Source organism: Anoplopoma fimbria, chromosome 15 (genome assembly GCF_027596085.1).
Source record: "Anoplopoma fimbria isolate UVic2021 breed Golden Eagle Sablefish chromosome 15, Afim_UVic_2022, whole genome shotgun sequence".
In the NCBI taxonomy this organism is placed as follows: domain Eukaryota; kingdom Metazoa; phylum Chordata; class Actinopteri; order Perciformes; family Anoplopomatidae; genus Anoplopoma; species Anoplopoma fimbria.
This window is the reverse complement of record NC_072463.1, coordinates 12,456,494-12,528,582: the sequence shown is the minus strand read 5'-3', so window position 1 is coordinate 12,528,582 and position 72,089 is coordinate 12,456,494. Positions and strand designations below refer to the sequence as shown.

The 72,089-nt window shown below is 41.2% G+C and overlaps 2 protein-coding genes across 2 annotated transcripts; both read left to right on the top strand.

The window, feature by feature from the left end:
* Nucleotides 1–24,568: 24,568 nt before the first annotated feature.
* Nucleotides 24,569–27,405, top strand: LOC129103751 (mucin-2-like). Its single transcript, XM_054614341.1, has 3 exons — nt 24,569–25,517; nt 26,262–27,204; nt 27,402–27,405. Exons 1-3 carry the CDS (start codon nt 24,569–24,571, stop codon nt 27,403–27,405), a joined length of 1,896 nt encoding a protein of 631 aa, XP_054470316.1.
* On the top strand, nt 27,348–41,775 carry crybg1a (crystallin beta-gamma domain containing 1a). Its single transcript, XM_054614513.1, has 19 exons — nt 27,348–31,351; nt 32,354–32,392; nt 32,496–32,614; nt 32,910–33,087; nt 33,466–33,605; nt 34,041–34,167; nt 34,258–34,293; nt 34,476–34,636; nt 34,723–34,849; nt 35,580–35,725; nt 36,831–36,957; nt 37,187–37,216; nt 37,322–37,434; nt 37,917–38,049; nt 38,145–38,284; nt 38,881–39,004; nt 39,182–39,340; nt 40,462–40,624; nt 40,951–41,775. The coding sequence occupies exons 1-19, from the start codon at nt 27,911–27,913 to the stop codon at nt 41,037–41,039; spliced, it is 5,592 nt and encodes a 1,863-aa protein (XP_054470488.1). The 5' UTR covers nt 27,348–27,910; the 3' UTR covers nt 41,040–41,775.
* Nucleotides 41,776–72,089: the final 30,314 nt, after the last annotated feature.

Below are 72,089 nucleotides of genomic sequence, written 5' to 3'. Positions count from 1 at the left end.
GCACCTGACTTGCGTTTTGACAGTTCAGCAGTCATGATTAAATGTGACACAAACATTTAAATGCAAGAATTTCTCCAGAGCTTAAACAATTACGGTTGATCGTCATAACTTTAATCAGCAACAGAAACTAGAGACCATCTTGTGAATGGATCAACTCAACCGTAACGGCCAAAGCCCTATGGCCCCTTCTCAACTCGCTACTTCGGCAGCCTTGCTTGGATCCTCAAACGCGGCCTTGATTAATTTTGACCTTATCTTAACCGCACCTGTAAAGTTTTGTGGCTGCATCCTGCTTGGTTGTGACGCTGTCAAGGTGACAAAATACGCCACAGCTACACGGACGGACATGTAAACACCAGGAAAAGGGCTCCGTCACAGCTGCTATTTATTTTTCAAGCAAAAATACCAAACATTCTCTATTTCTAGTTGTGTAATGTGAAAATCGTATTGTGATGAGATGCATTGATTTGTCAGGCATTTAATTGAACGGATTAGCCAAAAAACACACGTTACTTTTTCATTGCTTCAGTGTACAATCATATCAATATCATAACATAAACATTCCATGAGAATAGAGAATTTTATTTATTTCATCCACTTTGTGCTGTAAAACTAATAACAGTAAAATAGTTCTGATAGTTTTCAGTTCTTATCGTTCCCTTAAGAGTTAAGGAGGTAAAAAAAAAAAAAAGACCTTATAATGACATCATACAACCTGTGGAGTTCTTTTTGGAACTTTTATTTTGAATTACTAAAATCCACAAATAAATAAACAGTGAAGAATAAGTATAGTTTCCTTTCACTATAAAAATAAGGGACACATTTATTACACTACTATCATGTGTGAAGTCTGGACCAATCACAACAGGCCGTTAACGTGACGTCACAGTACGGACTCAATATCTATGGATAGTTCAACATTCTTAAAGTTACTCTATCCACAAACTTTTCAGGCAGGGAAAACAGATTTCTGTTAATGTTTTCATATTTCATTTCTGGGTCAGTTCCTCTCAAACCTTCATTTCACCAATCAGTTCTAAAAAATAGAACAGGCATCTCTAAAAGTAACGTTTACTCCCTTTTTACCCCCGAGATCCCATCTGTGACTCAAAACCACGATCCGATCCAGACCCTGAGTCTTGTGATCTGTTGAACCCCTATTTTAACTCATAAACATTTTACCCATGCATTTGAAGAAACTGAGAGCCGTGTGCGTTTGAAGAACATTTGGTTAAGACAGACTTACATAACATTACATTACAGTCATCTAGCAGACGCTTTTATCCAAAGCGACTTACAATCAGTAGCTCAAAGCTTATATTACATATCATTACATATCATTCACCCATTCACACACTGATGACAGGGCTACCATGCAAAGTGCCACCTGCCCATCAGACTCTAACTAACATTCATCATCCAGTCCACACCGATGGCAAGCCTTCGGGAGCAACTTGGGGTTAAGTGTCTTGCCCAAGGACACATCGACTGCCAAAGCCGGGTATCGAACTGCCGATCCTCTGAATGGAGAACGACCCTGCTCTCCACTGCGTGACTTCCCCCCCACCTGTCCTCTTCTTTTCATGGCCTGCTGAGTCAGTTTGTACAGGATTGAGCAAACACACACTCACCTGGAATCTTCAGGCGTGTCCCCTGTTTTCTGCTCTGTACCGAAACAGATACAACACGCTATAGCTCGGCTTGTTATGCAAGAGAGTGAGATCACTTTAGTTGGAGGCCTGTTCCATCCGTCTTTGTCAAATCACAGCGCTTTAGAATTTTGAGGCCATGCGACTTGCTGGAATCTGACCTGCATAGCACCTGAAATAGTCAAAGTACTGAGGGAGCAGGGAAAGTACAGCCTGTTCTTCCACTGATAATGCTGATGGATTAGAAAAAGTAAAGAGTTTGTGTTTGTGGACTGATTGTTTGAGTGCCAAGGTGCGGTGATACAAACTCTGTCCTTGCCTCAGGTTACTGTAACAATATTATTAAAAGTCGGCATGTTCTGTAGAAAAGTTATCCACTCAGTATTTGAACAGTAGGCTAAAGCTCATGCAGTTTTCCAAAATAATCTAATCTCCCAGACTAGATAAGGCCGTCACACCCGATTCTGCAGATTCCTGCCGATATTATTGCAAGACAACCCCCAAGGTGAGGGTGTGGTGTTTGAAACATTTTTGTGCATGAGTGGTCCCATAGCAAAGCAGGAACTAACAAGGAAATCATCTTCAATGCATCACTCATGACTTGCTTTTTCGTTGTTTCAACCATGAATTATGAATACGGATGATCATGACTCAGGGTTGACTTGTGCAGTACAAGATAAGATAAGATAAGATAAGATAAGATAATCCTTTATTAGTCCCGCATTGGGAAATTTGCAGGCTTACAGCAGCATAGAGTTAAAGTGCACACAAGAGACATAGTAAAGAAAGACAAGATAAAAATAAAAAATGAAAATAAAAAATAAATAAAAAAACAAGTATTATAAATAAGCAATAAAAACAGTAGAAAAACACAATAACTGAAATATAATATTTACAGACAGAAAAAAAAACTATATTAACTATTATTGCACAGTGTTTTTATTGTCATGTGTCATGTGGTCTGCTGGGAGCAGAGCTGGTTGTGCAGCCTGACAGCAGCAGGAAGGAAGGACCTGCAGTACCTCTCCTTCACACACCGGGGTGAAGCAGCCGGTGGCTGAGGAGCTGCACAGAGCTGCCAGGGTGTCCTGCATGGGGTGGGAGGTGTTGTTCATCAGGGATGACAGCTTGGCCATCACCCTCCTGTCTCCCACCACCTCCACCGTATCCAATGGACACCCCAGCACACTGCTGGCCTTCCTGACAAGCTTGTTCAGTCTCTTCTTGTCTGCTGCTGAGATGCTGCTGCTCCAGCAGACCACTCCATAAAAGATGGCTGATGCCACCACAGAGTTGAAAAAAGTCCTCAGGAGTGCTCCCTGCACTCCAAAGGACCTCAGTCTCCTCAGCAGATAGAGTCTGCTCTGACCCTTTTTATACAGTGCATTTGAATGATTAGTCCAGTCCAGTTTATTGTTCAAGTGAACACCCAGGTACTTATAAGATTGCAATCTCAATGTCCTGTCCCTGGATGTTCACTGGTTCCGGAGGACAGTGTTTTCCCAGGCGGAAGTCCACCACCAGCTCTTTGGTTTTACCAGAGTTGATCTGGAGGCAGTTCCGCCCCATCCATCCTATGAAGTCCTGGTTCAGTTCTCTGTATTCCCTCTCATCGCCGGCGGGGATGACAGGTCAGAGGTCGCGTTAACCCAGTATTTTCCCGTCATTGACTGAATCTTTCTAACAATGACGGAAACATTTGAAGGACGTCCTATATTTTGATGGATAAATTAAATTATTCGTCCGTGACATGAACAGTGCTCGTCTTTTCCCTCCATGCCCTTATTAATGCATAATCTATAAGCTTTATCCATAGATTTATAATTAAAAACACACATACGGTATGTGTGTGTGTGTGTGTGTGTGTGTGTGTGTGTGTGTGTGTGTGTGTGTGTGTGTGTGTGTGTGTGTGTGTGTGTGTGTGTGTGCCGCTGTCTCAGTCCTCAGTCCAAACAGACAGCTAGCAGACCAGAGGAGATCTTCACTGAATTTAACAAAAGTGTAAAGGACTAAAATCACAGACTCCAGCTTAAATTATGCATTTAGCCTATGTCTTATTATACTTAGAATAATTTAAATGACGTAATATCAGATTATGATTGAACTCTTACAACCCTGTCTTTGAAAATGACAGACAACAGGAAAGTCTAACGCAACCACTGCAATAGGTGTTTTTGTATAATAGCCCAATTTTAACAAGATTATCTTGATATTTTTCTTTGACCCTTTTCAACAAATCTCTGTTACGTTTATTCTTATTATAAGTCTCTTTCAGGCCCTGACACGGGACCAGGCTGATATTGTCAAAATATCCAGATAAAGCTGCCTTTTATTACCAATATGCATGAAACAAACTTGCACAGATCCTACATTACACCACTGTAATTTATATGTATTTGATATTTCTATTGAAGAATCTTGATACCGATACATGATACCACAGAAAAAACCTAAAACATCAGGAACACTTATGGGATTATTGATAACACAACATGGAGCTTCATTTTTTTTCTTTTTTTTCATTAATAAAAACAATTCATATAACACATTTATAATAACAGGGGTGAATTATTGTACCGTAGTGTGTTCATACATTCTATTATCTAACCATGACTGCAGAAACTCTTTATTTAGATCAGCTAAATGAAGAGTCACACCGATGCTTAGAACAGGTCAAATCCCTGCAGAAAGAAGGACAAGCAGTACTGTTAACTAGTTAACTATTCCGTTGAGTTCCTGTCTGACAGTGAAGCAGTGTATTTGCAGGGGCTTTTATTTTGAACGGGAAAAGGTGAAGTTGTAATGTGCCGCTGCTGCAGTTTACGAGGTGGGGAGCAATAGATAGTTTGAGGTCTTGGTTCTGATGCCGGATACACCTGTGTTATTAATGTATTACCTTGTGATTACAAAAACAACTCATAACCCAGAGCTACAGCTCTTTGGTGCCATATTTGGCTCCGTGAGTCAGCTTTGTATGACGTGCAATTGTATTTGCAGAGAGAAAAACATGGCAGCCATGCCTGCAGCTCTGGAAGCAGAGCGTAACTCATAACTACGGCTCTTATTAAAATAATAATAATAATTAAGCCTTTATTAGTCCCACAATGGGGAAATTATTTCTCTGCATTTAACCCATCCCGGAGGAGCAGTGGGCTGCAATGAAGCGCCCGGGGAGCAACTTGGGGTTGGGTGTCTTGCTCAAGGACACCTTGGCATGTTGCCGGTAGAGGGGTTTGAACCACCAACCTTGTGGTTACAGGACAAGCGCTCTACCTCATGTGCCACGGTTGTTGTTAAAGTATCGGGACTATTAAAATGGGGCATTGTACTGTTTTTAACAACATGGTATTGCGAAACTTTTCTGGTATCTGTATACCGTACAATACTGTTATTGTCATGATTATAGGGATGAAACATGTTGATAGGCCAGATCAGTTTTAGTGCCAGTATTAAATGGATCAGGTATCGCCCTGAAGTGATCCAGATTAGGATCTCGTATATGTTTCCTAGTCAATGTCATAATGGACATAGTTCAGTATTTGAGCTCGTTTACACCATTCAGTCCCTTTAGGCACCTTACATAAATGAGCCCAATGATTTTGATTGTGGAAACAAAACACTTGGTACTGAGGTCACAACCTCAGCCCTTATCGTTGGCTTCGTGTTCGTTCCAAGCATGAGAATATATATATATATATATATATATATATTGTTTTTTTCTCATTTAGCTTGGTAAAATGATTATTATGTTATGATGTTAAAGGAGCGCCGGGACAAATGAAAGTGAAAGTGTTTATTTTATGTAATGAGATCATAATCTGAACTAAACTATTTATCAGCTCTGTGGTGATGAGCGGAATAAGACGGATTTCTTTAACTAAAATTCAGTACATACTTCAAAGCCAAACTTTCTTATCACAGTAATATTTAAAAAAGAACTGACAGATGATTCAGTGTGGGGCTGTTGAGACCAAACCTACAGACAACTGAAGACATCAGATATTGGAGGCTCATACTGTTTAAAGAAGTGAAATGTGTAGTGAGGAGCCGTAGACTGGCCGACCTTAGCTGTGGCTCAGTGATATATACACACACCTGTTCACACCTGTTCATCCACATGCAAACAAAGACAGGGACGTGTCTCCATGGGAAGGACAGTCAGAGAGTGAGAGAGAGAGAGAGAGAGAAAGAACGGCGATTGTGTAAAAGTAAACTAGCATTTAAGCAAATATGTGTTGAGTGTTTTACAGATCATTTCCACAGCATCCGCCTCAAGGAGCACGCTGAGAGCTCAGCTGCTGGTTTGAAATGAGAGTTTCTCTAAAGGGAGTCGGGTTTCTAGAAAACACCGCTTTCTGTCCAGGGTGACTGACAAAATCAACTCAAAATGAAAGTTCCTCGTAGTAGCTTTAAGTAATAAATCAGTTACTAAGTAGCAGGTCAGTACTGGAGATGTCCTTGAAACCCTCACTTGTCTTTGGGCTTTCTGGTGCAACAATCTGGTTCAAGTTCTCCAAGATGGAAGAGAAGCAAATTGTAGCTGGATAGGAAGTGTTGTTAAGAGATGACACTGAACAATCGGTTCACCACAAGCATCATGAACTTCTACCATTAACAGATGGCAGCAAAGGAGACGGTGTGTGACACAAAGAATGGAAGCCACTGTTTGGAACTATTGAACTATTTTGGAATGATTAGGAAGTAGATAATATGATGATGTGTATCACAGTATTTTTAAGATTCTTGCGGTTTCACTTTTTCCATTTTATTTTAATTCATTTAATTTAATTTATTTTTTTAAGCCTCCTATGGACAGGTGTTGTAAATTAGGGCATGTAACAATTCTAACGCTACTATGATGTCCATATCAAATCAACTAAACTGTGTAACAGCATATTGTTTAAACAATGTCTGGTGCATCCCCGCTTTCTTTTTCTTCATCCTCTGTCTCTCCTATGCCCTAGCTAACGGAGCCTGTAGTTCTACTAGCTAGCAGCTATAACGTTACCCAGCATGCTACCTAACCGTATGCCATTGGCTTCTATGCATTGGTGTGGCGATACCTGGAACTGAACTGAAATGTAACTGGTTCACTGGATAAATCGATACGCCTCCCAGCTCTGATTTAACGATGGGGGAAAAAGTTGGGCGTCAAGAAATGATTGTGATTCACAAAGCCAGTATAGAGACACACACACTGGATCTCACAGGAATAACACAAGTGTTCTCTGCCGTTCTTCACGTCCCAACAGATCTAGAGTACTTTGGTCGTGATCCAGGTCAGCCCTCTACCTGCTCTTTGCTCTTTCTTGTCCCTCCACAGGAATGCAGGTAGCCAGCAAAGCTTTGACTAGAAGCAGATCAGATGATAAGTAATGATGCACCGCTGATTAGGTACTGATTAATGTTTGCAGTTCATAGCAACTACTTTAACAACACAAACAAACACAAAACACAAAACAAACTTTTAGGTAGCGCCTCCCTCCGGGGGAACATTTTTCAATTAAATTCAGTTTATTTTGTAGAGCCTAAAATCACAAATTACAAATTTGCCTCAGAGGGCTTTACAATCTGTACACATGCGACATCCTCTGTCCCGGAACCCTCACATTCACAGGAAAAACTCCCCTAAAAAAAACCTTTAACAGGGAGAAAAAAGGAAGAAACCTATGGGAGAGACAGAGGAGGGATCCTTCTCCCAGATGATCACATGTGTTAAGGGTAATCATATCTGGTATTGACTATTGCCCAGGCTGTGTTCTATCTAGATTAGATCTGAGCTAGACAGATGACTGAGAGAAGAAAGGCATGCAGGCGGGGTAGAGGAGGAATTACCGTATTTTCCGCACTATAGGGCGCACTGGATTATAAGGCGCACTGTCAATGAATGGTCTATTTTCGATCTTTTTTCATATATAAGGCGCACCGGACTATAAGGCGCATTAAGCGAAACAAAACAGTCAGTCAGTCAAACTTCCTCCACTTCCGTACCATTGATTCATTAATGTTGAATTCTCTCGCAGCTGCTCTATTCCCATGTTCTACTGCGTGACTGACAGCCTTGAGTTTGAAGTCCGCGTCGTAAGCGTGTCTCTTGACAGGTGCCATGTTGGGGTCCTTATACACACACACTGTAATATTATGGTGAAGCACAGTATGTATTACTCCGCGACGCTCCTGACTACGGTAGCCGTAATGCTGCAAGCGGTGCGGCTTTGTAGTTTACCAAAGTCGTACTAAAACATTTTGACAGAGCGCCGTGTACCACACAAAATCGCTTCGAGGTCAGTAAGCACAACCAGAATTAATCCATATATAAGGCGCTCCGGATTATAAGGCGCACTGTCGTTTTTTGAGAAAATTAAAGGCTTTTAAATGCGCCTTATAGTGCGGAAAATACGGTACTATACTATGACCTTTTTATGACTTTTTTTCAACATACTATACTATGACTTTATTCAACATACTATACTATGACTTTTTTATAACTTTATTAAAAAGGGCCGCTGTGGCACACCAGGTAGAGCGCTCATCCCGTAACCACGAGGTTGGTGGTTCGAACCCCTCTAGAGTCAACATGCGGAGTGTCTCATTGAGCGAGACACCTTGCTCCCCGGGCATCCCACTGCTCCTCTGTGATGGGTTAAATGCAGATAATTGTAATTTCTCATTGTTGGACTACGAAGGCTTCATTAATATTAATATTAACATACGATATGACATTATATGACTTTTTTAAGGCTTTTTTCGACATACTATACTATGACTTTTTTATGACTTTTAATGACACAACTATGAATTTTTATGACTTTTTTATGACTTTTAATGACATACTATACTATGACTATTTTTATGACTTTTTATGACATGCTATACTATGACTTTTTTCGACATACTATAGTATGACTATTTTTATGACTTTTTATGACATACTGTTTTTTAATATGACGATATGACATTATATGACTTTTTTAAGGCTTTTTTCGACATACTTATGACTTTTTTTTTTTCAACATACTATACTATTATGACTTTTTTTGACATACTTTTTTCAACATACTATACTATGACTTTTTATGACTTACTATGACATACTATACTATGACTTTTTTTTTGACTATTTTTACGACATACTATAGTATGACTTTTGTTATGACTTTTTACGACATACTATATTATGACTTTTCATGACACACAATACTATGACTTTTGTCGACATACAATACTATGACTTTTTTATGACTTTTTTCGACATACTATACTATGACTTTATTCAACATACTATACTATGACTTTTTTATAACTTTATTAAAAAGGGCCGCTGTGGCACACCAGGTAGAGCGCTCATCCGGTAACCACGAGGTTGGTGGTTCGAACCCCTCTACAATCAACATGCGGAGGTGTCATTGAGCGAGACACCTTGCTCCCCGGGCATCCCACTGCTCCTCTGTGATGGGTTAAATGCAGATAATTGTAATTTCTCATTGTTGGACTATGAAGGCTTCATTATTATTAATATTAACATACGATATGACATTATATGACTTTTTTAAGGCTTTTTTCGACATACTATACTATGACTATTTTTATGACTTTTTATGACATGCTATACTATGACTTTTTTCGACATACTATAGTATGACTTTTGTTATGACTTTTTATACTATGACTTTTTTCGACATACTATACTATGACTATTTTTATGACTTTTTATGACATACTATACTATGACTATTTTTATGACTTTTCATGACATACAATACTATGACTTTTTTCGACATACTATAGTATGACTTTTGTTATGACTTTTTACGACATACTATATTATGACTTTTCATGACACACAATACTATGACTTTTGTCGACATACAATACTATGACTTTTTTATGAATTTTTTCGACGTACTATACTATGACTTTTTTTTGACTTTTCATGACACACAATACTATGACTTTTGTCGACATACTATACTATGACTTTTTTAAGGCTTTTTTCAACATACTATACTATGACTTTTTTATAACTTTATTAAAAAGGGCCGCTGTGGCACACCAGGTAGAGCGCTCATCACGTAACCACGAGGTTGGTGGTTCGAACCCCTCTAGAGTCAAAATGCGGAGGTGTCCTTGAGCGAGACACCTTGCTCCTCTGTGATGGGTTAAATGCAGATAATTGTAATTTCTCATTGTTGGACTAATGAAGGCTTCATTAATATTAACATACTATACTATGACTTTTTACGGCTTTTTTCGACATACTATACGATGACCTTTTTGACTTTTTTTCAACATACCGTATCTCCCACTTACAGGATGTCGCTCCAGGAAGAAGGTTGTGAAATGTCTTTTTTTTTCACTACTAAAGTTTGAAACGGGTCTGTATGTTGAGAAGTGTTTTTTCTCGTTACAGAACCGGCCGATAGAAAGCCAAATAAAATTGACTGGTTCAATCAGCAGAGGCTGTCTCCTTTTTGTTTAGGCTTAATGAGCCAAATGTTTCTGAGGAATGTCTCTTATCCTCACACTGATTGCTAGGTGCAGTTCAATAAGATCCTCTGGGCTAACGTCCTCTTCCTCCTAACTGACAGATCTGTCAGCTGTGGGAGGAGGAGGAGGAGGCGTGAAGCCTTCCAACCGTAAATGTCGTAAATTAGCAACGTAACAATAGGGTTTGTGCGGAGACTTGAAGCTTTAAGGAAGAATGTCACGCTCACACACATTAGCAATGCATTATGTGTGTCTGACTTTATTGTGTATAGATTTTCATACATCAAGGAACTACACTGGCTTAGGTGTAGGGAGGATCATTTTTTTGTGCCTCCAATGACTTACAGATCCACAGCCATTTACTGCCAGCTGCTGTGTATGTCTAAAACAGTCAACCAGTCTCCACGTCACCTGTCAGGGAGAGTTAGCAGCCATGATGTAGCGTGCATTGTGGTGGACACATGTCACTACTTTACCTGTAAAGCCTGATTTATACTTCTACAGAAAAGCTTGTGCAGCGCTTCCTCTTGACTGCAGAGACGCACCGCAGACAGTCAGCGGCATATCAAAGATGCTTCCGTTTGTAGCGCCCATTTTACATTTTAAATCTATATCACGGTGTTTGACGCTCGGTACATGACCGCAGATACAGTGTCATAACTCAAATTAAAAAGTCAAATCTGAACCCACAGACATGAAACACATTTTTTCGATTGGGCGTTACTTACAGGCTGTCATCATCATCTCTGATGTCCGTCACATGTAAACATAAATCTGCTTCCTCCTCAGAACTCCCAGCCTTCACTTAGAATCATCCCTTTTTTAAGGTGTCTTCAGTATCAAAGTGATCTAGTGATAGCTGTCTGTACATCCGTGGGTACATTACAAACAGGAACTGCCGATTGCTAACTCAGCATTTTTATTATTGTGCTACTTTGAAATGTAAACAACAAAAAGGCTAAAAAGGAGGGCCAGAGTATCAGTCTTTGAAAACCTCTGTCATAACCCAAACTGTTCTGTATCCTGGCTATGTGAGGCTTCATAAAGTAAATAATCACACACAGACGCACATCCAGCATCTGATAATCTACCCAAAATTATTAATTGTTATATTAATATTAACTCAAGTTGCTCTCCGTGTAAATGTAAACACAATTGTTTACGTTCTGCTATTTGATAAACCAGGTGAGCCGAATGGAACAAATGAATGTCACCGGATAAGCTGGATGAGCCGTCATTTAAAAACCAGTCCAATGACAGAGCTGGATGTAAATAACAATAAGTTGATTTTAGAATGCCGTCGCTCTCCAGCAACAGCTAACGCCACTCCTACAGCTGAGACTGAGCCGGCCTCACCCAGGCTTCTCACATAAGTGATGCTACTGTGGGGACAAAGTCTTTTTTTGCTTCGTTGTTGATATTGTTGTAATAGCTGTACAAACCCGGGTGACTTATGACCTAAAATCTAAAATTGACTGAGAATGTTTACACTTTAAAATATTGGATGGAATATACGTTTGCTCACCTTTTTTTTTCTTTTTCTACAAAAGCCCAGAATGTGTCAGATCCTGACTCTCACTGCTTATGTGTGTGTGTGTGTGTGTGTGTGTGTGTGCGTGTTGTGAACCTTGAGCTGTTGATTTGTTGTTTAAATACATGGTCTGTACTCTGTTGGATCTGTAGGCCCCTGTGTTTGTTTAGTCATTAAACCATGCTCCTTATCAAATGTTATTCTGTTATTCTGCAGTAGGGAGTGTTCCCATTACAGCCTTCTAAGTTTAACTGTAGTTATAAGGAAAGTGGAATGCAGAAGTTGAGGCATCTCAAATGCACACGTGTGCATATTTATTTTTGCTTATTGCATTAATGTTAATTCCTCTCTCTACCAGTCAGTGTTTGCACGCTGGATCCATGTTGACATGCGATGGTGGCACCACACGGCCGTTAAACCCAGGGTGAGGGAGCAGCCAATAGGCAGGTATAGGCTGACTAAAGTCAACCTGACCCGGCTCTGGTCCTGAAACTCAGACTAGTAGCTGGTGGGTTTTAAACCCAGAAGCAGATGTACAACACACTGTACACACAAGCACACTTTCATGCAGACCCACACAGTTCTCTCACAAACACAACACCAGGACTGTAAAAGGAGTGGGTTTTATTGCACGGTCCTGTTGGGATTAAGCAAGAACTGTGTGCTGATGGTTTTTCCATGGTAAAACAGTCGTTCTTGTGAAAGGAACTTTATTTATTTTATTGGAGTTCATCTTCATCGTTGCAGCACACTAAGCACAACTTTACGAGGACATGCAAAAGTCTTATCTGCCTCACTGTTTTGAACCTTTGTGTAACAAAGCTCGACTCCTCTGCTCCCTTTGCATTTTTGTTTATGCATGAAACTGGTGTGTTCAGCCCCTAAGGCATGCATAAATCTGGTGTTGTCACCTTGCAGTCTGTAGCAACAATTTATGCATTATGAACATATAGAGAAAAAGTAAAAGCGTCTTTGAAAAATCATACATGGAAGCTGATTACAGCCAGGAAAAAAACTATTAGATTTTAGCCATGAGAAAAGTGAAAATACATATTTTAAGTCTTATTCATGAAAATGTTGAGTCACTAATGCAAAACTATGAGAATTACAAAGTCAAATGATTAGATATTGTCTAAATATCTTGTACAATATGAACTTAGAAAGTCCAAAATGAACTTGGTATCTCACTAACCATGACATTTCTAATTATGTTGTTAAGTAAAAGCCAGAATGAAATATAACTGGAGGGGAAGAGAGTGAGTGAGAAAGAAGCGTTTCCTCTTCCAAAGTCAACATGTCAGCAATATGAGCTGCCTTTTGTTACATTGACCACACTTTGTGCCCGTGGTAACATCACAGCTCTCTTCCTGAAGGTGACTGTGACAATGATGTACTGTATGGGTTCTATTACTTCCAATGCTCTCGGCTTCCTGCACGGCGGAGCGCACATGCAGTTGGCTGAAAACCAGCACTGTTTCTGCACTCTGCCAGCTGAGGAAAAGGCTTGAAAGTACTTACAAACGTGCTGGCTTTGGCTTCCAGTGCACACCATCATACAAGTCATCGGTCCAAGTGGAAGTGAAGTGGCTGCCAGATGCTGGGCGGGTCTGCAACAACCAGTAAAAAAACGTTGTTTCAGACACTCCCCAATGCACACTCTCACAAACAGTGGCTGTTTTCTATTCACTGAGAAGCCAAGTTAGAGCCTATTTATATCTTATCATTAGCACTTCAGTGTATTGATTTGCTTTATGAATTCATGCACAACGTCAGGCTTTTCTTCAACATTGCTTGAAATAAGTCATTGCAGAGCATAAGCCTTTACTTTTTGCTACATTGTACTCCAGCTCCAAGTTTCCTATTGGGCAACTTCACTGTGGAACAAGCCCTTACATCAGGCATCAGTCGAGCTTGCCCAATCTGTGTATAACAGTGTATTGTGTATTGTGTACAACTATATATCTTCCATCAACAGCCTCTAGTGACTCATTATACCCCTCATATGCCCAAGAAACGGTGAGTCAGTAGTTGAGTCCTTTCCAACCCTTGTTTGAGTTTATTACGTGGCTCCACACAGGTCTGCAGGTTTGTTAAGCTCACTCAAGTCTCATTGTTTGTTTTTTTGGTGGTTTGTTCCTGAGCATAAAGGATGAGTGTGCATGGATGAACTTTTCTTGGCATAGTTATCAGTGTGTTGTTAATCTCTGGGTTTGCCTAAAATCTGCAGAGGATGAAGTTGGTGGAGGTTTGGTGGAGGTCAGTGCATGCACATGCCTGAGTAAAGACCTCTCAGGTAATGGTTAATACAGTTGGTACAGTGTGTATCACGTAGATGGTAGCCTGTCATCAGGGGGGGGGATTTTAACTTTTTCACACACAGAATCACGCAACAAGTTTCTCTGGTTAAATAATGTTGGACTGAAGCCCGATGGAGAAGCGAGGGATGTTACCTCTCTATTTACAGAGACGGAGGCGAGGCGTGGGAGGATCCTCTTTAGGGATCTCTCCCCTGGATGCTGGCCCTCACCGGGCCCATTGCCTACGTGGCTATGGACCTGAACTGGCTCCGGGTCGGCTTAGAAAGGCCCTGGGGTGTAGGGGACTCGTGTTTCGGCTGGCCAGGACCTCGTTGCGTACCGGGGGCGTAGACTTAGTGCTTGTTGTGACCTCTACGTCAGCTCTACTCGAACAATTTCAAGTCGAATGAGAGGTCACCAATGGATGATTCGACTCATCTATTTTCAGGGGGCAGTGCTAGAATTAGATAGGGAGGCACTGATCCGACTTTTTCACTCCTGAATGCCGATACCGGGACCTGGAGTACCGATCGTATACCAGTGTTTAATTAAGAAGCTGCTGGCCTCACTGTGTCGACGTGACCGGGATGACTTAGCCATTGCTTTCCTAACTAAAATATACCAAATAAATACATAGATATAAATGTGCAGAATTGTTATTTATTAAAATAATGGTATCAGATAACAGATCGGCTCATTGTCCCAGATATTAGATCCATCTATATGAGTCAGGATAGGACAGATATCCAGGATATCAGTCCTTCTATAGAACTGGAAAAGGTGACAGGTGTAACAGCCAGCTCAGCTTTCCTGAACTTCATTTCTTTTTGTCACAACTTCCACTTCTCCATCAGTGCACCATAATATGAGATCAAATCGTATCGATAAGATCAACTTGTACCCCCAGAGCTTTGGGTAATGACGTCAGTTGCCATGGTGTAAGACCTAACATCCAGCATTCCTCGCTAAAAGTAGTATAATTTGTGTGCTGCGAACAGTAGAGCTTCCGTCTGTGTTGCCACAAAGAGAAGGTTCAGACAGGTTGGAGCTTTTCTGTGGGTTAGTGCTTGACAGAGTTCACCCAGCTTATTCTGTGCCGGGGTCAGGGGTTATTCCCAAAGGCTCTTATGGGGTTAGAATGCATAGGGCGAATATATCCTCTCACAGTCAGCTTTCATTGTTTTAAACGTGACACCTGGCCTGCTGCAACATGTGCTTGCATGCAATTATTTTCAAATGCAGCCCACAGGTTGTGTTGGGGGTCAGAGGTCACAGACTTCACTGTCACTTTTTCCCCTCACAGAAAGCTGTGACGCCCAGCGCCTCATCGCTTAATATGTTTGGGTTTTATGTATGTTTTGTTCACTTTTTAAAGTTCTGGTACTTAAAAGGCAGCGCAGCAGGTTTATGTTGAAACCCTTTGAACCAGTGAGTAACTTCAGTTCACAGCAGCTCTTTCACTTGTTGGCCTCTGTGGAAGTGAGTTTAAAGCTGTGGAAGCAAAGTACATTTAAGTGCTCTTCTAAGTCTTACCACAAAAATACACACATACCATTTTTCCCTAACTGTATTCTTATTAGACTGCTATGAAAGGTATATTTTTATTTTTTTTAGGCTGGATTTATACATGTTTGAGGGTTATTACAAAGCTTTAACTGACATGTACCAACTTTATGATCCCAAACACACCAAGCCAGTCCTTCTTTGTGATCTGGCAAACCACCAAGTGAATGCATGACACATTCTGGCACCATAAGGCCCACTGTACTGAAGTCCCATGCCAGAATATAAATCAGTTGACATGCCAGAGGGGTCGTCGATTTTGGTACTGTAACACTTGCAGCAGCAGTCAGAGTGGTGGATGCCTGTTACTCTACTCTCCTACTGTACATGTATCGGCACGATCTCAGTCTGGAGTCATCTTAATTCCCACTTGGCCACATTTGATTGAAAGCGACAAGTTTGTGCGTGTTGTTCCTGAGAATGTGGATTCATTTCATGAAAAGTAGGAAATCTAAATAGACAGGATGAAGCATGTGTGTCAAAACACAATATGTGATCAACACACTTGTAATACATTCCTTACTTTAGGCAAGGGTGCTGTACTGACTTTTCAAACTCTGCCTTCATTTTGATCTCAACTGCACACCTGTAGAGTTTCGTGCAAGTTGCCCGGTTGTGACGGTATTGCGGTGACAAAATCTGTTTACAGACAGACAGACAGACACATAAACACCTGGCATAGTACTGCAACTCCTCTGTGGTCGTTCCTGCTGCAGTAGGTGTCTCCAGAATCTAATTTTACAATGATGACACGGACCGACTCAAAACAATACCAGTCACACGCTGTCACGGCTGGTAAATGAAAGCACGTATAACTGAAGAAAACAATCCCCTCATGAATAGGCAAAAGAGTGGCCATGAACAAGACCATCACACACTGTACATGCCTCTATTTGATCAGCTAAATGAGGGTTTTAACAACTCCAGCAAAGTACGCAATCTGATGATCGGCACGTTTTAGCGGGCGGGAGGTTCACGTCGGCTGAGGCGTGGTATCTCAGCCTGCACAAAGAATGTAAACACGCTACCCACAAGTCCTGTGGATCGACCGCTCTGACTCTGTCTGTTCAGAGTTGGAGAGCAAGGAACAGTTCAGTGTCCACATACTGTACATGACATCAGTAAACATGACTTCACAAAGAAACCAGACAGGCTGCTAGTAGAAAGGTGGGTGCTCATCTCCATGTAGGTCAGTACAGCAGTCTGTCATCGACTGCACAGACTCACTTCACAGTCTTGGCACATTTTTAACACAAATGTACAAATGCTGCAAAACAGTCATTCAAGCCAACTGAGTTTTCTTTCTGTGAGCTTTAGATGAAACCCAGTCTTGCTCTGCCCCCTTGTGGGGAAACACAACATAGCAAAGGCTCATGTCCTGGTGACTGTGGCCGGAGACCAGGTGCTGCTGAAGTGGACTGCTGCCACAGGAGGCAACAATGATCTGTCATATCGCTGTCACGCTTTGACAAATCAGTATCTTGGAGTAGATTGAAGTTTTGCGTTAATACTGCCATTTGTTTGTCGACCTTTGGGACATTTAATGACATAACACATGTCATGGAGGCTGCCACATTTCTGCAGCTGAACCCATGATTGTGTCACATGACAGCAGTGTCATGCAGACACAGTGCAGCATCGGTTAAAGGAGAAATGTTGCACATCTTTTGTTTAGAAAAGGTGGAGTGCCACCTGTCACTCTGTCATTGCATCGACCTCGCTGCTCTGAGGACTCCCCCCGCTTCCAGACTGGGTGTGACGCTCCTCCTGATGCACCTCCTCATGCCTCACACAAGTTCTACAATCCTCTTCAGTACTCTAATTGCTCGGCGTGCACGCTTTGCTGCCAGGGAGTGAATGATGGACACTTGAAAGTTTCATAAAGACTTGGATGAAGACATAAAACTGTAAAAACATAACATGTACTTTGAGAGGAGAAACAAAGGCCCATGACATAACATCCCCCCCCCCCTCTCCCTGTTTCCTGCCTGTCTCTACCAGGAGCTACGACCAGATCAGTGTTTCCACAGAGTGCAGTTTCCAGACTGAGTTGGACTGCGACCTTCTTTCAGATTCCTCCTCCATGATCAGCTTCGACATGACTCAGCCACACGGCCCCTCCAAAAACTTCAAGGTTGGTTTTCATATCGATTATCAGTGTTGGAGTGTAATCTTCACATGTTACAGATAAGTGTTTGTGTGTGTGTGTGTGTGTGTGTGTGTGCGTGTGTGTGCAAAAGTACACTATCTGCAATATAATAGTTCCTAAAGCAACTGTAAAACGCTTTAAAGTCATTTCTTGATTAAAGCATGACATTATGTTTATACCTTTTTAAATTATTTGTTAACATTGTTTTTGTTGTATTAAAAACAAATCACAATAATTCATACAATACAGCCAACAATTCTTCCTGAATCCAACGCCTACATCACACTTTTGCAAAGAAAAGAAATAAAGAATACAAGTCCAAAAATAATGAAATAAGTGTTTCTGCTGGTACATGCTGATTATAGTTGTCTGATTATTATGCTTGGAGTTACTGTTATAATCTAATATTCTATTAATTGTTATAAACGAATAGTCTAATATTGTTCTTTTTACTCCTCTACATTATTTCAACAGCTTTAGTTACTAGTTATTGATACATATTATACACACACAACATTTGATGAGCTTATAAAATGAAATGCACTGTTATATAGTATCTCCTCCTTAACTAACTGCAAAAGTAAAATGCTATTTTCACATAAATTCATCAGCAATAATAATCAAATGATATTATAAGTAAGAGTATAAGACTCAGAGAGGCAGTATTCCTTTTATATTTGATAACTTTTAAATATCAAAAGAAATACATTTTGCTTATAATACTTAATTCAAGTACTTGTACTTAAATTTACTATGAGTAACTTCTAACTGGTTATGATACAGTCTCAATTTACTCCTGATCCTCTATATGACCTTCATTAGTAAACGAGACCATCAGAAAAAAGATGATCTATTTCTATACAGTGAGTCATAATGCTGGTCATCGGTGTCACCGGGTCGGAATCACTTTAGACCCAGGCTGTATTGCTGGACCCGCTGGAGGGAAGGGAGGCTAGGGGGAGAACCAGGACCAGGACTTAGCGAGGCCGACTGTGGGACTGTGCTGCAGTAAATAGGGAGGTTTTCTAAAGGGACTCTGGTGCTCAGAAACACTACCACTATAGGTCCACAGGGACCGCCAAAATCAACACAAAATAAAAGTTCATCATCAGAGCTTGAAGTCAATTATAATAACACTTATACAGCTAAGTTCCATGCCTATCATACGGGTTACATCAAAGATATGGCCACGCTTAACTTTCTATTATATATATATATATATATACATAAAGGGATGGTAAAAGTATGCTTCCCCTTAAAGATAAAAAGTACATAATCCCATGGGAGCTCATTGTCCCTAGGCTACTTCCACAGGCTGAAACCTGTCAAACCTGCTCTCAGTAATATTTGTCAGTGAGAGTCATAAAGAATGGTTTTCAGTTTAGCCTGGAGGCCAACACATCCAGTGCCCCGCTGTTATTAAGACCAACACCATTCATCCGGTGTGTGCCTTTGATTATGATTATCTGCTGCTGAGATCAGAGAATGAAGCAGAGCTTTGGCTGACGGATAAGGAAGTGGGCCATAACGCACACAGATATGGTACTATATCTCCACCTACCTGACATTTCTCAGAGTAAATACAAGAGGGAAAGCTCAGAGGTGAGCTAATAGTTGCCACTTTGCTTCGAAGGACGACAGGTAGCCATTTAAGATTTAAACATACACTTGACACAGGATACCTAGTTATCCTTTTTAATTTCTTTGTTTTGACTCTGCTTCAACGCGCTGGATTTGTGAATGAGTGGGAACGAACTGGAGGTACTGTATCTTGCTTTGACCTAAACAGAACTGTCCGGTTAGGTGTCTTTGTTTCATTCCACATGTATTTAGAGATGAACTGGAAAACCCAGCCCCAGGCCGTCTTTACCTGCTGTTTGCTCAGTGATATAATGTGAATGTTTGGCGGGGCGGGAGAGTGTGTCCAAACAGGTTTTCATCATGGAAAACCTACTGAAAAGGCTCAAATTGAACTGTCAGAGCAGTTATCTATACTTAATGAATGGCACATATATTTACGTATTCACACAGCACCTTTGACCCTTTGCACTGTACAGTTTTTATCTAAATGATGTTTAATGAGTCTAAACTTATACAAACCGATTCTTTCTTAAATAGAGGCACAGTAGATAACAGATGTCCTATTGATTTACCCAGCCTCAGAATGAGGAAGGGTGGGGTTGCCTGTCCACACCCTTTCAATATCACTGGATTGTCAATTCTTTTCACTCATTTGCTGTGTGAACCACCTTTCACAATTTTTGTTGTTAACACAGTCAGCTGTGATGCAAATGGCCATGCCCTCGAGTCAGACACTTTGTTCAGAGCTGGAACATTAAGCCGTGGACACACACAAGTCACAAGCAGACAGTGTGGCTGGTGTGCTTGTAAGAGAGGACTCTTTTATTTTCTGTGCAATCCGCTAAAGAAGAGGGATCATCTAGTTTAAGAATCACGATGTCTTCGAAAAGACATGGACATGAACTTCTTTCATTTGCTATTTTTGGGATCTAAGCATTAATAAGACACAGAACACCAAAACAATTCAGCAGTTCAGGCTCCAGGAAGTCAAAATGGTATGTAACTGATGTTTTTTTACACTGTGGTTCATGCTTCTTGTCCGAGCTTGTGCTCTTTATACCGTGACTACAGCCAGGTTTCGAAGGTGTGTTTCACTGTGGTTTTTTTTGTTCTTCTGCACAAAAGTACCATGGCTGCACGGAAATGTGGTTCATAACGGAGTTAACATTTGGAAGCTACTGCTGCTGTCACGCTTTAATGTTAAATAATAGTATTTTTCATTGATTATTGGTTCTTTTGGGACCTAAGCCTGAATGGCTCGCCTTCATTCTTCTCCTGTTTTATGTATAGTTGCTGTGATGACTAAAGTGACCCTTGAGCTGAGCATCAAAGAAGTTCTACATCTGTCTAGTTAGTCATTAGCCGCCCTGCTCCAGCCTGATTGTTTTACCAGAGTGTTGGTATTTGCACCAGGGTGTCTGCTTTAACCTGCTCAGCTAGGTCTAATGTGGAGCTGTTGTACAGGTTTTAATAGGCTCTTATAATAGGTATTCAATTCAATTCAATTCAGTTTATTTTGTATAGCCCAGAATCACAAATTACAAATTTGCCTCAGAGGGCTTTACAATCTGTACACATGCGTGTGTAGGTGTGTAGGTATTAGAAAATAAAATCTTTAAGTAAACCATTTAAAGATAATTCTTTTTACGCTAACTTTTTATTTTCATCTTGAAAAAAAACCCAACAACATCGGACACATTTCTGATAACCGAACTTAAAGATAATCTTTAATGAAAACACAAAAATACTAAGATATAACCAAAATAAAATACTAAGTTTGTATATACGTGTTTATGTATAAACATATACTAAACACCATCTTTATCCAAGTACGTGTGTACTATATTTGCTCTTTAGTTAAATTAAATTTAAGTGTTTTTTTCCATGGTTTGAATTTACCCTATAATTATATAATATAATTCATTTCCAGCACATCACATGATTTCTGTGACCACAATTCAATTATGAATTTCAAAGCGGAAAAACATAAATATACATCATTTTTCTTACACAAAGCTTCGGGTGGTATTCGGGTTGTTTTTGCTACATAGTCTCGAACATTTTGATGTCACTAATAACCTATATTTGGCTCGTTGAATCTGTATGATTAATGTAGTGCATCTGTATTTCCATGCATATTGTCTCTATATGTATTTGTTCCATCCTCGTCTTGTCCCTGTTGTCAAATTTTGTTTTGCTCCTAAATGATTTTGTTCACATTTATTCAAAAGATATTAAAGACGTGGGTCGTTTACTCTTTTTCAGCAATATCTTTATTGATTTTTCAGCATTTTATAAAAAAAAAAACATACTTAACAAACATGAACATACTTACATGTTGTACATATACAAGAGATACATCCTTGTCATTAGGATGGATTATAAATGGGCTTTTGGATACATTTAAACCTTTATTGTTTGTCTTTGAGTGTGTATGTAATTTGACATTATTTCAAAGGTAAGTGGGGCGTTTATTGACTTCCCACAAAATTTGTGAAAATAGGGTGTAACTTGTGTGTGAGTGTGGTAGTCCATACATACAGCTGTTCCTCGAAGGTGAATGTATGGTAATTATGTACATTTGTCTAGCTTACCTTTTGGCTAGATATCTGTTAAAGACAATACCTTTTTTGATTTCATTCATTCATGGCAAAGATACGAAAGAGATAAAGGTGTGCCAGCTGCTCTCTCCACCTCAATATTTATCTTTCTGTCTGCTTCTTGTCTGTCCTCTTCCAGAGCTCGGAGGACAAGAAGGGAATGTTGGATCGCATCGGCCATTTCTTCAGCTCCAGGAGAAAGAAGAGCAGCAGCAGGCAGCAATCAGATGCCTCAAGCGATGCAAGTTCCCCAACGACCCCCCTGTCTCCACGCTCCCCCCAGTCTCTACAGGAGGAGGAGGACAGGATGAAGACGCCAACTCCTTCTGGAAAAGACAGCGGTGTAACAGTGCCTCATTATGGAGACTTCAGAGCGGGAGTGGAGCGTGGCAACGCCCTCAGCCAAAGCTCCAGTCCCAGCGCCTCAAGCAGTGCTTCTCAGCTGGCGGATGAAGACGAGCTCCCCTTCGCAGACAGCAACAGCAGCGGCCGAAGCAGCGTGAGGGAGGTGAGCGTGTGCAGGGTGAGCACAGCCGGCGGTGAGAGGAATTCTGGGAATGTTACCCCCACATTTCTGGAATTTGCTGCCACCACTGAACCAGCCTTTGCAGAGTCGGTGGTGGAGGAAGTGAGCAAGAGGCTGCAAGTCACTGTGGATGAAAACATCCGTAAGAGCACAAAGGAGTCCGGTGAGGACAATGCAGTCAATCAGACCACACTGTCCACTTTTAACATCTCCCTCTCCAAGGCGGCTGAGGCCCCAAAGTCACCTAACTTAACCTCCATAAGCTTAGCATCAAAGAAATCATCAGTGAAAGTTGGAGATAAGGGGCACAGCACAGCGCTGAGAGGGATAACTTTAGCCTCTCAGTCGTCCAACATCACCACCCAAAAGGAAGGTGGAGACTCTCCGGACGAAGCGAGGGAAAACAAGAGGAGGGGTCAGGTGTTCTCTTGGGACAACGCAAACTCAACATGGAGCCCTTCACCTGAGAGCGAGCCAGCACCCCAAGGCGATTCTCCTGCCAAACTCCACAAAGCCATATGGGTGGAAACACACCTGGGACCGGAGGAGGAATGGGAATGGGAGAGGGAGGGGGTGAAAGAGAAGGACATAACGAAACAGGAGGAGGCAGGCTTCAGAGCGGACTCGCCTCCTGTGCTGGCGATACCTGTCACAGTGATTCCTGAGGACGACTTGTTCCCCCAGGTCTCTACCCCCTCAGAGTCCAGTGGCAGCTTGCCAGAGTCAGCCACCTCCTTGGCACCGACCGCAGGGGAGTTCCAGGCAACTTTACCACAGCCGGGAGAGGCTGAGGCCAGCACAGGCTCTAAGCAAAGTTCACTTAAGGAGAAACGAAAACCCAGAGAAAATCGGGTCACACGCAAGACGGTGAACCTGCCTTCGAAGCACAAGGTTTTTGCCCACAAGGTGTACGTAACCCCTGAGCCAGGTTTGGACGGGAGCGAACCAGCAGAAGAGGAGCCCAGCAGAGATTCAACTACAAAGACTTCAGACACAACAGGAGAGAAACCGTGAGTATCTGTCTGTTTTCTTTTTCCGTGGTTACCGTTTAATAGGCCCTTTGATCGGGCAGAAAACCAAAAGCAGGGGAGCTAAAGAGAGCTAAGCCTGCATGCAACCTGAGCTCTAAGTTCCCAAGCCCCATTGTACCAGAGGAGAACAATACAGTCTGCACTGAAATATTCATGTACAGTACATCTAATCAACAAAAACAGTGACGTATTCCTTTAAAGTGCTATAAATTACCCTTCAAGTTGCTAAAAAGCATTTGTTACTTACTTAACAATAAACGTGGTAATAATGAAGTCAGGATTATTTTTCCTTTTGTCACCTTTTAATTCAAATGAAGGTCACCTTTGCTGTTTACCTATGGTGTATGTTCACTACCTGAATAAGTTAGTCATAACAAAACTTGATGGGCAACTGCCTGCACACTTTTGTTTGACTTTAGGGTTTCATGGTTACAGTAAGACACATGCAAAAGATATAGAAAAAAAGGCATGGTTTTCATACAGATACTGCTCTCAAAGAATGAAGAGCATTCCCCAAAATCTTTGAGTTACTGTGCCGTCCAGGCTACAGGCGGTCATACCTGAAATATACTTGGTTTGATTTATAGGTTCAGAGCTACTGCAGTGGAATTTAACCTCTCTTTGAAGACACCAAAAATGTGTGTGTGTATATATATATATTATATGTGTGTGAAAGAAAAATGTCGGTATCTTGGGAAATATGTCACGTACAGTAGCGACAGTGGTATCAATCCTCTTATCAAACTTAGAACAAAGACAAGAAAGCGTATTTCCAAAATATTACTTATGTATTTTACTTGTATTCAGGTACTTTATGATTCGAAAAGGAGAACAAAAGGAAATGTACTTCTTATTGTTCCTTGTTAACTCTTGCTGTATGTGGATATTAAGGTTATTCTAAAATATTCCTGTTGATGTGTTTCTCTCTCTCTCTCTCTCTCTCTCTCTCTCTCTCTCTCTCTCTCTCTCTCTCTCTCTTTCCCCTCAGACTGCCAAGCCTCCATAACAGCAACAATGTGGAACTCAAGGAAGCAAGAGTTGAGCCAAGTACAGACAGGACTACACACTCTGGCACAAATACTCCTGAACCCATAGTTAAGGAAAAAACAGACTCTGGGGCCTGTGACTTTGATGATACCTCTGCAACTTCAGACATGAACAGAGCAAAGTTACAAGCAGTGGAGTCTGGGGTGAGAGGTCAAGGGACCAACCAGGCTACAGCCTCTAAACAAGGGCTTAAAGCAGCAGCAGCAGTAGAAAGTGGGCATACCGCAGCAAGTGGAGCAAAGAGCCCGTCCTCAGCAGCTGGCAGCAAGACCAAAAATGTGACAACAAAGACTAAAACCTCCACAGAGAGCACAAGGGTGGTAACTTCCAGTGATATGCCACCACAGAGGGAACCTAGAAATGATAAAACTGTTTCTATGTTACCAACATCGAAGGACCAAAGCACCGGTCCCACAAGTCCTAAGTCTAAAATCCCCAAAAGGTCAGCATCAGATGCTGATGTGAAATCACCAGTGACACCAGATAAACCTTCAGTGACTGATGCCTCTGGGTCAGTGGTCAATTCCAAACTGCAGAAACAACCCAGAAGCAAAGAAGCTTTGAAATCTCCACTCACTGCCACAAAAGCTGTCAGGAAACAAAGTTTTGAAGAGAAAGCTCAGTCAGGAGACATTTCTCCCACTAAAACAACACACAAGACAGGAACAAAGCTTATTAAGGCAAAACCAGATGAGGATGGTAACTCTATAAACCTGGTAAATGGTGTGGAGAAAGACAACGAGGAGAGCAGTATCAGAACAGGACACCCAGCTGACAGGGAGGGCCCTGGTGTCAAAAAACAAGGGAGAAGCTGTCTGGAGAATAATGCCTCCCTGGCAACAACGAGTCGGTTGCCCATTTCATCTCCGACAAGAAAGAGGAACGACGAGATAATTCAAATCATTGGCACCAATGATAGAAAAGCAACATCTGGTCAGACGGATTCAGACAGATCCAGCACAGTCCAGAAGCAGAGTCCAGAGCAGCATGAAGTAACTCCTGGCGACAGACCCGGTAGTGAGACGCCAACCCCGCTCCCGGACAGTCCCAAGAAAGGTAAGACACTACGATCAGTGCATGTCGTGTGCTGTGCAGGAAATCAGTCAGATCCAGTACCGTTTAGCCTGTCATTACATCAAAATCCTTGGGCTCCTTTGTTCACAGGGAAGGAAATATCAACTTTGTGGATAAAGTTCACTTTGAGGTTTAGAAATTGTTCACGTTTTAAAGGAATCGTTTGACATTTTGGAAAATCTGCTTATTTACTTTATGATAAGATTTATTTTACTCTCATATCAGTACACATGAAGCCAAATCAACCAGCTGGTTAGCTTAGATAAGCACAAAGACTGGAAACAGGGAAAGAGCTAGCTTGGCTCTGTCCAAATATAATAAGATTGCCCACCAGGACCTCTAAAGCTCTCTGATTAACATGTGATATCTTGTGTGTTATGTTTTTCGTACAAAAATGGTGACCTCCAAAGTAATAAACCCACACATAACCCATCGTAAAACAACAGTATATTAGTTTGACACTTAAACAAGCAAGATACAATGTGTTAATTAGTAAGCTTTAGAGGTTCTGGTTGGCACATTTTGTTACTTTTGGACAGAGCCCCCGTCCCCTTAAGCTAAGCTAACTGGCTAACTGGAATCTCCTGACTCCAGCTTCAAATTTACTACACAAAAAGCATTGTCAACCTACGCCTTTTAAGGTGAGGACATTTATTGTCATTCAAAATGTTGTTGTTGTTGTTGTTGTATTAATACTGCGTGTGTGTGTTTGTGTGTTTCCAACAGTAAGCATTCTGTCAACCAAACCATCCAAAAACCTCTCTAAAAGAAGCATTAGCCATGAAGAGATTGACACACCCACCTTGCGTGTCTCTCCGCCTCCCACCAAGCAAGGGAAAACTGTCTCATCGAGGCTCACCAAACAGAGCGACAACATTAAGCACCACAATAGTCCAGTAAAGGATTCCCCTGATCCCTCATCATCTGTGAGCAAGCTTCCTACAAGGGGTCAGAGAAGCCCCAACAAAGAGAAATCCATAAAACATTCATCAACTGAAAATTCTGCAAGCACATCTACATCTAAACGGGAGGACTCCAATCAGGACACTAACACAGAGACCGCTGTCACAGCATCTGAGAGTGTCATGGCAGATCAAATGAAGGACAATGCCAGTAGTGACATACCTAAAGTCAAGTCTCTGTCTACAAAGGAACAAGAGCGCATAATAAAACTCACAGACAATCAGTCCAGTGCCAGTGAAAATAAGCTGAAAGGAAAAGAGACGAAGGAAGCACTGGAGAGCATAACCAGTCCTGCAACTGAGGAGATTTCAAAAGTCCAACAAACACAAAACAACAATGCCGTTATTTCAGAAAACACACAAGTAAATGTTTCACCAGTTACAGGCCCCGGGGCTGAGGTATTTCCTAGCAGTGAGGTTTCTAAGGCAATCCCATCTCAGTCGCCAGTTAGTGATGTGAACAATGCTAAGATTGATTGCCAGCTTGAGACCAAACAACCAACAAGAGTTAAGTCTCAGATTCAAAGTGACAACGCTACACAGGAACAAGAAACATTGTTTTCACAGAAGACTGGTCCAGAAGAAGTAAAAGAGAAAGACATTTTAGAGAAGACAAAGCTAATAAGTAACAGAAAACCAGATTTAATCCAGGAGAGAGGCCTTCCAGAGACAAATCTCATCTCAGCTAATGAGGATTTAGCTGATATGTCAGCCAAACATGTGGTTGAAAGCAATCACTGTGACATAATGACTCCCTCTGATCAGGAAGGTGTTTTGCCCAGTAGTGTTTCCATTAAAGAAACAAATAAGGTCACTTCTAAAAGTCGTTCTGCTAAATTGGCTTCAAAAGACCAAGATGCCAAGCCATCAGATGGTATTTTAGCCACTTCCATTGCTGTTCCAGTTGATGCTAACTTGGCCAATATAGAGCAGCAAAAAGAGTTATTGAAGGATCAAACAACAAATATCACTCTTAATAATGATATATTGCCCACACTAAGCGGGGATTTAGTAAAAGATTTAGAGGTAGAGGAGAAAAGTAGAGAGGAGGCTGGCAGGAAACCAGCAGAGGCTTTGGACATTCAAACACAGACTGTGACTGTTTGTGAATTGCCCAAGAATGCTGAAAATCAGCTGGACAAAGAGCCTCTTTTACTGGCAGAAGAATTGGAAAGACAGAAGAAAGACTCAAAATCAAATGAAAAGCTTAACGACACAGCGGTGGAAAGCACTGACTCACAGGACAGTTGCAAAAAGGAGCTAAAGGGTATAACTATCGAGGATGAAGCAGAAGAAAGAAAGAAAGAAATTACAAAAACAAAGAAGCCAAAAGAAATATCATCAAGGGAGAAAAGTTCACAGCCTGACTCGGAGGAGGGACCACTGACAGAAGTTACGGAAGCCCTGGAAGAGATGAAGACAGAGCCAGAGCAAGCAAGAAGTGCACTCCATGAAAATACAGCCAGTGTGGTTGATACAGAGCAGGAACATAAGATCATCTTAAAAGAAAAAGCAAATAGTGGTGATAAGGAAACAGATCAGCAGCTGAAGACACAAACTGTGAGAAATGAACTGGAACCCAAAGTACTTCTTACCAAAGATGAAGAGATCAGGGATAAGGAAGCAAATCAGGGTGAAAAACACTCTGACGTTGAAAAGAAAATTCCAACGCCAAAACTAAAAGCTTTAAGCACTAAAACTACTAGTACTAAAGAAAAGAGTAAAACAAAGGACTTACTGATGAAGAACTTACCTAATGCGATTTCTAATGACACTGTTGCCTCAGAAGTTAGGAGCCACAAGGAACAGAAAACTTTGATTGCAAGAGACCAGGATGATAACATTAAAAAGAGGAAATCAGAGGATAATGCTCATAGTTCAGCAGAATCCAAATGTCCAAATGCTGACATAGAACAGAAACCTGTGACAGAAAAAGCTCCAGAGAAGACAACCGAAAGCCAGGTTTTAGAGATGGTAACACCTCAAGATCTAAAAGCAGTAAGCAGTGAAACCCAGAGTGCTGATTGTGCTAAAGAGGAGACTGAAACAAAGGATTTATCAGCAACTGCAAACACTCCCTATGAAGTTAGCAACCAACAGGATCAGAAGTCTGTAATCGTTGGCACCAAAACTCAGATTGCAGAAGGAGCTGAAGAGAAGACTGAAACAAAGGATTCATCAGTAAAGAGTTTGGTGAATGAGGCTGCAATTATTAATGTTAACAGTAAAGTTAGCATCCAACAAGACCGGCCGACCATAATTGTCAAAGATCAACATGAGGACATAAGCGAACAAGATACAAGCAAATCAAAAGACTCCATACGTCCAAAAACTGGCCAAAAACTGGAACCAGAAAGAACAGAAGCTCCAGAGAAGATCTCAGAAAGCCAATTTCAAGAACCAAAGGTTGTGAGCACCAAAACACAGAGTGCAGAGGGAGCTAAAGAGAAGACTGAAACAAAGGATTCATCAGTAAAGAGTTCAGTGAATGAGGCTGCAATTATTAATGTTAACAGTAAAGTTAGCATCCAACAAGACCAGCCAACCATAATTGTCAAAGATCAACATGAGGACATAAGCGAACAAGATACAAGCAAATCAAAAGACTCCATACGTCCAAAAACTGGCCAAAAACTGGAACCAGAAAGAACAGAAGCTCCAGAGAAGATCTCAGAAAGCCAATTTCAAGAACCAAAGGTTGTGAGCACCAAAACACAGAGTGCAGAGGGAGCTGAAGAGAAGACTGAAACAAAGGATTCATCAGTAAAGAGTTCAGTGAATGAGGCTGCAATTATTAATGTTAACAGTAAAGTTAGCATCCAACAAGACCGGCCGACCATAATTGTCAAAGATCAACATGAGGACATAAGCGAACAAGATACAAGCAAATCAAAAGACTCCATACGTCCAAAAACTGGCCAAAAACTGGAACCAGAAAGAACAGAAGCTCCAGAGAAGATCTCAGAAAGCCAATTTCAAGAACCAAAGGTTGTGAGCACCAAAACACAGAGTGCAGAGGGAGCTAAAGAGAAGACTGAAACAAAGGATTCATCAGTTAAGAGCTTGGTGAATGAGACAGCAATGAAAACAGAAGCTCCAAAGAAGATATCAGAAAGCCAAGTTCAAGAACTGCAAGTTATAGCCACCAACAGTCTGAGTGCTGATGGAGCTAAAGAGAAGACTGAAACAAAGGATCCACCAATAAAGAGTCTGGTGAATGAGATTGTAATTGAGAATGCTAACTCTGAAGTTAGCACCCAAAAGGACCTGAAGCTCTCAATCAGAGATGAACATGTGAAAACAGTGGAAAACACAGATCAATCCACAGATTGCGAAGTCCCAAATGCTAACCAAGTTGTTTTCACAACTGAAAAGGCAGCGAGTAAGGCTAATAAGAAACAGAAGAAAAGAAAAGAAATTAAAGAGGGCGTTGATGTTGAAAACAAATTGACAAAGGAGGATCAGCCGATGACGAAATCAAAGGTAGATGCCAGGCAAGAGTCAGAATGCATTTTTGTAAAAGATGCATCAAGCAAGAAAAGTGGTGGAGAACAAAAGAAGCCCACTCTTGTTCCAGATAAAGCACTTAATAGCACTGATGATCAGACGAATGCTGATGACACCAAAGAAAAAAACAAAACAGATAGCAGTTTGAAACAGGAACTGACGGCTTTAAGAGAAGAGAAAAGCAGAAACCTCAGTGAACCACAAAAGCCTGCAAAGCCAACACTCAGTGGCAGATTGTCTGTTTCTACGTCAGCTGAACAACCTGCAACATCTAAAAGTCTTCAGCTGAATAAGGACTCTCCATCTAGCTGGTTAGATGTGGAGCATCAAAAACAGAAGAAGGAACATAAAAGGAAAAAACTAAAAGCCTCAGTCAGTGAAGATGAGGCTGTTGAGCCTGATGACTTTGATGATTTCATCAGGAGCATTAAGGAGGGCAGCATTCCCTTCACAATACCACCAAAGAGGCATATTCGTAATAAGTCCCTTTCTCCACCTTTTGCCATGCCGGCCATAAAGGAGGACCATTTTGAGAAAACATTTGATCCAAAAGAATTCCAGTTCGGCTTAAGAAATTATGACAAATGTTTTAGGGATCCTTCCCCAGCTATGGTGATTAAACAAAAAGCTGCTAATAGGAGAGGACGGACCCTGGAAAAAAGCGCACAAGATACTGCCATGGACACTTCTAGAGACCAAATGAAATCACTTGAGGAGGTGGAAGGAAAGAATGGAGTCAATGAGGGGACAAATACTGAGGGAGGCAAAGAAGAGGGAGAAAACAATAGAGAAGAGCCTAGGAAGCTGACGTCAAGACTTGAAAGGATGTCCATCCTCTCCAGCTTACTGAGTTCCCCCCGGGGCTCCAGGAAAACAAAAGAGGAAGCTGCCTCCACCTCAAAGAGCACACTGTCTAACCAACAACAGGGCTCGCTCTCGCTTAGAAAGCAGGGAGTTGTTGATTCACCTCTGCCTGCAGTTGAAGCAGATAAGAAGGGTCTGAAGGGTGTAGCTCAAGGCCCACTTGTAGGTGGTGGTGTAAGTACAGTTAGTGAGTCAGCACTCAACCCCTCCTCTCCTCCTCCTCCTGCTCCTCTGCCACTCCCAGAGATAAAGCTGCCTGATCATTTAGAGAAATACCTCAAGAAGAACAAATCCTTTTCTGAGACCTCCCAGGGCTCTACACAGATGACTAAAACTAACCTGAGTCCCGAGGGTACTGTGATGGACCAGGCCTCGGGTTTGGGAGTACCTAATGTTGGCCTGAAGGGCCCTGAAGAACCACCTCCAACCCGAAACGACAGCCAGCAGACTTCTCGAAATGGACTTACTACTTCTAAGACTAAGGTAGGAGTTTCAGTATTTTAAAAGAGCTCCAATAATTGTGGTTTCTGTACCGCTTTTTTACAAATTTTTGCAAAGTCAGACCAATCAACAGCCCTAAGCCGGAATGGGGTTTGAGCTTTTACGCAGAGCGCTGATATTTCTCACTTTCATACCCTGTTCTTCTGTTTTGTGGTGGTGTTGAAACGAAGTCATGAATCATGTGCAAGTGAGGACAGGAGGAAGGAGTGTGTCCTCTCTGTGGAATTTAGCACAGGGAATGTTTGCCAAGCTCTTCTTAATCACACTTATCACGTCACAAAAAGATATTTGCATTAAAATGCAAATAAAGTAGAACTATGCAAAAAACTTGTTTGTGTTTGAATGAACGCAGTGTACACATCATACCTGCTGCACAACTTGTGTTCATATCTCTCCCTTTAGATCCTTGCATTACAAGACAGTTATTTACTAAATCTTCCCTCAGTGATTCTCAAACTGCGGTACTTGTACCTCTGGATACTTCTGCAGGTGCTATGGGATACTGTGGATGTATAAAGAGAACTGGATAAGGCATTGGATGCAGTGTCCCTGTTCATTGCTATGAGAACTGCTTAGTGGCTCATGAAGCAAAGAAAGTTTGACTTCCCTGTATCCGACACCTCTCACCCTAGACACAAACTCTTTAAATCCATTCCCTCTGGCAGGAGGCTGTGGTCCTTCAGGACCAAGACCTCACTACAAAACAAAAAAGTAATGGGAGATGGTTCAAATGGTTAGCTAAAAGTAATGGGTAGATAGTTGAATAGCTAAAAATGATGGATAAGTGGTTGAATTAGTTAACTTAAAGATTCAAAAGAACACATTTGAAACATGAAGGATGGTGGTACATGTTTCTTACTTCTAGAAAGGCTTTGTGTCTGAAGAGGTTAAACAAATTGAAGTTACCTCCACTGTTTGGAAGACTGAAGTCTTTTGTTAAAGCACAGGTTCAGTTTCATAATTAAATATGACATTTTCTTTCAGATACCAGTAGTAAGAGGGTTCCACAAAAGGCCTGGAAAGGTAGGATTAAATACCATTTTCTTGCATTTGTATAATGCTTTGTGTCAATAACACATTGCTTGCTGCAGCATATTTTAATGAAATGTCTATTTTCCCCATCCAGATGGTCATTCACGAGCATGCTCAGTTTGGAGGTCAGCCGTTTGAGCTCCATTGTGATTTAGAGGATGCCACCACAATGAAGCTGTCCCCTGTCATCTCAGTCAGAGTAATCAGAGGATGGTAAGAGTCGTTGCTAGCATTCATTAAACATGCATTGGATACAATTACATCCTAAATGTAATTCACTAAAACCTAAAAATCATCTAAAAGACTATCCAGGTCACATGTCTGTGTGCACATTTCCCCGCTGCGGGACTAATAAAGGATTATCTTATCTTGTCTGCACTTGACCATGTTTCAGATTCTTTCCACTTGTTTTCTGTGTTTGCCCTCAGACATTCACATGTCTTAGTCATTCACATGTCTAACGTTCAGATTTTTGATGATGTAATAATGCAACTCTCCTTTTCTTTAGCTGGCTCCTCTTTGAAAAACCAGGCTTCCAGGGTCGTATCATCGCCCTGGAGGAAGGTCCAACAGACCACATAGTGAACATGTGGGCAGAGGAGGGAACTCCAACGGCACTGGACCAGATGGGTCAGCCTGTACCAACAGCACCTATGGTCATAGGTTCTGTTCGATTGGCAGTTAGAGTAAGGGAATCTGTTCATACGTCACTCCGTCATACTTTATCTGTGTTGTTATTTTTACAAGCACTGAAAACTGTCTTGTGCCAAAAGCTGCTCAAGTTGCTCATATTTATACTCAATTATTCTTTGAAGAATATTAAATATTTTTGCCTATTTTAGTCTGTATTTTATGTTTGTTATATCTACATTTAACATTAGGAAAAGTTGTCTTATTTAAGTTAAGTTAAGTTTAAAATTGTTTTACTTTTTTTGTGATACTCATAGTAGAATAACAAATTACAACAAATCAGAGCTTACTGAGACACTGCAGTAATGTATCGGCACAAACAGTGAAAAACTTCAAATTTTCTCACAATTTCATCTTTATGTTGTACCTGATAGGACTACAGCATACCCAGAATCGACCTGTTTGCAGAGGTCAATGGGATGGGGAGGATGTCATCGCACTGTGACGAGGCTGTAGAGATTGGTTCCTACGGGATTCCACAGACCACCGGCTCCATCAAGGTTCATTCAGGAGTGTAAGTTCAGCTGACCGCTTAAAGTAAGAGGGACTGTACGTCAATGGGGGTTGTTCCATCATAGGAGCGTCTTTCAATTTCAGTGTTTGCTGACGACCCTGCTACTAAGAGGTAGTTTTAAAGCTCACAACGATGCATCTCTCTGGACACTGTATGGGAAAGAGTTTGTGTGCACCATCTGTTCTCTATCTATGAAGGAATGCAGGCTGCAGGCCAGAGCTTGTGATGGTCATAGTTTTAACTGCTGCTCATTATTTATGGTTGGCGCATTTTTCGGTAGAGATGTTAAGATAAAGTTCTGTATTTAGTTCCGTCATTTTTGTTATTCCTTCTTCAAAGTTCTGTGATAATAGTCAATAAAAGGTCACTACTCTCCCTTTCCTACCTCCCCTTCTTTTCCTCACCCTCTCCCATGCTGTCTCTGTGTGTCTTTAGCTGGCTGGTGTACACCGATCCAGGGTTTGGGGGTTTTGTTGAAGTGCTGGAGGAGGGGGAGTACCCCTGCCCAGAGAACTGGGGTTTCCCTGAGCCCTTCATCGGTTCTATCAGACCCCTCCGATTGGTACAGAACATAAAATATAAGATATATGTTTACACTATGCTGTCATTTTGTCAGTTGTTTTGGTCTGACAAATGTGTCTCTTCAATACAGGGACCAATAAGGGTGGAGCATCCTCACGATTTCAAGGTGTGTTGCATTACATTTTTTGCATCAATAGCTGTTTATAGAAACCGCACAAAAAGTTTTGTATGTTACTTTTGTTCACCATCCCTTAGAGAATCACAAACTCTACACAGGACACACATTTACGGCCTGTGTTTAGCTATTACAGCTTTATCTTTAACTCCTTCCCCTCTTCTCTCACTCAGGCCTTAGTGTTTGACAAACCCAACTTTGAAGGACAGTGCACAGAGGTGGACAGTGATGTGTACAACTTTCAAGAAGAAGTGGAAGAGGAGCAAACAGGCAAACCAGACGAGAACAAGAAGACGGTGTCTACAGTGGGGTCTATAAAGATACTAGGTGGTCTGTAAGTATCTGTTTGAGTTCAGAGATGCAGCAGCTAAAGATGATTTACCAACCATTTAGTGATAATTCTCTGTTTTGTCCTTGCAGCTGGGTGGGCTATCAAGAGGCAGATTTTGAAGGCCAGCAGTACATCCTGGAGGAGGGGGAGTATCCTCACTGCAGTGACTGGGGAGGGTCTGAGGATGGACTGCTGTCACTTCGTCCTATAGGCCCAGTATGTATCACCTGCAATATTATTGACACCTCGGAACGGTAATCTGCAGGATTACTTGCTTTATCTTGTTTCCATCTTTTGGAAGCACTGATTGCTGTGGTGTTTCTGAGAGCATGGGACATTTAAACAGTTCCAGCTATTGATTCTTACAGAAGTGGCATACTAAAAGACTTGTTTCCTGTGTGGAGGAGGTTTCTCCAGGACAGTGAGGACTTGAAATGTACGACTGCGTATTAGTGTCATAGGTTTAAACATTATAATTACAGAGCCAGGGGAGGGGGGTAATATTCCAAGAAAAACTTGGATATTCTCTGAGATAAAGGTGTTTACAAAAAAAAAGATAAACTTGGATATTGTTTGAGATTATAAAGTCAAAGATTTGCATACATTTCTTTTTGTGCGATTAGAGAACAGCCGCTTGCTGTGTGTTTTGCCTGCAGTTGATGACCTAATGAAATTATGCTTTGCAATTTGATTTAGCATTAAGGAAATACTCGTGATTTCAGCCCAGAATCACCATGTTGTCATAAGCAGCCAGGCTTTGAAGAGACCTTGCTGTGAATTCGGCCTATTGAAAAGATAAAAACATATTGATTAGAAATGAATTTCATTTCATTCTTGTAAAAATGTACCTCTTAAATCCCAGAAATGAATTTGCTCTAATACGCCGTGAGATAAATTAGAGTAGTGGCTCTTCACTTCACTCTTTTCACTGTATTATCTCTCCTAGGATTTCCAATCCCCTCACGCAAAACTGTTCAGTGAGCGGCACTTCGATGAACTGGGGCTGAATGTGGACCTGCTGGGTCCCGTCCCCAACATGGAGGACCTCAGCCACGGCAGCAAAACTCAGTCTGTCAACGTCATGGGTGGAGTGTAAGTCGAACAAAAAAAACAACAACAACTCACAAAGTTACATGTCATGAAGAAGGAGGGAACATTGTGACTCTGCGTTGTCCACGCCCTTCTAGTGTTTGGACGTGTGCTTCTCACCTTCCATACATGACTAATCGTTATGTCAGCGTACACCCAAAGATACACACAGGCACAGACACATACAGCCGAGAGGATACAATTATGAATGATCTTGTGTGACTGATCCATTTGGGTAATTGATATGTTACGTTTGACAAAGGGATGAAGGAAATCTTCCATCTCTTAAGGGCAAGGATTAACACTGATGATATGAATACGAGTGGTGCATCTTTAGGACTATTAAAGATGTACATTACAAGAGTCATTTTGAGTTTAAGCAAAGAAAAGGAGGCCTTGACCGAGGTGCAGTACATACTGTACAGTGTCGCTATATTTAGATTCTTTTTTTGGCGCTGTTTTCCACCATTTCTGTATTCCTTCTTCCTCTTGGATGCGTGCGTACAATCTGCCTGCTGCTATGTTTTTCAGGATGTTGATGGAAAGAAACATGCCGCACACGTCAAAATAAGACCATCCAAGCAGATGGCACGTCCTCTGCAGATACAGACACCACCAGTGTGACAAGTGATGATTGAGAAGGATTATTTTGTACTATGTCTATACTTTGTTTTTTACCAAAATCCTACTCATTGTACCTTTTAAGTACCTACTTGTTTATAAACAACAAATTAAAACAATGGTTTGAATACATTTTTAAAATCTGTTATTTAAATTAAATAATACCTTTAAAACGTGGCGCAAGTTATATAGTGAACAGATTTTTGTCTATCAGCCAGCTGAGTGGATTTGTTTAACCTTTTATTGCCATCTTTGTGTAACGTTCCACTGTTTGCTTTACATCTGCCTTGCCAGCTGAATGGTTTAACAACCTCTTAAAAACAGGGACTTCCTCTCTTTATGACGGCAGCATCGGTTCAAGTCAGTGATTCAGTCAGAGAGCCAGCCTGATTATGAAGAGACGGCCTCCATGTGTCCGTCTCTAATAAATCCGTTCCTTCATGGTGGTGTTTTGCATCTCAGGATCATGTGTCTGTGTCCCTGGCAGGTGGGTGGGGTTTGAGAAGCCTGGATTCAGTGGAGAGCTCTACGTCCTGGAGAGAGGCCTGTATGCAGGCCCAGAGGACTGGGGAGCCCCGGACTTCAAGATCTCATCCATACAGCCGGTCTTCCATGTAAGAACTGATGTGTAGGATCAGTTAGAAACAGGATGTGGCTAGTCAGGTTTTTCTTTCACATTGGAAATAGTGTGTGCCTTTGTGTTGTTTTGAGTAAATGGCATTTTGAATGAAAGGTTAAAGCTTTTGAAATAATTCATAGCAACAACTGAACAAGCGTTTGATTTGATTACGAACTCTGTTTGTGCAAAGCTTCTGTTAATACCTCCCTTCTGTGGTTTTATAGGACGCCTTGATGGGAACACCAAAATTCAAGGTACCATCCATCCATTCAAGACTTTAAATGAAACAGATTAACCCATGTTTCCTCAACCATCCTGGTTGTGTGAGTGTCTTAATTCTGTTTTCATGTGTGTCACAGATGCAGCTGTATTCTGAGCCAGACTTCCAGGGAAGGCTGGTGGCTCTGGAGGACAGCGCAGCAGCTCTGGATGAGGACTTTATACCCAAGTCCTGTAAGGTGCTGGCTGGCAGGTAGGAACTACTGAACTGTCACCAAACACAAGCTAGAACTGTCACTGTCCTTCTGGTTAAAAAAGATTTGAGGAATGAATCACATGTTTATTTGGCACCAAACTAGAAGAAAGTACTTTCTTCTACTTTGGTGCCTAGATTTAGTGTATAAATATAATATAAATACAAATCTGATTTTAAGATACTGTCATAGTATTAAGATCACACATCAATATGCATAACAGTGGAAAACTGTTTCCTTTTTTATGCAATCAAAACAGTGAGATTTTTCTTTTTTTACTGTTAATTAAAAATGTATAGTGTTTTTGAGCATCAATACAGTGTCACAAAACATAATATCATCAGTATTGATATTTTTCTACATCCCTAATAAAGCAGTGTTATAAGAAGTGATTCTAAAAACAAGATATATGTTTTTTGGGCTACATTTTAGAAGAATAAGACAACGATAATATGTGTGTTCTTGTGTGTCTCTGTGTCAGCTGGGTGGCATATGAAGGAGCTCAGTTCACAGACAACATGTATGTGTTGGAGGAGGGGGACTACCCCAACACGGAGGCCATGGGCTGCCTGTCCTCAGACACTACCATTCGCTCCATACAGACCACTGGACACGTGAGTATTGTTCATATAGTGATATGAAAAGCTATATCTGGGCCCTTTGTGGATTAGACTAACAACAAATGAACCTCTCTGGTCTTCTTGTTCAGGAGTTGTCTCTGCCCTCCATCATCTTGTTCAGTAAGGCGGGCTGTAGAGGACGCAGAGTGCCGATGACGGGTGGAGCTGTGAACCTGCAGCAGGCCGGCCTGGACACACGCATCCCCTCCGTGGTGGTGGAGGGGGGATTGTATGTCACTCTTTAAAGTCTCCACTATTATATTCCTGGTTGATTTAAAGGCACACTCTATAATCTAAATGGAACCAAATCAGTAACTGCATCACAAGCAATACAAACTCAGTCAAAACCTGCTGTTAATCCCAACTAAAATACACAACAAATGTAAAGTTATTAATGTTTTTATCTTAAAGTTGATTTAAAACACTATCATTTATATATACATTTTATCATACTTTTTTTTCTTTAACTCAAACTTTGTTGTAAAACTTGTTATGGGTGTATTTAAATACAAATTTAAATTAGGAACGTTTTTACCGAGGCTTTTTGAATTTTAACCACTGCTGTGTTGAGGAAAAACATTTGAATGCTCCAGCAAAAGGTTTGACAGGGACACATGAAATTCCCTTAAACGGTGTTAGCTTAGCTTTTAGAGCTGGCCATGTTCTCATTAAGAGCAGGAAACATGTCAACGATGTGAGGACTCCTGTCCCAACTGTAAATCCTGGAGCTCAGCCTGAAATGTGAATATTGGCTGTTATTTCGTGATGTTATCTTCGTCCTTCATTGTGAAGCTGAACTAACACTCGAGGCTGTCCTGTCTCCAGGTGGGTGTTGTATGAAGGCAGTAACTACCGCGGCCGACAGCTGCTTCTCCAGCCAAGTGAAGTGGCTGATCTGTGGAAGTCTAGTGGCATGCAGCATATAGGATCGCTACGTCCATTACTCCAGGTATGGAAGGAGGGAAATGGAGCCCATCAAAAATAGTTATAGAAATTAGTCTAGAATACTTAATACAACAATGTCACATTTATTGTGTCACATTGTTAAAGCAAGTTATTTTTGTTGGAAAATACTTTGACCTGAACTCATAAATCAAATGTGGTTTTGCATGTTTCCCTCCAACAGAAGCAGACGTACGTCCGTCTTCGGAACACAGAGACAGGAAGTGTGATGTCCCTGACAGGAAGTTTGGAGGACATCACGCTGATGAGGGTTCAGGCTGTGGAGGAGACGGGGGGGTTAGAGCAGGTCTGGCTCTATCGGGACGGGCAGCTCACCTGCAAGGTACGACACATTATACCAACGGCCCACAAAACTTCTATAACACCGGTCAGGGTTACACCAAATCATCTGCTCACCAACATCGTCTGTGGAAACTCCACAGACAAGGCCATCTTTTTATATCGCTCATGGCCATGAAATATCATCAAACGGCACCTACGGGGTACACGGAAGACTAGTAGTATGGCCTTTAAAGTCTAACAACAGTGTACTGGGACCATTGTAGCAAAAATGTGTCTATATATATTTTTGACTTCAAATCTCAAGAAAGTATTCTTTTTTTTTCTCTCATAAATGTAGTTGATAGAGTTTATTTTAGCCCCCTCCCCCGGCTCCATGATGGTTTTTTAGCACCTGCAAGGGCCCGAATACACCTTTCTAAATATACTCTTTATTATCTTCACTGTTTTGCTCTCTTACAGTCTTGTGGTTGCAGTCACTCAGCCTACAGTAACGGTGTCCACATATGAGCCCTAAATATGAAATCTTTGCACAAAAAGTTTGTTTGTTTGGAAACAGCTGTAGGAGTTGTTTCAGGAGTTCAATGTTGGATGTAGTAAATCTTCTCCCCTCTGGCAAAGTAATTTCCGCTAACTGTGGACCTGAAAACAAGGGCGTGCAGAGCAGGAAGAAACATGTATTCCCAACAGACTGAAATATTCTTCCTCTAATCACCTCTGACAAAGAGCTTTTGTTTTTCTTCTTGTTTGTTGTCTGTTAGTTTATATCTCTAACCTGTGAACATGTTTCGTAGCAGTTTGATTGAACGTTAAGCAATGATTTTTTTAAAGTAACCTCAAGAATTTTGAAAGGATTTCTTAACATTGTACGTTGTTGTTTTTTTGCTATTGTTAATAAAAAAAATAACTATCCAGGCAAGTCTGTCCCAAGACATTATCTGTTTATTGCGGTGTGCTATGATTTAAATTCAACAGGGATTTTAAAAAAAACATTCTAACAAAAGCCATGTGTCCTGTGATAGCTTTGTGGTGCAAGTTAGTTTTCTGCACTAAAAATAACAAAAGAATGAATATCAGCCATTCGTCCACAACTTAAGGACTGGTTTAAAAACAAGGGAAATCCACCAGTACCATCCTCACCCAGCATGCTCTCTGTGTCTCCAGCTGGTCGAGGACTGTTGCCTGGAGACCTCGGGCAGTATGGTGATGGAGGGCAGCAGGCTTCGAGTGACCGCGGAGCGAGGCAATGGCAACCACCTGTGGAACATCACCCCAGATGGCCGCGTGCACTGCCACCTCAAACCTGACCTGGTCCTGGAGGTCAAAGGTCAGATTACTTTTTCTTGACTTCAAACATCTATTTAGTCGAGTTGCGTATTATGGAATACATTTAAAAGGTTCAACTATGTCAGTATGTGACAAGTCTTAAACCAACAGCTCCATCTCCTGGTGTAATGAAGAGGTGCAATTTTGGAAAATATCTGTCTGGTGACCTTGAGTCAAATAGTTGCTGATTTTCAACACAGTTTGTACTAAATAACTGTATTTCATACGTTTACTTTCTCAATGAAAAACGTTTTTGATGTCTGTTGACACCAGTTGGTGTTTTGTATTGAGCAAATGCACTGACTTTTTATTGGCTTTGCTTCTCAGGTGGTCCTCAGTATGACAAGAACCAGGTGATCCTCAACACATGTGACGAGAGAAAATGTAACCAGAGGTGGACCGTGGATATCCTGTGATCTCACCAGACTCACCACCTCGCTCTGAACCCTGTGATGCAGCTCCACTGTGGGACTCACGCCACAGACACAGAGCCAGTCGGGGTGTTTTTATGCAGACATCTTTTTTTGTAGTATTTTGACTCTTGTTTACTCTTGTTGAGGAGGGTAACCACTAACTGGATCAACATTAGAACTATTCTTATAGTTAATGAATGAGCAGTGTAAACATTATTGCTCTATTTCTGCCACTTTATTTTGAACACTGTACACAAAGACTCCATGCACCCCTCTGTGTTTCCACTGCTTGTAGTGAGAACTTGCCCTGTTTCAATGCTGCATACCTCTTCACTTCACGGTTCTTTTCTACTGCAGGTTCCAATGTTCCAATGAACATAATGTTGGCAAATATGAATGTATGGATATGTTGACAGCTGCAATATGAAGTCCGATGTGCCTACAATTATGTAGATGTTTTCTTTTAGTTAGAACTGTGGATAAAAAATTATCTATTGTCAAATTTGAATATCTTTCAAACTTGACGGGTTTATACATTTTTACACACACTGTACTTTACTGCATTAGGTTGTACATAAGCCTTCAGTGTATAGATTTGAATTTGAATTTTAAAACAGAACTGCAATAACAATGTTGCCCACTGTGGATTGTAAATATTTGAATGTATATGAGAAAACTGTTACACATGAAAAAAAGAATGCCATTTTCTGATTCTGTCTTTTTTCTAGAAAATAAAACATTCTTTCTTTAGATTTTAACTACCTGTTTTTGTGAAACGTTGTTTGAGTGGCTTTAATTTCTCTGATCGTCAAATGATTCCATATTCCATGGATTTGAGGTGGAAGCAGGCTACTTGTGACACGAACTATTTGGTATGATCCACTGGTGCATAGAACACAAATATACATTTAGATTTTGTATAGTCTGTCATAAGAAATCACAGTGTAGTATGTCAAAAAGTCAATGTACATTATGTAATAAAAAGTTGTTAAAATTATAGTATGTTATGTCAAAAGGGTCATATAATGTGTCAAAAAGTCAGTGTTTTATGTCTAACGTTGAAAAAATCATAGTATAGATCAAAAGTCATCTAACGCCATATATATGTCATAGCATAGTATGTCAAAAAAGTCATAGTTTAGTATATCAAAAAAAGTATGTGAAATAAAGTAGGCCATAGTATAGTATGACCCTAAAAAAGGTGATAAAAATTGCTGTAACAGTATTATAGTAAATAAAAAGTCATAATATAGTTTGCCAAAAAAGACATAGCATGTATGGCAAAACAAGTGATAAAAAGTCCTAATAAAGTATGTTGGAAAAAGTTACAGTATTGTTTGTAAAAAAAAGTATTTAAAAAGTCACAGTGTAGTATGTCTAAAACAGTCTGAATAGATAGTACAGCATGTAGAAAGAAGTCCTGACAAAGTCAAAGTATAGTTTGTCTAAAACAGTCACAGTGAAGTTTGTCTTAAATAGTGATAAAAATACATAGTATGTAATAAAAAGTAGTACAATAGTATGTTTTCTCACTTTTTATCTAAAAACCATGACTTACCTGTTTTTTGTTATTAAATTACTAATCTGATGATACCTGACAATAAGGGCAATCAACTTAATAAAAAGGCAGCAGGAGCAGATCAAGTCAACATAACGCTTGTATATCATAAGTATTTTCAAGCTTTTACTTATAAAGAGCTGATATCAAAGACGTGGTCTACGGTGATTATTATATTCATTTTTAATTCATTGTCAAATTCCCTTCCCAGTTTGAAGGTGGTGTGTTAATGCAGCATTGTGGCAGGTGAACCACTAGAAGGCACCATCCTTTACACAGTGACACACACTGCCCTCCACCTGGCTCCACCTGGCTCCACCTGGAGGGTGTTTCATAAAGCAGCACTGGTGAGCTGGCCTAAAGCTGTCAAGGTGATGATGCTCTAAACTGATATCATTTATTTCAAATCAAGCAGACAAAACTTCAATATGAGGTGCAGGAATATGTTATAGCCTGTAAAATGAGTTAGTTTTTTTCCCGTGTGAAATAAGACTCACTGTCCTTTATTTGAAGGTGAACCCAACACCTCCACCACCACAGGAGGGGAGACGTCATGAGGCTGTGTCATATCAGCTGGCACTACTGAACTGTGAGCGGTGTGTGAAAACTGAACAGAGACCAGGAGGGATTCATTTCATCATCTGCCACAAAGCACACAGTGAAGAGAGTTACTGTGCTCATGATCCCTTCTTATGAGCACGAGCTAGAAATACATAAAGATTATGAGCGGTAAGGGAAGACTTCTTTTTTTATCACCACTCTACTGGAGAAACTTCTTATTCAACATTTCAGATTTCATTCAAGTGGTAGAATCAGTGCACTTTGTATTAAAACAGATGACAGAAAATAATGAATGTACAAACAAGTGTAAAAACAAACAAGTGAAAAAATCTTTAGTTACTGATGAAATTCCCTAAAAATGAAATTGTCATGGAAGTCAACACACATCTGGTCTATTTCAGCTCAGTCCATTCACACATAGACCATCGGGTTATGATGTACTGACAGCTTCCCTGGAGGCTCAGCACTTCAAACATCAAGTGATCAAAAAATAATAATTTGACCCAGAACATATTGCCACAAAGTCTCACATTCACTTCTGAGATTTAAATTGATTATGATCTGAGTGATCTGTTCCATAAATCCACCAACAGAGTGGAATATTTATATTGTTAGAAAAACATAAATTCCAAAAAGGCCAGAAAGACAATAGAAAATGTCTAACGGATAGAGGCAAGAGTGTCCTACAGCCTGGTCCGTGAGCCAATGGGAAAAGAGGTCTCCAGGTGCATCACTTCCTTTTTACAAAAGCAAAAAAATAAAACGTAGAGGCTTTCCTTTGTTGTGTGTTTCACCCTGGAGAAAATGATAACAAAACCAGAACGTCAGTGTCAAGAATCAGCTGCAAGATAAAAAAAGATACATATAATAAACAATGAATTTAACAGTTAATATCTTTCAAGGTTATATCTGAGAGCACAACTCCCCCCAGATACAGTTTCTTAGAAGAGGCTATTATCAAATGATGCGCTCTGTATAACTGCATGGAACTGTTGAGAAAGGTTCAAGGACAAAACCTGCCAAAGGATCTTCTGTTGGTCTATGGGAACTGTTTGTCCTCCTGGTTTCTAGTTTAGATCAATGGGACAGTATCACACATGGACCCATCAGGTTATTAACAGACACTTATTATTTATGGCATTACAGACTCCATTTAAACCAAATCTGCTGCAGCCTGGGTAGGATTTCAACTCATAATGAGTGAGTTTACAAATTCCTCATTTAGTCTCATACTTTTAAGTATAAGCCATATTTACATGTAAATATAAATAGAGCTACACTATAGCAAAAGATGCAGTATGTAAAATCCACAAACACACAGTTAACACCAGGCAGTAACTGAGAGTGCTGCTCCTTTTCTTCTGAGCCATTAACCGTGCTGTACTCTATACAGCAGACAAGTATATAATCATGGTTTATGTGTATCATTAATTACCCCTTTCATTTAGTCAAATTAAGTCGTTAAACTAAAGACTTTATTTGGATTCAAATTAGCATCTTTATTGTACGGCTGTTCTGTTTCACTGGTTTGTGATTTCTGGACCAGGCGGTGTGCAGCAACTGAGTCATGAGTTCAAAATTAAAAAATGTTTTTTATATGAATGAAGGGACAAAGAAATGTGCAACTTGTAGTTAAAATTGAATATAAAAATATCGTCCACAAATATTCGTGTTGGCGTAATATAAAATGCATACACATATAATAATAGTTTTTTTGAAGAACTTAAAAAACAAACAATATTTGTATATTACAATGGATTAAATGACTATTTGCACAGTTAATGGATAACTGTTCAGTTCCCCTCTGCTCTGCTCTGGCTTTAAGCCTCTTATAGCTCATTGTTTTGGGTCAGCGGTGTGGTTTAGCTGCAGAAGACTCACATACACTTCTTCTGTCACACGTCTTAAATCTAGATCCAGATATGATTTAATATCCTTAGCATTTACGTCGTCCCTCCGTCATTCCACAGGGTGGTGGTATTGGTCCTTAAGTTGGTAACTGACGAACGGGCAAGAGGGAAAACAACTTAGCAGTTGAATTAAAACATTAAGGGTTTAGCCATCTAGCTAACAACCACCCATAAACCAGCAGTCTCTCATGCTGCATGGTTGCCATTTACACACGGGCATGCAATCCACCCAAGAACGCAGGAGGTGTTAATGGGTTCAGATGTTTCCCTTAGGACAGAGGAAAAAGGAGAGTGAAAATTACACTGACACTGTCAGGTGACCAGAAACACAACTTGTAATGAATGCTAATGTGTCTGCTGGATGTGTAAATAAGCAACTGTTTATTAACAACTTTATAATGTGATAATATTATTGTGCTTGTCACAGTGCCCCCAAGTGGCTAAAAATAAATAAATGTAACGCAGCTTTAGGTTTCACAAATGCGCCACACATATTGGAGTGAGGTTAATAAAAATAATTTATAAAACACTTTATTTTAAGAAAATTGAATTGTTTGGGACAATAATGTTTTAAGTCTGAAAAAATCCTAAAACAGCATCCAGGATTTTTTTCGAACAATATGACCAGGTAACAACTTTGGAGGTGCTTCGCTGTGATAAAAAAAGCCCCAGTCGCCATTACCTAACATGTCTTTAAAGTCCCAGTCCACTATCTGCCAGGTTTCTGTAGGGAGGGGAACACACGTACACACACACACACACACACACACACACACACACACACACACACACACACACACACACACACACACACACACACACACACACACACACACACACACACACAGAGAAGCACTGCTTTCTGATGGCCAACATATCAGCCCACACTGTTTCTTTCTCTGAGCTCTAGCCCAGGTTTAAAATAGCTCCCGCTCCCTCTCAGGTCTTTACCATGATATCTGTGCTGGTCTTATATAATCGCCACCTCCTGATCTTTTCTTCCTCTTCATCCTGGTGCTGGTGTTCCACTCTGCCCACCTATATCTCTCTGTCTTCTGTAGCTTTTACAGAAAAAAAAGGGGGAAATAAAATTGTCAGTCATTTTCGTAGCAGAGATGTAGCCGGTCTGTTCCAGCTCAGACTGGCAAACATTAAAATCCTCCTATTTTCTTCTTTTTGTTGCTGTTTGTCATGCGGTATTTCAGGAATAGAATATAAAGGAAGTCACTGTGCTAATGGTCCTGGATTGAGTTTGTCCCACATGTGCCAAATAGCCTATTTATTTTGTGACTCCATCTCTTGATATCCCCCCCAGCAGCTACTAACCTGCATGCTGCAGAGCTCTCTTGTTACAGTCTGAATATATTTTAGCACAAATACAGAGAGTGAGTGTTTGGTCCATCACAGCTGCTGTAGGAAAGATGCAGCTGTGGAACTACACCTGTATGAAAATACAGATGCCAAAAAACACTTGGTACTCCATAGATGGATGTGATCAGGAAGAATGAATGAATTAATCACAACGGCTCTCAACATGGTAGCGGCTGAGCAGCTAATGGTGCTAACAGCGCAAACAAGGTGCAAAATACAGAAGATGCATATTGACAGACTTTTGCTCGTTTCTTTGTCCTATCTCATCATGGCAAATTTCAGGAATCTTTAGGTGGCACAAATGGGTGCCAGTAAATACTGATGATAATTATAGTCATAATTATTATTATTATTTGGGAGTGTGAAAAGAAGCTTACAATATGTATTGCTTTTTACCATGCAGCCTGAGATACAGCCTTGAATTCTGATGCCTTCCACTTTATATTCTTGAATGCCTGTTTGTGTGTGTGTGTGTGTGTGTGTGTGTGTGTGTGTGTGTGTGTGTGTGTGTGTGTGTGTGTGTGTGTGTGTGTGTGTGTGTGTGTTAGAATCTGGTGAGATTCAGCAGCTCCTTTAGTCCTTCTCTCTTCACACATGCAGTGCATACAAACAGCTAGCACCACACACAACACACACACACACACACACACACACACACACACACACACACACACACACACACACACACACACACACACACACACACACACACACACACACACACACACACACACACGCCCACAGAGTCAAATACACAACAATGTGGAGGATAGATACAGATACATGTTCTGCTCTTCTGTTCACATTATTTCTGCATGTCTGATAATCACTGAAGGATGAAGACATAGGTCCACACGAGCAGCAGTGGCTTTAAATCTGATTATTGCTCGGTTTCCCTTCAGTGGGCGACTTTAAAGGTAGACATTGTGTTAATGGTCACTGCAACTCCATCTTGTCAGTGGGAAGATGAAGAACAGTGTTATTATGACACTACATTGTGGTGCTGTGGCATTATAGGTTGGCACAGATTTTATACTCATCTGCTCACATTTGATATTTTCTTTTTTTTGTTTTCCTTTGTTGAGGCTCTGGCAACAGTTAGATATACTTCCAGTTCCAAGCGTGTATAGAACCACTTTTTTCAGAGATTTTAAACTAGCTTACCATTTAATAATTTGATAAATCGCCACGAGCGTGACTGCATGTGAACATAAAACAAGGGCCTTGCTCATCAAATCTACCCTGGATAATCTGGCAATGTAGTGGCCCCCCAACTGCTCAGACTAACTCAAGACGCACCTGTTGCTCTCTGGTTTGGTGAACAGGACATGTACAGATCTTCTCACTAGCTACTGCAGTGAGACTGTCCTCTCCAGACAAACAACAGCATCAGCCATTTGTTTACATTGTTTTGCAGCAATGCAAATGACTGTTGTCATGGAGGCAAAAGTAGATGAATTGACGTGATATTGTTAAAACACCACAAAACCTGATCGGATGGTTATCAACAACAACAACAAGGATGAGTTGGCCGACAGGGAGGAGGTCCAGCATTTGGCAGTGTGGTTCACTGACAACAACCTGACCCTCAACACTAAGAAAACCAATGAGAAAGCGTCCTCCGCATCACATCATGGTGCTCTGTTCCAAAGCAGAAAGCACTAAGGGTGGTGAAAACTGACCAATGCATCACTGGTTCTCCACTCCTCACCATTGAGGCTGTACAGCGCAATGCAAGGAGTCTATCTGTATTTATTGTTCATTTTGTGTACTCTATGCATAACCATGCACTTTACTGCTTTTTGCACTTCTGCTTCTGCAGGTGCTGGATAACATAAGCTCCACAAACGAAACAAAAAAGGACCGACTCAGGTTTCTGTCGTGGCCTGAGAATGTAATATTGAACTGTAGAAATACTTCTCTTTAAGGCCAACTGAACCAATATTATCCATAAAGGTCAGTCTACTCGTTAAGGGGAGCCCATGAAAACAGTTGCACAGCCACAGTTGTTTTCTGTGGCTTGGGAAGGAGCTTGACGAAAAGAGTGTGACAAAAAAAGAGGTGAACATTTAATCAAGAGTTCACAGAGTGCAAATTCAGAGCAGAGAGCCTGACACACAAATTGGTGGTTTAACACGTGAGTGAGGTTACCTTAAAAGTTACCTTTCTTAATAAATATTTATTATAAATTATAAAATAAATAATAATTATATTTCTAAATCACTGGAATACATCTTTAAGTTGTACGTTAAAGTTTTCGATCACTCAGGAAGCGGCTGCTGGCAGCCAAACCTCACAGTTGTCCACTGGTTTGGTTCTGAAGGTTAGTTTACTGTTTCCTACATTGCATGGTAATTAAATGTTTATCTTCCTCCAAGGTGTCATATTAATTTGCAGTGACTTTTTTTTTTTTTGTAGACCTGGATACAGTGCTCTGTAATTCTGCAGGGAAAGGAGGCTTTACAATGGATCCACATTGTTCTTTACATCATGAGCCTGTCACATCGCTGTGACACAGAGCACCCTGCTGCTGCTGCTGGCAGAGGAAAAAGAAAAGAGGGGATCTGAGCGGTCGTTACTGGCAACGGCTCCCACCACTCCGACAGTACTGATGATATTTTTCATCAAAACAGACCCTGTTTCCAATTTTTCCATTTAGTTGTCCTGCACACCTCTCAGGCCACAACGATATCAGTTACCTACATTGGAAAAGAGAGGTTTGTAACTTTTTTTTTAGGTGAATCAACCTCCCAGTATTTAAATCATTAGGTCCCAAAAGTTGTAAAAATGCACTAATAGCAGAAACCAGAGTCATTTTCCTTCCTCCATTCATGAGAACGAGATAGAGGCTGGACAGAAGGCTGGGAGGCGGGGTTAAAGGAAACGCTTGTGCACTTGCTCTTTGGGCCCATGGATGCTGAAGATCTCCGCAATATCCGCACAATTTTATCATCATTTTATATTCGGAAGTCAAAATTAACCAGAACTTGTCAAAGACAAGTAGGTTTCTTGTGTTTGAATTTGGGATATTCGTCTAATAATCAGTGCTTTGTGCTTGTAGGAGGTTATAGTGGAGCTGAGGTTCAATGTATAATGGTAAGGAAAGCATCTTCACTCTCCATCTGTCCGATGCCATGTATTTCACAATGAATAAATATTACACAGATGGGAGCGTGCTGAGGCTTTTAATCATATTCGCCTGATAACACATTTGTTGAGCTCTAATGGCTTCAACGTGGTTGAAAAAAGACTTTACACAGTATGGAGAACTCTGGTCAGGGGCTAACAACAGAGCCCGAAGTGGAATCATACCTGTGCATACATTTTTACATGTTAACTGCTCATAGACGGAGGATGGTGTAGCAATCCAACAGCAAATGTTCCTCCTCTCTACATAATTGTGAGAGTGTAGCTTACACTTACCGGGACTCAGTAAAGCTATGTTCCCACCAGGAGGGCAGAGCAACAAAACGGCCAAGCATGGCCAGCTAAATTGTCGGCTAGTTGCCGTTGAAGTGTTGCTCAAGCACTCTTGACGTAGTTGTGTTGTTTACTAGCATTGAGAACTGGTGTTACAGAGGCTTCTGGTCCAAAACCAGTCAACTTTGATTCATAGCGTGTCATATGCAAGTGTCAGGCTTCAGTTTGTAGCTTTGTGTCACCGGCTTACATTGAAAATGACCAGCAGCCTGTTGCTGTGTCACTCATAATGTGAAAACAGCGGCATGTCAGGCAGCTTGAGCGAGGCTTCAAATCGCCACAAGAGTTGAGCAAAAGCAGTCCCAGTAAATCGATCTGTTCAATTTCTTAAAACTGCAATAACAGATCTTTTCTGCCACTTTGGGGGAGTGGAAAGAAGTTACAAACAAATCATTGACATAGTGTTACTTTTTAAGTTGACGTGGCATCCTTGTTAACAAACAGTTGGATATTTACACATCCAGCAGTTGCAGCACAACATCAGCATTAACAAATCCCATTTGCCTCCACCTTGAGATTCTAATATTCCCTCTCTCTTGGCTCAGTTTTTGGTCTCCACCAACTCCTGAGGGAAATATCTGTCTCTTTAGCTGCTAAATGCTCTACTGTGTTCACCAGCTGGTGTGTCTGCCTGCTGCTTGGTGCTGAGCAGGTAGTGAGCAGTGGGATTTCCAGCACTTTTTCAGTGTTAACAGCTAGCTGCCGTGGTCAAACGACACTATGAGGGAGACAAAACAGTTAAGATGTGGGCCGGACTGAAAAAAAAGAATGATCTGAGCCGAGGGGAGCAGCAGATTCAGCTCACATTTCTCTGTAGGTTCATCGTAAACCCTTTCAAATCATTATAAATAAATTGTTTATAGCCACATTCCAAATACTAAAAGGTCTATCTGGAGATGGTTAGTATGGTCAAACTGTAAGCCTGTCATAGCCTTCATCTGGCTGCATTCCACTGCTTTGCTGATCTCTTTCCTGGAAGTCTCTTTGCAATTCTGATGAAATGAATCATACAAATGGGAGCTCACTTCTTGCCCACTTTCACACCTCCACACACCTGGCCAATCTGTACGAAGTGGGTGTGATTATCAGATTGAAATCTCCAGGCAGTGTTGAGATCGGGAGGAAAACAAGAAGACCACTGAGTTAACATGTCAACTTTCCCTGTTGATTACATTTTTTTGAGATTAAAATGCATCCTCCTGGGCATCCATAAGGAACAGGTCATAGTTCAAGGCATTTTTTAAAAAAGCATGATCGTATTTCCTTTAGAGATAGTGGAGTATAAACATCATGGTAGCCTACTTTATGGCATTCAAGATGAGAAAAATAATGACCTCCGCTTACAGCCTCTACAGCTAAACAACCACATCAGTCCCTGAAGACTTGTTAGGGTCGTCTGAGGGGAGGGACAAACAAAATACAACAGCCTGTACATTTACATTTTACCAGAAATTCCCATCTCCCATCTTCCTCAGAGTGCTCTGGTCCCGAAGAGTTGGTTCATATTAGTTCAAGAATTACAGTAAATCTGGTCACATATTTTTACAGACTGTGTGACAAACAGACTGTGTCATCTGGCCCAATAAATCACCACAGTCCCTGTGGTGGCTGTAGAACTGGCACATAGATTAACTATTCATGAAGGTGCTCTCTCTCTCTCTCTCTCTCTCTCTCTCTCTGGCCTTATTCAAGTGCTCTAATTAATCAGCCTTAAATAGATGGACAGACCTACATTACTGACACAACACAACTCCTCATACACCATGTACTATTTAATACACAGATGGCACTGCAGGCTGTGTGTACTTACTGTGTGTGTGTGTGTGTGTGTGTGTGTGTGTGTGTGTGTGTGTGTGTGTGTGTGTGTGTGTGTGTGTGTGTGTGTGTGTGTGTGTGTGTGTGTGTGTGTGTGTGTTTCTGTTGTACTGTAATCACAGAAAAAGACATTATGGAGAAGCTGTAGAAATAGAATTATTGTAACCATGGTACCACTATACACTGATGCACTACAGAGACCTTTCTCCAGGATTGTATGATTAAACAGATTATTGCCAGTGGCTTCACAGTACTGTTGTACACAGTATAAAGAAGAGATCTGTTTTTTTTCTATAGTTAATCCTGTGACTTAAAAAAATTTTGTTAGGATAATTCCAGTTTATTACAATTTGTGTTTTATCTTCAATTTTTGCCAACATTTCTATAGGTTTTAAAAACATTTTACTCACCTGAGCTACTGCTGAGATCTGGGAAGATATGAAAACCCTACAACAAAGAAACATGAGCTGTCAGAGGGGTTGTTAACAGGGAAACAGTTTAGCCAGGTTTTCAAATCCACTTTATTTGTGGAAAAATTAAACGGAACTCACCTGAAATGCTGCCAATAATCCCTCATTGAACAAAAAGAATAAAGAAAGAAAATCCAACAGGTTTTGGAGTTCTGCTTCTTTAACTGGCTTCTTTTCAGAAATGTTATCAGTTCTTTTTCAATTAACTTGCCATGTACAACGTTATTATCACCAGCAGGAAACAGGTTGGAATGAATTATCATTTAATATTTCAAAGGTGTCGCTATTTAAAGATTGCAGCTGCATTAATTGCTGTTTTTGTCCACTAGAACAAGCTGTCAACACAACATTAACATCTTTTTCCCCTCATAATGTAATTTATGCCATCCTTTTGAACAACCGTTGCATGTTTACACATTCAACAGACACAGAGCAACATCCTTTTACCTCGGTTTTGGTCTCCACCAACTCTTGAGAAAACTCTCTGGCTCTTTAGCAGCTGAATGCTCCACTTTGTTCAACAACTGGTCACTAACTTTGTCTGTCTGCAGTTTGGTGCTGGACAGATATTGATTACTGCAGCTTTAAGCTTTGATCTGGGTTATTTTCTTTAGTTCCTTTTTGATTCTTGTATATTAGTAACAGAACTACGGCTGTGTCCAATAGCTGGTCAAGCTATGTAAGGTTATTAACCACCAAAGATGGTGATGGTTTGATTGTGACAACCGAACATGTAACAACCAGATATTTTGATGCTGGTAACATTTTTAAATCAATGATTAAAGTTTGCTAACTTTCTCGGATGGCTGGAGCTAAACGCCAATTATTATTGATGACGTCGACTGTAAAAGAGTCTGTTGATTTATTACTTCTCTGAGCACCACGCAGGGTTAGGACAGCTGAGACAGACACCAAACAGGCCAGAGTGAGTCACATTCCACCATCAAGCTAAGTCTTTATTTGCACATTAATGCATTTCAACAAGGCTTGGGAATACGGCACACAATAAGATTTCACATAAATCATCTTTATCCACTAAAAAGTCCTCTCAGGTCTTATTCTTAATCATCGCTAAGCTTTAACAGTGATCAGCGTTTACATGAACAGCAAAGTATTACGCGTACGGCCTGATATTACTGAATTTTACAAAAGTCAGTGAAGGTGTAAAGTAATTTATCCTTAATATATATCACAGTGAACTAGATGCCTTGCCACAGTTTAATGCGAGCGGAAATCAAAAGATTATTTAATTTGATAAAAATAATACATACAACTATCCGGCTCGTTCTCTCATTTGGTCCACTGTGTGAGCATTAAAGTTCAGTTACTAAGAGAAACATTCCATCCAGCAGACACGTAAAGCAGCATGGTTAGAAAATACTGTGTGTCCTTATTCCAATAGAAAGCAGGTTTTCAATTGCTACACAGAATAGTGCCAATTGTTTAATATATAATAGAGACAATCCCCCACAGGTTACATTTAATGAACAGTGTCATGTTAACATGTTAACAGCCTGTATTAGTATGAGACCTCAGTGGTTGGGATGTGAGAGGCAGTGTGGACTACCAGGTAGTTTTATAAATACCACGGCGCTGTCTTGTTTCTACAAAAAGAAGCAGTCAGCTTCAAATAAACAGCACGGCTCTCCATACATGATCAAGTCAAGATGCCAGAACTGGCAGAGAACCAATAAGAAACTGCCTGAAGGCCAACTGTGGAGCTGCAGGGGAAACTCTGCTCTGGTAAACTCGATCAGCAGCCATGATCCAATGCAATGTTTCATATAGAATAACGAGGAGGAGATATGAGACCGCGTCTGTAAAAAGAATGTCTCTCACATAACACATACACCCGCTCCCTGTCTTTATATTGCTCATATGTGAAATGTGGGTGGAATGTGTCCCAACTGGCCACTTCCAAATAGGAGCTAATTTTGACATGTTTCTAAAAGACACAGATTCTAATATTTTACCCACAGATCCCAACATGTAAGACTGGATTACAAACAAAGCTAGAACATACCCAGGGCCCAAAAGCTCCTGGTTTACTGGATGTCAAAGGTCTTTGATAATTTGATTGCTTTAAGATTTGTTGGCAACATTAAATATGAAATAAGGCAGTCCCTGCTTTGTGATCTTATTTTGAGATCCCAAATCAATTTTATTAGTCGATGCCATGGCCAGTGAGAATACTTGATTCTGATTGGCAGGTGTGGATAAACTTTTAGTAGGCGTACCCTATAACCAGACACGCAGGTGTTTGTTGCCATTCTTAATTACTGCACCTGCAGGCTGGGACTGATATGCAGTCAATGAGGATAAACTAGTTTTTTGGATGGTCAATAAATCCCTTCAAATAATAGTCCTGCCTGCTTGTGGAACCAAAATGTCTCCATCTGTATTTCTACATGCGTTAAATACAAAAGCTGCAACGTGTAGAGGATTTGCAGTTGATTAAAAAGCACCATTGACAGAGCTGGGTAAAATGATGAGAGTAAAATAACGAGTAATTACTTTTGCTGCTGAGTAATAGGTAAAGTTTTGCAATTACTTTTTGAGTGAGTGATGAGTCATTTAATGCATTCTTCAAGTTACTTGTCCAACATTTCAAGTTGTACATTCCACAATGGTAATGTATTTTGTGGAGCTTATCATCCTATTGTGTTTATATGGTACATTTCTGCAAAACTGTGTTTTTAATCAAATTACCAAACTGACACAAACAGTAAAACAGGAGAGGGTTTTTGTGCCCAGGCGGTCCTCTAACAGGTTAATCCAGCAGTGCAAAAATGTCTTCACAGCTCACTTTTCCTGTTCTGAAACTGCTGACTTTAAACAGGGATAGGGTGCTTTGGGTGTTATGAAAATATTAACATATGTATATTCAATGCATTTTGACATGTTAAACGGTTCTTAATAGGAAATTCAGAGCACGGCTCTCAACCTGGTGTTACAGCTAACAGTGCTGCAGCAACTGCAACAGTGCTGAGGGGGACCAGGAGGGTGAGCGCTACGCTTCCACGACATCGTCACATCAGCTGCAAACGCCGTATGATCGCAGGGCGGAGCAGAGGCCGGAGCGAGCCAGCGGCGGCACGCTCAAGTGCTATAATATTGATGCTATGTTAATGCTCTGAATATCGTATTGAGAACATTTAAAGAAAATTACAAGAAGTTAGAGGCTGTGGTCATTTTAAACCCTTGTCAGTCATTAGATCAGTCCTGGTTCATACTGACAAACTTGCAGCTTAATAAATACAGATGCATGCTAATAAAGCAAGTCATTTCTCTATTCTGGAAGTGCTTGTAAGTCTGTGCTCCAAATCATCAGAAAATATCAAAACATAATAAATCCATCACTAAGCCAGAGCGGTGCATTAAGGGCTCCACCAAATCCTGCTGGTTTACACAGAGCGTCATCTTTAAGAATAAGGACTGGCAGATCATTTCAATGTTCAGAATGGCAGTTAAAGCAGCACAAGGCAACAGTTCTCATTTTGTGAAAAAACAAAACAACCCCCCACCCCCCACCAGATATTTCACCCCATCAATCACAATCAAGAAATATGGCTGCAGCATCCTTCGTCACCTTCTCTCTAAACCATTAACACACACCAGTACTTGGCTCTCACTGTCCATTCTGAAAAGTGCATATTTAAAATAGCACGACTACACCTGCTCCGGATGCCATTTGCTTGTCGGGCCATAAATACCCACACAGCCTTTCATAACCGCATCATATTGTAACAATAATTATTATTGTGTATCTGACAATGATCTGTCCACGTTCTCTTCGTCACATTTGAAAAAGGATAACAGGATAGGCAGTGCGACAGCACTGTGCTCTCTTTTAAAGGTGTATACATGTGTCATTTTTAACATCAGTAAACGATTACCACATTCATTTTGAGACATTAGCATTATTACTCAACAACAAAGCCACTGCTGGGATGATTGGCAGCCCAACCAGCCTCCACACAGCATTTAACATTTTGTGAGACTGACATGGATTCAGAGGAAGATCTTCTGGATTGCTTCCCTTTCTGCTCAAACAGCTAAATCTGTCCAATTTTCTCACTGTGACAAATGGTGGATGGGAGTGAGAGCAAAATCCTCTTCAGTAAAGCCAAAGATGCCACAGAGGCGAGGAGAAGAAACAAAGCAAAGGGGATTATGGGAGATGAAGTCACTGGCACTAAAAATACCACTGTAGGGGACGAAGGCTATCAATCATCTCAGCCGTGTTCCTATTGTTTATGGCAATTATACCAAGATACCTGATGATTAAGTGATGTTTAAAAATGTAACACGTAGAACCTCTAAATGAGTGTAAGACTGCATTTACGATTAGTATTTGGCTATATAAATACAATAAAACTCAGCCATTATTATACACACCACTCAGGCAACACTTTCCACTTATGAAACGTAGAATATAGCATGAATCTGTAAGCATATTGCTCAATTATTACATTCACATTTTCAAATCTAAGTGATAAATAAAACATTTAAATTAAATGTTATTAATAAATCCTTCAATATATATATTATCACTATAATTATCTCAATGTTTCAAAATATATTATTGACACGCTGTTAAATACACTTTAAAGTTGGATGTGATTATAAAATACATTGTACACTTTAACGTCAGTTTTTAAAATGTTTTTAAAGTACTAATGAAGTAGTAATAGCAGGTCTTAAAGAGAGGCATTACATGGGGAAGGAAGTGTCATTTGATATAAGGCCTGAGACATTTACATTACTTTATAAATGGATAACGCAATTGGCAGAGTCTGACAGATGTACTTTTCACCAACGTTAATTGTCTGTATTTGTTTATGATAACTGAATTCGAACATTGTATATATTTTTTTTAAATACAGGTGAATGAGTCAAATCATTGAGAATGTCTCATTAGTGAATTATGTTTAAGGTGGATTTTTGTTGAAGTTGTGTATATCCTGTACAGTACATTCATTAGAATACATTTTTTGGGGGGAAAAAGCCATTATGAATGACACTCTGCATATCTTACCTAAGTGTCAGTGGGCGTATTTCCTCATAATCTCAACCTGAAGGTTTCTGTTTGGCCTGAGTCTCACACCGTCTCAAACTTAAAATCTCAAAGATATCCGTTTCAATTTCTCTGGCAACGCCGTTGGCGATAAGCGGTAATTGCAGGTGTGTTTTTGGATCTCACTTCCCAAAGATCCCATCAGTGTCTGCTCAGGATCCTTTAGGGAACGTCGCTAAGACGGCCCGTTCGTAATGTCTCAAAAGCAAGGGCTTTCATCAGTGGGCCGCAGGCTTAGTCACCATAGTGTTGAGATGGCAGATATTTATTCAAATAAAAACTTTGAGATAATTATTTGAAACTGATTATATATGATATTGTGTAGGCTAGTTGAAGAAATGCAACAATTAACTAGTCTTTTATGCAGCCTTTAAAGGTCATAAGAAGGCAATGGCAGCAGCTAGATGCAAAGTTCAAAAATATACAGGCAAAACATTCAGTAGTGGTTCCAGTTGTCAGTTTCTTCTCTTCTTCTCCTTCTCTTGGCAACAAACTCTTCAGGCAAAGGAAGCTCCTCCCAAATAGTTGCACTAAAAAAAACCTTTCCCTTTACAGTTCAACCCGAGGACGATGACGACGGTGACGATGATGACGACGATGACGATGAGGGGCAGGGTCTATGGGTCTCGCCCCCCCTCAGTTCCGTGAACCCTTCCAATGATGATGATGATGTCACTTCCTTCTCTTTCTCCTTCCTGCTTCCTGTGCAGACGGACCTCTGGGCTGGTCTAAACTGCCACGTCACCTTCTTCGCCGCCGCCGACTGCTCTGCCGATGTTGCCTGTTTCAACGGCGAAGTCACATGCTGGGTCTCCACGGGACCAGCTGCCGTATCTGCCAGGCCGGCGGTGACCCCGGTATCATTCCCTGCCTTGCCATTAATGTTTTTCTCCGATTCTGTGAAGAGCTCACTCAGCACTTCGGCTTCGGTGGTTTCTCCGAACAAGTCCCAGCCCGGCTCAGCAGGCGGCCGCTTGGCCCGCGCTACGCCGCCAGATCTGGTACCGGCGGCAGAGAGTCTGGAGGAGTGACTGGGATCGGAATCAGACAGGTCTGAGTCCCAGTCACTGTCCCCGGCCACCGAGTCACAACCCAGTACTGACATATCAACGGGGCCGGATCCTGAACTCTCTGAGTCTGAATCCCTGTAAAACACAACGGACAGAATCTGGGTAAAATAATTGAACAGTGATATTGGATTGCAGTGATCAAAGTAAAGTAACCTAACCCGAACACACTCACCGGTCTTTAATTCAAACAATTCAAAACATTACTCTAGTATCTTCATTCTTACATTATTAGGATGGTGTTAAAATGACTGCTTGTAAAACGTTGCATTGAATCTAAACTCTGTCACAGGCAATCTTTATATTATTGAATGACATTATTATTAGAGCTTAATTTTAAACACAGAGGGAGGGGAAATTAAACACATACACAATATTATTTTAAAGTATTTTATATTGAGTTTGTTATGGAAATAAGATGAATGATGGTTTGTGAATCAAAGCATGCTTTTGAATGGAAATGGATTCAAAAAAAGGAGAATCAAAGACTTCATTTCCTGCGTTCTGTCCAAAATATCATTAGCTTATTATTTTATCCTGTCATAATTAGCATGAATTAGCATGAAGAAGCGTGAATTAATTCCCTTTTGCCAAGAAATTAGTTTTGTGAAGTCACAGTGACCTTTGACCGCCTTGAGTCCAGGTGAACGTGTGTGTGTGTGTGAACGTAAGGTAACGTAACGCAGCGAGGCGTGACTGGGCTTCACCACCTCTGATAGAGTACGAGCGTGTTCCACTTCATCATAAACACTGAAACCAGCGGCGATATTTTTGCTTGTTGTGTTGAGACATAACTATTACACAAGTACCTTTCAATTCTAAAAAAGACAAGCCAAATCAAATCAAAATCTGCTCAATATTTTAACAGCGCTGTCTCACAGTGGGGAGGGCTGGACTGACCTGTACCGTACGCTATGACACTCCTGGTAAAATTATCATCATAGTTTTACAAATCGAACATAAAATAGCATGTAATAATGGCACAACAGAGTATCAATAGTTTTCAATAACATATTCTAATACTGTTCATATAACACTCCTTCATCTCCAGTCACCCAGCCACCACAGACAGCTGGAGTATTGATAGCTGCCAGTTTCAAACTGTTAAGAAACAGCTGCTCCTCTGTGTGTGCGTTTGTTTGTGTGTTCACTCAAAATATTGGTAGATACCATTCTGTCCTTTCAAAATATTACAAACCTAGTCCTTGATTCATATTCAGGAGTTCCTCAAAGTGCTCCTTCTAAGATCCGAGTGCGCCCAGTCCTGGCCAGCAGTTCCCCTCCCCTGTTCAAACAGCCTGGGCTAAGCCCTGTCTGACCTTCCTGAGATTACTGACAGAACCTTCTCCAGGGCCTCCCCGAACATCTAAACAGGTCTGTAGCACAGACTGTATATATGGATGGATAACACGTCTCCACTTCTTCCCACTGAACAAAAGTAGGGCCAAAATATACAGAATACATGAGCTGTCATCTTGTGCTTTTGATGTTATCTGAAATCAGAGTCTACGCAATGGCCGAATGCCTCTGCGACCAGGATCGGGATAAGCAGAGAAGAAAATGGACGGATGGATCCAAGGCTAAATAAATTAAATGGCTTTGAAATGCTGTTTTAGTTTTTTTCTCAGATCCCTAACTAAATAACAATGGAATGCACTAGAGCTACAACGAACACACACACACACAAAATACACATACCTGCCGCTGTAGGGTGCGGTTCCTGCAGGGCCCAATAGGAGGCAGTCTGGAGCGGCCAGGTAGACAAAGCTGTCGGTGCACAGAAAGTCTCCTTCCTCTGGTTTTTGAGGGGCTAGATGAGTCTGCTTGGTGTTCCGTGCTGTATTTGACTGGTCCAGGTGTGTTTTCATGCTTTCAAAATGGTGCTGCGCAATGTCATGTTTTATACCATGGGTCGAGACTTCTGCCAATGTGGCCACTTCCCCCTGGGTGGCGGGTCTTGCTGACACGGCGAGGTAAACAAAGCTGTCCGATTGGACAAAGGGATCTATGTCCCCGCAGTCCAGTCCTGAGCTTCTGATTGGCTTCTGATTAGGATCTACAAGGTGTTTGATGGGTTGTTTTGAGGGAGACAGAGGGAGAGGGAAGTCACTTCCCATGAGGGTCACTTTTTTCCTAGATGGTGCCTCTATACTTTGCTGAGCATTTAAAGACGTGGAGCCCTCAATGTCAGTATGGCTGAATTGGGTCCTAATGATTGAAACCGTTCCTATCTTACCAACCCTCCTTCCACTCTCATCTCTCCCTCTGTCTCCATCTCTCCCCTTCTGTCCATGCCCTGCTTCCTCTCCTCTGCCACCTCCTCCTACCTCCTCATGCGCGGAGGTGTCGAGGAGTGACGGGTAGCACCACTGTAGCTCCGCACTCTCCTCCCTCCCCCACTCCTTCAGCCCGCAATCGTCCCCGTCTTTCTCCAGCGACGTGCTGCTGCTGCCCAGGTCCGAACCGCTGATTGGCTGGTCGCTGTCAGAGCCGGTCTCTTCCTGGCTCTGGTTGGATAAGGAGAGGAAGACGCCACTGGAGTCGGACTCCAGCGTGAGGTTGGAGTCTGGAGAGCTGTCCTCCTTAGTGGAGCTGGAAAAAAGACAAGGCCGTCAAATGACTGATACATCCCCATGAGCCACCTTACTTCCAATGCTCTCTCTCTACCACTGGTTATCACTGATCCCATCACACTTGTCATAACTTACTTTTCCAGATCAAGGTTATGGATTTGCCTTTGTCCCCAGTCCTGCAGAGCACTTTGATCTTTAAAGTCTCTGATTTGAATACCAAGCCAGTTTGGATGATAGACACATTGATATGGATACATTAGCTCTCTCATTTAGCTAAGGAAGTGTTGCTTTCACACCTTCTTCATTTGGTGCGAATCACATGAACCTACTTTACAGTTCATTCATGCATGATGTGCTGTCTTACTGTGCACTCATATGAATCCTTTTTTTTATAGCAGTCCAGATTTTCAATATGTGCCAGACCATAAATGTTCCCCAGAACAATTACAACTGCTTTTATTGAGATAATCACTTAAACATATGTTAAGCATATTAAAGTCCTAGATGTATATATATATATATTGGATTCTTGGTCCTGTCGGTAAAAACCCACAAATCACAAATGTTGTACAGCAACCTTTCAATCTGTCAGGCCGACATGGTCCACAATATAAAACTAGCCAATGTTGTAGAGTCAGCACAGTCTATATTTGAACATGGATCATGTTGACTTGGGCAGGAATGCCAGAAGCAGTTTGGGGCTTCCATAAATATTACTGTTTAGATTAATGTCAGGTTTACAACAGCAGGCCGTTCTTGGCTGTACTGCCTTTCATGGCCAATAAACAGGACAAATCTAGGAAAAACTTAACTTCACTTTCTGTAGCAGCTCATCTACACTGTCCTGCTCACATGTACCGAATGTGCCTGTTCTCATCCCAAACTATCGGCACGCATTCTGTTCTACCAGTATGAGATGTTTGTAATAATGACAGATAAAAATCAATGAAATAGCAACACAAAGCATTTGGTAGTCCATCGTAACTAATGTATAGATTATCTCACGCTGAATCGCCCACATGTACACACAAATCACTAAAGGGTGGAGTCAGCCATTCTAATCCAATACACTTTTTTGTCAAATTCAGCAAATATCCCAACACAGTCTGGTAGCTGTCAGTGCTCTGTGTGAGCTGACAAAATCAATTCTGGTGTTCATACACAGCCCTGGCTGTAAATGGGAAACAAACAAAGGGACTCGGACCAAGTCACACAACACTCTTCTAGCCAATCAACAACAGGGGGCGCTTAGGATAGGGGGAGAACGTGTAAAGGCAGTGGGAGCGACCTGGGACGGCTTTATTTGTTATGGTGTTCAAATACAGTGTAAACAGCTCATAGTGATCAGTTACAGTCATCAACTGCCTATATTGATCAAAAAGCTTGAAACAGAATAACTCCTTTACAAATGTTGTTTAAATTATTCAGTTATAGTTTTCAAGAAGTGCGCTTTAATCATTTTTTGGGGGTCTTTACATACATGATGAAATATAGAAAAATATTTTTAAACTACTGTAAGCTAAAATCTAATTCATTTTTCCCAAGTGAGACCTTGTTGAGGGAAAAGGCTTAAGAATTGGCGTCAAGCAATTAAATAGAAAAGCTGTCCGTTTCATTACTTCATATTGATGTAAAAAATATACTAACATCATAAGATTGTTATATGCATTAGAAAAAAAATATATACAGTATATGGTTATAATAATAATTTGCTTATAGTCACTGTAAGCAGTTTCCCCTGTATCAACAATCCTTCTGCAGAAACTTTGACCCCACCTTTAATAAACACCATTAAATTGTTTTAATGGCAAGTCTGCTGGACTAAACTAAAACAATAGCATTGAGCTTTGTAAATAACTAAATGCTAGGGGAAATTGGAGCAAACTAACAAATTCAGAAACAACTATAAAAATCTTGTACATTCATTTATGTTGTTTTATTTGTTACATTTACCCTATCTCTTATCTAAATCTCCAGGAATGACCAAGATTGTTTACCATCTATCATGTCTAATTCATTCACTGTTACTGTTCTGATCTATTGATGGCATGTGGTGTGCCTCAAGGCGCAAGTGTTGGGCCACTACTATTTTATTTATTCAAATCACTCATGGCCTCGGCCTTAAGATCTTTTATTCATTTAATTTGCATTTACTTACATGTAGAATCCAAACAAAGTTAGACTGTGAGAAATCTTGCCACCACACTGCACGGTACACAGCCACAACTCCAAATTGGATGTTGATATATGTCATTGCTGTGTTAGTATTTAAAAATATATATAAAAAGAAAATGAGACATTTAAACAAAAAAAATTACAACCAAATTTATGTTTTGACATCTAAATCAGCTTTAGTTTCTCAAACTAGTGTTGCATGTGCCGTGTTCCAAAGTGGTGATACTGGCACCCATAGAATTTATTTTTAAATATCCAGATATCCCAATAAAAGTCATATATTCGCTAAACTGACCCCAAAAGCCAGTAAATATAGATTTATTGTACACAATAATGGCTTTTATTTTTGCACTTTTTCTTTAAATTCAATTTGCTTATTCCTTTCTCCTATGTACTGCAACTGCTGCACAACAATTTCCCTTATTAAAAAAAAATGCTATCTTATCTTATCTTTGAATTGAACTGAAGTCACTGTGGCCCTCTGCACTTCTAACCCTGTCTAGAGTTGACTTTGATCAGATTTTCAGTATACCTTGGCTGAACTTAAACCTGGATTTAGTTTCTGTCCTGTGTGATGAACCTTCAGTCACCCCTTGTATGTCAACATCTGGTGGAGAACAGTTCAGAATCAGTGCTGACAACAACCACTGGGAACCATGGAATTACCTTGAGCCAACAGCGCAAGTCCCAGCAGATTTGGTTGACCAGACAACAGGCGGTCTATCTGTGTCTGTAGCTGGTGAGGCCATAGCACTGAGCTCCAAACTGACCTGGGATCTGCTCACCACTCCTGGAAAATATAGCAAAGATTCAACACAATTAAACATGAGAAATGGTAGATATAATCAAAATATCACCATTCATGCCCCTCCTGGTCAAGCCTTTGGATATTGGCTAGTGGCTGTGGTAACATTTGTTCATTTTTTAGCTACGGCCTTTCTGCCGACCTATAGCATTTTGACAGTATGCCACATGTTATGTAGATGAAAGTGGATAAATCAGAAAACTATGCAGAATTACGTTTGCACCGAAGCTTGCTAACACATAGCTAACATTAGCTTACTAACAGCTAACTTAATTATCTTCATGAACATCTATTAAACTTGTATTTAAAAACTCTGTTTCTTCTTCTTTTCGTCACTCAAGAAGTGAGACGCGTTCGCTGCCACCATTGTTCTGTTACTTCACTTGGGCGATGCTGTGCTTTTCTCAGATAGTAAGTGGGGTTAATAACCGGGTTAAGGTGTATACATACAACAGTAAACTGGTAACTCTCGTAGTGCTGCACTAAGCATATTTGAGTATCTCATAAACGGGAGAAGGGCATTACAAAACAGTTATAGAACACTATATTTATCAAGTTTTAGAGATTCAGATTCTCGTGACCCTGACAGAGGTTTTCCCTTACCTGCCTCATAATTTGATATTACAGCACTGTCCTGATATTAATGAGAAGAAAATACTGGAAAACAATGCCTATGCCTGGCAGCTGATTAATACATAAATTCTGGAACAATGAACAGTTTCACTTTGCTGGCTCTAATTCATCACCTGTTATTTTGGTCCATGTTTTTCACAGTAATTCACAGCCAGTGCCCTTGCTCAGAAAACAACTTAGATCAACTGAACAGTGTATACAGTACGACAACACTGCTGTTTTGACTGGTCACATAATGTAATAGACATAAAATAAATTTGCGCATATGTGAATTAATGGGTTTCAAGTATCAATCTGTGAATATGATGATGAGATGGTTGATATTTGTGAGCTTTTGCATTTATTTGTATAATAACTGTGTGCATAAACTTGTGGGTAAGGCTGAATTTTAGCTTGTAAATAGTTTTTGGGCAATTTGTTAAAATGCAAATTTGAATCACTAAACAAAATATAAATGAAGGTGGGTCCTGCATTGTTACCTGATCCGTGCCCTTGAGGAATATCATTAATAATTTATATTAGTTTATATTTTGCTCAGTGGTCCAAATTGCCAAATTCTGTTTGATTAAGCATAGGATTACTAGTTTATAGTCCCTGAGAAATTAATTAATTAAGTGAGCTCCTCTTTAATATTATAAGCCGTAATTGAAATTCAGTGTGTTATTCTGACTGACAATAATATGGGAAGAAGGAAAACAAACATTCACAAAATGCAACAACTGTCTACCTGTGGAGAGAGCAGCTTTTTCCCTCTGCGGCCCAGGGTGTGTTTGGTACATGTCAGTTCGTTCCCTCTGTGGCTCTAGCAGTGATTGGTACACATCCTGGGTGTCCCTGTGGGGCTGAGACAGGTCTAGGTGCTCCAGGTCAGAGTCCAGCTCCCTGGCTCTCCTTTCCAACTCTGTCAGGCTGAGCTCCGAGGCTGCCGAGGAAGGGGGGTGGGAACCCCCAAAGCCAATCGGGGGCCGGAGAAGAGGCCAACGTTGCAGGGAGCCCGAGAAAGAATCTGTATCACCACCTCCCCCCGCAACCCCTTTCTCCCAGCCATCCTCCCACAATGTGTTGACCATGTCAAGGACAGTGTCCCAACCCTCTACCCCCTCTTCCTCTCCAAATATGCCATCTTCTTCCTCCTCCAATTGGCCTTCTTCTTTCTTTGATTTAGCCACCACCTTCTCCAACTCTTGTACATGCCGCTCTTGCATTCCAGTCTTCATTACTCTAACCTCCACTTTCCCCCCCTTAATTTCTACATCCCTTACCTTGATATCTTCCTTTATGTTTCCATCCTCTTGCAGATTCACTTCAACCCTTTTCTCTGACTTTTCTCGTTTGGTTTCCTCCACCAGCCCCTCACTGACAGTACCCCTATCTCTCTCCTGATCCACTTTCTCCTCCCTTTTCACTTTTTCTTCTCTCCTGACCATGTCTCGCTTCTCTTCCTTCCCCGTCCTCTCCTCCATCTCAGTCCTTTCCTTGCTCTGCTCCCCTTGTTTCTCATTGCCCCTGGATCTCATGGATTCTTCCTGCTCTCTGCAGACCCTCCAGTGCTCCAAGTTCTGCTCCTTCAGGGAAGCCCTGCCCACCAAACTGGCCCCCAGTCCTGATTCTGGATGAGAGGGCTCTTTAAGTGAGCATCGCCCCACCATACTAGAAGCATTCATAATGGTTGTTAGCGGGTTCTCAGAGAAGTGGCCTGGGCGGGGGTGGAGATGGGCATGAGGGCGCCTCTTCTCCAATGCTGAGAGCACAGAAGGGAGTGGGGGGAGAATAGGCAGGTTGTGGAGTGCCCCACCCTGCCGAACAGTCCTCTTTCTGACCATGATTCGACGAGGCCAGGTGGACTCGATGCCCTCAGCGGGGCCTGTTGACTCAAGGTCTGCAAACCCTCTACTTAGGCGAGGGCTGACCAAGCCTGGTCGGAGTCCTGTGGCTGTGCCAGGTCGAGTCCTAGAGCTGGACTTGGATGATTTGGACTTGTGGGACCTTGAACCTTTCTCTACATGGCGAGATTCAATTTTATCGATGTCTGAAGGGTTTTTCTCAACCTGATCTGCAGGGACAGTATAATTTTTTTCCCCAGCCACAATGTTTATTTGGGCTTTATCTGTGGCCTTGTTGCTTTTCTGAGTTTCACTGACAACCCCAGTCTCAGTGTTACTTTTTGTCTCTGTTTCATTACTAACAACAGACTCAAGTTCTTCTTCAGGCTCAGATGTAGGAGCAATCTTAACTTCGGTTTCAACTTGAGCTTCTACTCTGGACTCTGCTGCTGAACCAATTTCATTGTTAACTGTAGCTTCATCTCCAGCTTCTGTTCCAGTCCTGTTCTCCACCTGCCTTGAACTGGCTTTGACCTCAACCCCTGCCTCAATCTCTGACTTCATCCCCGGGCCAGGTTCAGCTCCAATCTCAACTTCATCACCAGGCTCAATCCTGTTCTCATTGTCAGTCACAGTTGAAGGTAAAGTCTCAGCAAAAGGTTCTTGCTTAGCCACACCCCTTATATTTTTTCCTCCCCTCTGTCCCTCCTTGTTTACAGCTGGAGCCATATTTTCTATCCCCATCCCAGACTGCACTTTTCCTTCCAGATCCCGTCCCCCTGGTCGTGTTTTCACTTGGGAACCCATTCTTGTTTCAGACCCATTTTTAATGCTAGCCCTGGACCCGTTGTCATATTTGTTCCAACTTTCAGCTCTATGGTGTTCTTGTATTCCAGCCCTAATTTCAGCCTCTGAAGTGTTTCCAATTCCAACTTCACTTATTAACCTCGGCCCACACCCAGATCTGCTGTCAACTAACACCAAACCCACACTCCCATTGTCAAACTTTGAAACCATACCCCCACCTACACCTTCAGGGCCAACCTTAGACCCAGCTCTATTCCTACCCACAGCGCCTGTCCCCATTCTGGGGGCAGCATTGGGGGAGGGGGAGGGTGAGGGTGAGGGCTGGGGGAGCAACAAGGGAGTTGTGTCTAGAACCTGGTCGGACTCTAAAAACACAGAGTCTCTGTCTGACCGCAGTGGAACTGGTCGACCATATCCAAAGGTCCCAAAAGACGATGTTTCCCTCCTCTCTCTTTCTCTGGCCCTCTCCCTCTCCAGCCTCCCCCTCTCCCTCTCTCTTTCCCACTCACGCTGGGCCCACCCTCGCTCCATCTCCCTTTCTCTCTCCCTCTCATACTCCCTTTCTCTCTCACTCCGGCCCCATCCTCCTCCTCGTTCCCTCATTTCCTGCTCAAGATCATGAGCGGACAGTTGGACCAGCGGGGCACGGTAGGGGGATCGTCTAAGCTCCTGGGGTGGTGACAATCTGAGGCTCTGGGTTTGGGAATAATGCCTCGGCTGGGCGATCTGGGGAGGTGAACATCGCAAACTCTGGGACTGACTGGGGCGAGGTTTGGCAGGGGAGAAAAACACTGGAGTATGGTAACCCGAGGAGAGAGGTGAGCCTGAGAAGGGGGAAATGAGAGGGGAGGTAAGAGAGGAAGACTGGCCCCCAGGGGGAGGGTATTGCCCTGGGTTCAGATACCCTCCTCCCCTGTCCATCATTTCGTTTGTAGTCAGCTCCAGACACTCAAGGTGTTTCGGAGGTGTCAAGACTTTCCAGGAATGTCGGCCATCTCTGCTCTTCGTACTGTCTCCATGGTGATGATGGTGGTGGTGATGGTGATGTTTTTTGGATGAGGAGGAGGACACTCCAGGTGCGGAGAATGATGACACAGAGGGAGAAACTGATCGGTTGAAACATCCTGGTGAATGGCAACCGCCACCCTCGACATCCTGAGCCCCAAGCTTCAGTGAATCATAGATGGCTCTTTCATCCAGTCGTCTAACAAACGAGGGGTTCGGAGTTAGAGAGCGGGGCTGCGGATCGAACATGTCAGCCGGAGACCTGCTAACCCTAAGTGAGCCGCTTGCAGAGTAGCTAAAACTCCCCTCACCTCCAATGTCTCGCCTAATGGAACCTCCAGGGTGATGGTGATGGCTGTCAATCTGTTGATTGATGCACATGGTATCGTAGATGGATCGTTGGGGTATGTAGCCGTCTCCGTATCCTCCTTCCACTCCCCCAGCTCGCCCTCCCACTCCCCCATCCCCAGGTTTCTCCAGGCAGCAGGAGCTCTTCCTGAAACATCCGGGACGGCTAAGTGGCTTGCCCATGATTGGTCGGATGGCTGTTGGTGGGAGGGGTTGGTGGGAGGCGCGTCTGTAGTTTGAAGAGTGAATTGTGAATTTGGTAATTCCACTAATACTGAAAAAATGTGCTTGCAAAATAAATTTTAGAAAGTGCAAGAGGCATGGCAGCTGGCTTTGAGTGGGCCTTGGCAAAGAAAAAGAAAAGGAAAATTGTAAAATTCAACATTTTTGCTTGTTTTTTTATGGTAAAATACTGAGACATATTCCATCTGTATAAATGACAACTCAGGATAATCTTGTGATCAAAGTATGGCAAAACAAATTAAAGCTGGGAAAACAAGATGATGTCCAAATTGATATATTCCAACCAGAATTTGAAAAAAGATTTTTTGAAATATAAGACAAAATATGTCTTTATGTCCACAGGGTTAGTGTTCTTAGCTCATCTTCTCGCCCACTCTCTTCCAAGCATGGCTGCATTTGTATTTATTCTGGTTGTTTATTGTTCTGGCTGTCCTTTTAGGGCCAATTAAGTCTTTACCCAGTGCAGCATTAGTCAGTCAGACACAAAGCGACAGAAAGAGTGCAGTGGATGGAGGATTGAATCCAGTCAAAGCTTCTCCTCTCATTCTGGCTGTGTTTGTTGATTTCCATAGTCTGTCTGTGGAAAACAAAGCATACAACAAAATATCTTTATAGAAGACCACTTGAAAAGGTTTCTCCATGAATATTAATGTAAGTGCATAGTTGCATGTTCTGTATTAAGATATTTGTAAACAATCCCTGATATACTTGCATGTCCAATTAAAGGGGCAGGCACACCACTCATTTTAAAACAAAGCTCAGATTACATTTCTCAAGAAGAACTACTCAACCTGTAAAAACTGTTGTATAATGTCCTCAAATCTGAGAACTTAACCCTGATGATGTCATCCGAGTCATCTCAAAGTTGTGTTACAACTTGAAACAAACAAGGAGGGTCTAAAGAAAGACTCTAATAAGCTGCATTATTGGAATGATAGGATTCAGTAGTTTGGAGCCTCCATTTTCTCAGTATCAGAATCACATATCTTAAACAATGCACTCAGGTCAAACAGCAACAACCCAATGAACTCCATCCATTCATTTGTTACCATAATGCTGAGGGGGAAGAATTGCGATTGGATTAGGGGAGAACAAGATGGATTTTCAAAATTGTTGGTTTTAAACCTTTTTTTTTTTACTCAAAAGGCATTCACGTTTTGTAATTTGGAAATAAAGCCATCACTTCGAAACACTTTCAGTTCAACTGTATTCTTCAAAACCCATTGTGTTTTTCTGCCAAGGCCAGGCTGATCCCTCAGTGAGGAACTGTAGCCCTAGTTGGAACATATAACATAACTCTATTACTAGGTACAATGAAAGAAACCTTAAATTTACTTTTTGGAGACATGTTTTCCCCCTCAGTGATGAGCTAAACATTAAGCTACTGAAGGCCTACTTAGATAATACCTTTGGTCCTTTTCCTAGAAGTTACGTATTTAGACATAATGTCTTACCAACCTAAATAGTGAAAAACTGTTTGCAGCAGAGACAACTATGTTTTTTAGGTAAAACAGTCTGTGGCAAATCTCTTTGATCAATTACATTAAAGTTATATGTATGGACATTTTACCTAAATTGAGAATAGCTCCTCAAGCTAAGACACAAATGATGAAAGGCTTTGATGTAGTTTATGTAGAACTGTATGTATTTTTCCCAAGGACAGGCTAAACCCTGAGCTAAATACCGAAGCGCCAATTAGCTAATCCCTTACGTCAATTTTATAATTCGTTATATCTTTGATTATATCTTTGATCATCTGCAAATTTCCCTGCTGCGGGACTAATAAATGATTATCTTATCTTATCTTATCTTATCATACACTGTTCTCACAATGTAAATGGTGAAAAACTCTTAAGAGCCAAGACAACAAATGATCAAATCTGAAATTTGCTCTATGCAGAACTTTTTATCCTCAGGATGAGCTCAAAACCAAGCCAAATACTGAAGCCCTTGTTGGCGAATCCCTTTGGTCTCCTAGAAGTTATATATGAGGAAATGTAACATACTAACTGAAATCGAAAGGGTACGAACAACAACTCAAAAACTCAGCAAGCATTTCTGAATTTGGAGAGATGTAAATGCGACAGCCTGCACCAAGCAGCCTTAAAGCCCCATGCAAATTTGGTGCCAAAAATAAAGTCAAGGTGACGTCAATGTTCCCTCAAAGCTGTTCCCTCCATCAATATGAGAAATCAGAAGCTGAAAACTTCCAAATGCCATAGTATGACAGTGTGGAAATTTGGTTTGATGTTGAAATTCCTGCTTTGAATATATCAAACTGGATCATCTACAGCAGCTAGCGAGCTAACTCCAGCTTTGTGGGAGATAACAACAGTACTTAGTATGATGATTAGCTCAAAGCAATAGCTTACAGGAAGTCCCCAACAGCACAAGAAAAAAAGGTTTCAAACAAATTTGGACCACAAAGGCATGGCATCCCCCACACACACTGGTAACCTTGTGACGACACTGACTTAATTCACCAGTTCAGAGGGGAATAAAAGTTGAAAGAGGAATGAAAATGATTTACGGGGTCAAAAACTCCATTAGGACTTCTTTTTCTCACATAAAGAGAAGAACAGATTGACATTCACATATCGAAAAACATCTTTAGAAGTAGTCCTGAAGTATCCACACTGATCCATCTCAAATGTAGTATCAGAGAGTCAGAACTCTCTAATTTGCATGTATTAGTGATGCCTTCATTGCAAATTAGTCCAGCTCCATCAAAGGAGCCTATGGATAGTTGAGAATCATTCCTGCTCTCTCTATCTAGTTCCCTATCTTTTCGATGACCCTTCGTTCTTAAGCATCCTCTCTCCCTTTCTCCTTCTCTCTCTCTTTCTTTCATCACTGCCGCTGCCACCTGCTCTATCCCCCCCCCGATCAATAGAAAAGCCAGAACCTTATCAACATGGTCACAGTCATTAAAAGGCTTCAGTCAATCCAATCCGTCGATCTCAGTCCCATCCTGTTAGCGTCTTGTCATTCTGCCTCAAATCAGCATCCTCATTTGTTTTTCTTACCGGCATCTCTCTCTCCCTCTCTCTCTCTTTATCTCTGGCGATTTTCGCTTTTTTCCTGACGCTTGTCTGCCTCTCTCTCCCCCTCTTTCTCTCCCCTCTCGCTCTCTCTCTCTCCACTGTGAATCATGCCTTCTGTCAGAGGAAGGTTTTTTTGACAAGCGCTCTCTGTGCCAACCGACACACCAACGCAAACCCTCCTCCTCCTCCTCCTCTCCCTTTCACTCTCTCTCCCTTCTAGCTTTTCTTTGCCACAATTCAGCCTCCCTCCACCTCTCGCTCTTCTCCATCTATCTATCCATGCATCTC

Bases quoted from the DNA above. Each gene is read 5' to 3' on its own strand.
- crybg1a (XM_054614513.1), top strand. From the start codon at position 27,911: ATGAAGACAGAGCCAGAGCAAGCAAGAAGTGCACTCCATGAAAATACA. The intron at 32,393-32,495 runs GTAGGATTAAAT...TTCCCCATCCAG, and splicing joins TCCACAAAAGGCCTGGAAAG to ATGGTCATTCACGAGCATGC. The intron at 39,005-39,181 runs GTATGGAAGGAG...TCCCTCCAACAG, and splicing joins CGCTACGTCCATTACTCCAG to AAGCAGACGTACGTCCGTCT.
- LOC129103751 (XM_054614341.1), top strand. From the start codon at position 24,569: ATGAACAGAGCAAAGTTACAAGCAGTGGAGTCTGGGGTGAGAGGTCAA. The intron at 25,518-26,261 runs GTAAGACACTAC...TGTTTCCAACAG, and splicing joins CCCGGACAGTCCCAAGAAAG to TAAGCATTCTGTCAACCAAA.